Raw genomic sequence first — 72089 nt, forward strand, 5'->3', positions numbered from 1 at the left:
ATATAAGCATCATCTTGAAGACATATTTATTAAAGAAAAGAATTAATTATTTCTTAAAAGTCCTGGCCAGGTCTACCCTAATAAAATTTCTTTTGGACCACGAATGTTGACAATCTCTAATGTTCTTTTGATGAATACTGGAATGTGTGAGGAGGCCCCACAATGGCATGGTTGACTTTACATTGCAGAAAGAGTGGAGTTTGGCTCTCAAAGCTAAGTCTGATGTATATGAGCCACTCTTGTTTTCCGCTTACCTGAGCATGGTGGGAAATTGCCCCCTGTCCCCTTCAGGCAGAGCACAGTCCACGGCAGTGTGATCAGTTAGAGGGCAGCACAGCTCTGCTTTCTCGGGCTGCTGGTATTTTTTACAGAGCTAACCTATGCTCAGAATCTGTTTTTAATTATTATGTTTCAAGAAAAACAAAGTGCCATTCATGCAAACCAAAAGGAAGTTACAAGCCCGGGGCTCAAAGCTGAAAATGGTCAATTGAATTAACATGCTTTCTATACATGTGAGTAGAAATGTACAGGTAACTACATGAGCAGGCTGGCCATTTAACATAGTATTTTAACATGATTATGAAAAACAAAATACCTGTATTTGTGGGCAGACACCTATGTGCAAAAGCACTTTTGAGTTCCAAGAATGTGTGCATCTTCTGAAAAAAGAAACAAGAACCTTGCAAGTTCATCTTACGTGTATGGTGTCTGTACCACAATAAACCTCAAGAAATAGCTTTTGAACATGTTAATGTATAAATGAACATGAAAACATGAATTGTGTACAATACTAAATCATTCTTTTTTTTGCATTTGAATGTGTGTGTTTTTCATTTTTTCCCCCTCACTCTAGGTATGTATTATAAAAACAGTGACTGTATATGACGAAAATTCAAGCAGAAGTATACAAAAGTCTTTCCCCCTACCTAATGGCCCCATTCCCATCTTTCTTTCTCTAGCATTGCTACTAAAATTGTGTTCATTTTTAACAAACTGGATCATGTTTTATGTACTATTTTGCACATAGTTTTATTCCATCTACTATTTTTTGGAGATTTTTCCACATTTACCCAGATTACCACCTTTACACACATATACTTATTTAATTCTTTAAAAATTTGACTCTAAATATTCTAGTCTACTACATGGCTAAACAATAATTAATTTCCAGTTCCTAGAAGATAGGCAATAGTGTTGCTTCCAATTCTTTTTTTAAATTAATAGCTACAAATAATGATGAACTGAATATACATGCACATATATTTTTATGCAACTATGTCAGAATATATGTAGAATAATTTACTAGAACTGAAATAGGTGCATCAAAGGAATATGCATTTTTAATTTGGATAGTTACTGCTAAATTGCCATTCCACCACAGTCTATGAGAGCACTCGCTTTTCTGCATCTTTGTCAAACTGCGGTAACAAACTTTTAATCTTAGCTAATCTGAGAAATAAAAACAAATATTAATTCATTGTTATCTTAATTTGAATTTCTATCATAATTATTCAGGTTGAGCATTTTATATTTATTGACCAACTTTGTTTCTTTCCTTTTGAATTGACCAGAAATGATTTTTTTTAAGATATCAGATGACAACCTGTGCTGTATGTGTGATCAGATATCGTAACTGAGAAGAAAGACATTTCCAATGCCAAGATGGAAATACTCTTTTCTTCCCATTGTACAAGTATTATGCAGTTCAAGCCAATTTTAGAGAACACTCTCTGAAAGCTACCAAGAAATAAAATGTGGATTTTTCTCCTGAAGCTGCTGCAATGAACTACAGAAAATGGCACCTTCTACTCACTGGATATATCTTTGCTGTTATCCTCAAAAGATGAAATTCCAGAGATAGCATTGTACATTCATTGTGGTATGTGTCTTTTATTTTATTTATTCATTAACTTTTAGTTATTGATGGTTTATTATGTACAAAACCATCAATATAGGATCTAGAAAGGCAAGTAACCAAATAAAATAAGACAACGAATTAGCCATAATTTTTCCTCTTAAGGCATTTAGAGTGTTTCTGAGAAGAAACAGGAGAGGAAAATAAATAATAGGTTTGGGACCTTACTTGAGTACTAAGGAGTTTGGACTTCACTTGGGGCAAGAAAGTGACTGCAGGTAATTAACAATATTCAAATTGCTCTTTAAGCAAATTCTTCTAAAATCCATGTAGATGAGAGAAGAAGGACTAGAGGTGGAGCAACTAATTAGGAGGCTATTATCTCTCACAGGTGATAGATAATCAAGGTCAAGACAACCACAGTGGTAAGGGAAGTGGCATGCTGACAACTACCAGTGGGGATGCTAGGGAGAAGAACAATTGTCAGGAGATAATCCTGGACGGTTAGAACCATCCAAGCCAAGGAAGGCTTAGGCCCAAGAAGGAGGGGACATCAAGAATGTAACATGCTACAGACTAACAGAATCCTTACACTAGACCATCTTTATTCATCCTAGTGGAAATGAGAACATGTCATTATTACCTTTGTCCAATCAGTACCTGCTTATTGAATTCCCACTGTGCCCAGACACTGTGCTATGTGCTGTTGATAAAATGGTGAACAAAATCGGTAAGGTCCTTCCTATCACGTAACTTAAAATCTACCAGAGAGAGCATCGAATCGAAAGCAAAAATGGCAGCTCCTTTTTGCTCTGGGAGAACCACCCCTCTGCCTTTTTTAGCCTGTGTGCCTTAGGTAAACCGAACCCTCCCCCAGACCTGAAATGGTGTATTTGCACTAAGCCCAGACCCATGGGAGGAAGGGAGTGTGCCTTCCTCCCTCTGGCCACAGTGAATGTCCATGGATAGGTAGGATCCACGGGGGCCGAACGTAGCTGCAGAAAATTTCACTCTGAGCCTTTTGTTTCCGATCTCAGAGAAGCAGACTGTCTCCCTTACATGGTGGGTTCCTGGAAGTATGAAGAACCAGAGCCATGGCCGTCAACCATGGAGTCAACCTTGTCTACAGTAAGAAGAAAGCAGAGCCAAGAGTTGCAGAGGAAAACCATGTCCTGATGATGTCATTTGAATCTGGTCAAGTTCTGACCGAAGCTAGATTTATTCTTGAACTTTTGGGTTAGGTGAGGCAATAAATTCTATTTTAGTTCAAACCAGTTTGGTTTGGATTTTCATTCACTTGTAATCAAAAAAGAAAGTCTAACCATTACAACTCAGCTCTAAAAATATGTCCTGTCTTTCTTTTCCCCAGATGGCAAAAAGTTTTAAAATTACTTGTCTCTGAACATTTTATTGCAAAACTATGGTGTATTACAAAATTTAAAACATTTGAAATCTAAGAAGGATGGTATTTCCGTAGAAATAATTAAATGACGATCTAAGGAAAGTTATAGTATCTTCCAGTCTGTTTTAAATTATGGTATAAAGTTCGCAGCTGTATGTTCTTCAATTACCAGAGCTCAGAGAAGTCTGGTATTTAGGCCATTACAAACCTACATTTATACCTCTTTTGAGGTAGCAAGAATGTTACTGAGTAACTATTTTACTGAAAAATGACTAAAGTTTACTTTTTATCTTTAGATAAAATATTTTTAAAAATTAAATAAATTAAAAAAATTATTTTGGAAAATCTCCCATTTCAGTGGAGAAGGTAAACACATAAACCATTAAATGCACTGAAATCAGTGCATACTTTGCCTTAATCTTTATGTTTTAAGCATTGTACATTGCAATGTCTTTCATCTGGAAGCAATGATGACACTGATTGAGTATTCTGAGGAATTTCTTTGTACAGTACCTGGGCATCATTCAGAATCAGCTTGGAAATTCCGTATTAGACATAATCAGAGTTTCAGACATGAGTAAATACAGTGATGCCTGCCTAACCCAGAATTTCCCTCCCATGCAAGTATAACTTACGTAGTCTTACTTGTTATGGTTTTGGAGCAACCACAAGGATTTCAATTCCACTATTCTGTGCTCTTTCCCTTGGGAATAGTTAGAAAAAGAAGGTAACAGCACTTGACCACAGAAAGGGAACATAACATTGTAGAATGTTTTTTTTTTTCCCTAATGAAGATGTGAGAGAGAAAGAGAATTGAAAACAACCACCCAAGCTTCCTCAGCCCAATTTTTAACATATCAGCTAAATATGAGGGTGAAAATATCACCTTTTCTAACTACCTCACAGGCTTATCAGGAAGAGTAAACAAAATAACTTTTATGAAAGTGGCTTGCCCATTTTCAACTGCTAGACAAAGTTAATCATACTTCCTGTTTGGGTTTCCTAGAAGCAATGTGTGGTCAGGGCCAGTTGGTCAGGCTGTACATTGCACAAAGGTGTCAGAACATATCATGTCGATTTCTATATCTCTGTCAATAATTTTCTGGCAAATGGGACTAAAGAAAGTCTTGTTCTGATAAACTCTGTGTGTCACGACAATGTTCCAACAGGAAGGGGTGCCTTTTTAAAACTCTCACAAAGACCCTTTATACAGTGGTAGAGGAAGCATGGTCTTGGCTTCCTTTCTTTCCCTTTCTCCAATCCAACATTCACACTATGATCTGATAATTGCTGTTAAAATGCAAATTTTAGTACTATCACTCTGCCAAAATCCCTACAATGACTCTTCCATTGCCTTCAGAGTAATGTCCAAATGTCTAAACTTGACAAGATGCTGGGCCCCTCACCTGCCCAGTCTCCTTGCTCCCTGCCAGCCCCACCTGTGCTCCAGTGTGTGGAGGTACCTACAGCTCCCCGAACAGCATGTGCTTTCTTGCCTCTGAGTCCGAGGAAATACTCCTCATGCCTGAAACATCCTTCTGCACCTCTTCTCCTACATGCAGCTCAGAGGTCACATTAGGCTTCCTCTAGGAAGCCCGTTTTACTCAACCTTAGGGGAATCTTTGTTTGTTCCTATGTTCTCCCTTGCAGTAACCTTGTTAGTCATTCAACTCCCTCAAGTAGATAATGAGGACTTGGAGGACAGAGCATGTGTACCCTTCACCTGTGTGCCTGGCACATGTTACACCCGACATATATTTGCTGAATGAAATGAAGTCTGGCTTCTAGTGTTGGATGTGCTTCTTATTTGCCTTGGGACCTTGAACATGTCACTCCATCTATATCCCACTTTCCTGCTAGAAAAATAGAAGTTGAATTAGCCAATCCATAAAGAAGAACATTTAGACTTGCAAATATGCCATACATTTTTTCTCACCTAAATTCAGAATCTTCTATCTTTGCTGCTGAAATAGAAAAGAAAACGGGAAGGGACATTTTGGTGGTTGAGACCTAAATACACATGAAATGTGTGTGTGAGTGTGTATGTTGCCTTCCTAATATTAAATTTCCTTGAACAGCTTTAAGAAGTTTATCTACCAAATGATCATGGTCATGAAAACGCTTGGCAAGTAAAATTCGGTTATTTTACAGTGGTCTAACATTTTCCAAATGCCAAATGTAATAGGTGTTTGCCATTGCACATAATTCACTGGATCCTTATTTCATTTTTACTACAAATTTATGGATTGAGCTTCAGGGTAAATGGCTTCAAAATACAGTCTGTGACTGTTCTGGGACTGGGAAATGGGGATTGGTACAATTATCTCATTAATTTGAAAGTCAATATACAGAACTCAAGTGCCAACTCCTTCTGGGCAGCATTGTCTTAATCTTAATCATCCCGAGGATTTTGGAATATGGGCAAAGCAGCGTAACATTAGAATCTGGGTGGAAGTGGCAAAAAAGTAAAAAAGGAGGTCTTGGAATGGGAAAGCGATAGTAGGAAGCCAAGCAGTGAATCACAGAGAGCAGCTGAAAGAAGAGAAAGCCCTTGGTGCCTTGAGATTTATCAGTTTGAGCGATCTTATCGCGTAAACAGTGCTGATCGGTGTTTTGTGATATGTCCCTTTTGGTACCTACAGGATGGGAATGCTTTTGCAACCCCTGCCAATTAAGATACATTATGGGGGGTGATGCCCAGAGGAATCCATTAACTTCTGTAGATCTTCACTATACAAGTTTTGTTGAACCTTATTTTCTGTAGGTTATATTATAAAAACAATATTTTTCCCAAATTAAAAATTACAGTAAAACACTGAATCTGGCTTTCAACATATACATGTGGTCTTCCTATAACTATGAGAAATATACTTCTTTGGAGGATTTGGTCCTCCAATTTAGAATCATGGATGGGTTGGGTGTTGAAGAAGCAGCATGACAACCGGAAAAGGAAATGCAACAGAGCTACATATGATTTAGAATTATTTCTGAGTAAAATCCTTGAGTTATTGAAGAGTTCATCTCAGATGAGATGAACACAAATCCACTGACTGCACAGGGCGGTCATACATATTTGTAAAGTGAATACTGGACTGAAAGTATCAGTTGTTTTATAGGTGACAGCCAGGGTCATAAATGCATCCACCTGCTTGAGGAGAAAGGAACATATTTTACTACTATGTCACCCTTTATAGAGTCACACAAACAGGCATCTGACATATATTCCAGTTAAATACATCAGTGATTTTTAAAGAGCTGTCAGTGAACTGGTGCCAGACTAACGAGCGAAGAAGCACGCAAGGAACGTGTTATAAATCAACCCACCTGAGTCTCTCTCCAGTCCTCCTGGATTAGAATCTGGGGGCAGGGTGGGTGGGGGACGTCCAGGAATCTTTATTTTAAAACAGCTTTGGTGGTAATTCATTTGACCAGGTTTTGGAACCAGTGGACTAAGTCATATTTCATGTGTTAGTAGCTGTACAATGAACTCTCCCCTCACCATGATATTGTATGTAATACTCTTTTCTGAGAAAATAACTGAAAAGCTTGATAACAGCAATTCTCTGTAGAAAGCAAGCATTAAGGGACCATGAAGCGCAGTTCTGACTGGGGCATCAATTGCCTATCTTCTGCAGATTAAAGACATTTTATCTGTGGAATCTTAATTGCCCTTTTGGCTGGGTCCTGGAATTGGAATCTTCCCGAAGTGAAGGTACATTAGTAGACTTTTACTCACTTTCTGGAATGAAATGGAAAAGTCTGTATCCATTCACACCAGAAAAAAAATGTTCTCTTTAAGTCAACACGTCTTAACACTTCAAAATAGGGAGACGTTTCTACTGCACAACAGAAAACACTTCCAAAGAAGTTTAATGACCTGCAGTAGCTCATGCCTTGCCATGATTCTCCCAAGCACCCATATTTTTAGGGGGGTGAATGTAAAGGTAAGCAAATAAATTCTAGCAAATATAAAGGTGTAAATCTAAAGGTGCAAATAAATTGCAGCAAATACAAAGGTGTGAATCTAAAGGTGAGGCTTTTACCCAGTTTCTTGATGTCAAGATAATGGAATTTGGGGAGAAGCTCGAATGCCAGACAGTTTTTCTGTATCAGAAAAACACTGTTCAATTTGGAGTTTTATAAATGTACATGAAAAATGACTGGAAAAAAGTCTTTAGCAGGAGTTACTTTTTCTTCAACTCATGAGAATGTGAACTTTCATTCATACTGTGCCGGCGATGGGTCAGGCACCCTGAGTAGCCTGCACACACAACTGGAGTTATTCACATTTAATTACATCTTTCCTGCCCACTAAACAATTATTTACAAAACTTGAATAGAAGTGACATATTTATTCACTCATTTATTTAAATATTTTTTTCTTGACAATCTTGTTTAACACTATGCCATGTTCTATTAAGGATTATTTAAAGTTCTGTACAGGGCTTCTAACAGTTTACAATCCATAACTGGTACAAATGACAGCAGAAAATAAATGCTTTACTTTCAGCTTCCTGGCTTCCTTATAAGAAAGAGAAGGACTGTTGTGAGAGGAGTCAAAGCAATACAAGTACAAGTTCTTTCCCAGGAGCTCTATGCAGATTGATAAAGTGTGTTGTTTCTTTTAAATCAGCAGAAAGGTAGTTTGAAAATGATTTATTAGCCCATGAAATGGAATCCCGTGACCATTCGTTACAACAGGTCTCTTACATCCCTTCAACATCCTTCCAAACTCACCTGTCACAAATCCAGCCCAGCTGAAATCCAACCCTCTCCAGGTCCCAGCCTGCACCGGAGCAGCTGAAGGTGGCTGGAGAACAACTCACACACTGATTCTTTTCCCTTTAAATTCACCTTCGTGCTTCCCAACGGTCACACTGTTTCTCTCCGAAATCTCCTCCTCTCCGACTTTTTCAAATCTTTTTCTCTCCCCCTCAAACTCCTACACCTTTTCCATCCTCACTTTCAAGTGAAATTTTTAAAAAATTTCACAGGTATTTCGATGAATTATTTCTGCCTTACAAAGTCCCCAAAATTAATGGCTTAAAAATGATTTGTTATTTCTCACAATTGGTGGTCAGGAACTTGGGCAGGAGTCGGCTGGGCAATTCTTCTCCACGGGCAGCAGCTTAGGGGGATTCAGTCGGAAGCCACAGTGGCCTCTCAACTTCCATGGTTCTGCGTTTGAACACTGAACATCCGGTGCCAGGCATTTCTTAGAGTGTGGCAGTGGGTTCGAAGAAGGAGGCAGCAGAAGAGGATGACTTCTTAAGGCTCAGGCTTGGAAAGCCCAGAATGTCACTCCCACATTATTCTATTAGTCAAAGCAAGGCACAAGGTCAGGAGGATTCAAGAGAAGGAAAAGAGATTCAACTTCTTTTTTTTTTTTTTGCTGTACGCGGGCCTCTCACTGCTGTGGCCTCTCCCGTTGCGGAGCACAGGCTCCGGACACACAGGCTCCGCGGCCATGGCTCGCGGGCCCAGCCGCTCCGCGGCATGTGGGATCTTCCGGGATCGGGGCACGAACCCGTGTCCCCTGCATCGGCAGGCGGACTCTCAACCACTGCGCCACCAGGGAAGCCCGAGATTCAACTTCTTGATGTGAGAATCTGCATGTGAATACAGGGTTGGGAGGAACAGTGGGTAGACGTCATTAAAAACTATCTACTACGACTAATCAAATATTAGTTACCATGCCCTACACCACATCCAGCACCTCACCCATATCTGTGCCCACGCATCCACACTCCCTCACGTGACTGCTGATGAATGCTCCCAAACCTAACGAAGGCCAATCCCCTCCACTTTTACAACAGAATCCACTTTCACCTACTCACGGTCACTGTTTCAGTAACTTTTCTTCTTTCCCCTGCAGCATCAACTTTTTTTCTTCTCCACTATGTAATTCCTGTTGGCAAACACATGTAATTTCTCTCCTCCTAAAAAACAACCAAGGAAACCAAAATTTCTCTCCTGAATCCATATCTCCCTGCAGATATTATTCTTTTCTGTTACCCTATATAGCAAAACTCCCCGTTGTTTTCAATCTCTCTTGAACCACTCCAATCAGGTTTTGTTCCACCAAAACAGCCCTTCCCTCTATAACCATATCTTCCAGTCTTCAGAATGCAACGTACAATTCTCTGTTCTCATCTCACTTGACCTCTCTGGAAACTTGGGCTCAACTGACCCCTCCTCCTTGAAACACTTATTTTTTTCTCTTCTTGGCTTCAAAAGCATTACACTTTCCTGATTATCCTCCTACTTCAGTAGTGGCTTTTTTTCAGTCTCCTTTGTTGATTTATTCTCATTTCCTCAACCTCTGCTCCAAGGCTCAGTCGTTGGTTCTTTTCTCATGTTTAGTTACTCACATTTCAAGATTTTTAAACCATTTTCTATATCTGTATCTGTATTCTGAAAACTCTAATACTTATATCTCCAATCCAGACCTCTTTCCCAAACTGCAGATTATAGCCAAGGGTCCACTTGATATCTCTACCGGACATCTAATCAGAATCTCAAACTAAAGTGTCCAAATTGAACTGCTAATCATGTCCCAAGTGGTCCTCCCACAGAGTTCCCATCTCAGTAAATGACATCTCATCTTTCCAGTTGCTCTGGCCAAAAACGTGGAATAATCTTCGGTTCTCTCTTTTTGTCACATTGAGTTTGTCCTCAAATCCTGTTGGCTCTTCCTTTAAAATGCACTCATAATCTGAATACTTCTCACCATCATCTCTCACATAAATTTCTCTAAATAATGCCCATTCTTGCTTCCTTCTGGTCTATTCTCACTTCAGTAGACAGAGAGATATTTTTAAAATGTAGGTCAGATGATCCCACTCTTCTGCTTTAAACCCTTCAGTGATTTCCTGTTTCAGTCAGAATAAAGGCACGTGTCCTCACAGTGACCTCCTGTGTCCTACAGTCTGTCCTGATACCCTGTCATTCTGTGCCTGTGATCTCATCTCCCACCATCCTGCCCCTTACTCATTCACTCCAGCCACACTGAGCACCTTTCTGTCCCCTGCCCACCAGGAATGCTCTCATCACAGGGCCTTTGTACTGCTATGCCCTCTGCCTGTAAAGCTCTTTCACCCTCGCCCCCCTGGACATAGCGTTGATTCTACTTGTCTATTCATTCATAGCATGTCTCTCTCCATCACAATATAAGCTCCACCAAGGCAAGCACTTTCATCAGTTTCGTTTGCTGTCGTATCCCGGACACCCAGAATAGCAATGCTGCACAGTAAGCACTTCATTAATAGGTGTTAGAATTAGTAAACTTCTATTTCCTTTTCTTGTTTGTTTCATTTGTTTTTAAACATAGTTAATTCTTCTTGCCCTTTGAAATGTATTTTATCTTATGATGAATTGTGAGATAGAAATCACTAACCAGTTCTTTCAACACTTGTGGGTGAGGCTAAATTGTGATGCTTATTCTGTTTTATATTTATCATTACTGGAATCTGTCTGTCCTTGAACTTGTTTCATGCTGCTGGAATTAACATGGCTTTGTTAAAGTGTTTTAACAAATCATAGTCACCCTCTCTTCTCAGTCCTAAATTTCTCCTTTTCCCCTGCTCGTTCTTAGTTAGATATCTCTGCCAAGCCACTCACATGCTCCATCCTGATTAGCTGAATGACAAGAAGCAGGATCTAGTTTAGACAGTTTCCACAGATCATTTTCTATTTACTATTTCCCACTTACATTTTCTCTCGACTTCTAGGATTTGGAGGTTTCTGCCATGCCTCTTGGGATGGACTTGATGTCTCCTTCTCTTTCCTTTACCACCAATTCTGCTTGCCTTCCTGGAATTGAAGTTTATTTTATCACACAGTTTCCAATTCTGTTTGATCATCTGTCTTTGGAGTCTGCCATCCGCTCAGGTGAGACCTTCCTCTGCATGAACAGAGCCATGCCCCCAACAAAGAGCCAGCCTCTGGACATGCTTTTCAGGAATGGGTGCAAATCTGGTTCTTCCAGATGAATTGTATAGTTTTGTCATTTTTGCTTAAAGTGTTTCACTGGGATTTTGTTAATATTAGAGCACTTTATAAGTTGGGAAGAGTTGTTAACATCTTTTCAAATAAGAACATTTTATTTCTTATTCAAATTTTCCTGTAAATAGTTGACTAACGTATAGTTTTTAAAAAATTGGTAATGTGTCTCATTAAGGGTAAGATTGGGTATTTACATATTCATTCCTATTGTGAATAAGAACTTTTTTCATTGAGTTTATGGGTAATATGTGAGACAGTATGCTCTGTGTTTGGGGGATTTTGGAGGGGGGAGTAAAATATTTGACATCCTGGCATCTTTTAAAATTCTTCATCATAAAAGCATTTTAAACTAATTTTCAGTATTATAATGTATGTAATAACTTTGACTATTTATGCCTTTGTTCAAGTTTGATATATAAAGAACTTCTTTATAACAAAGAACTGAATAACAAAAAATTCTGTATAACAAGAATAACATAGAATCTTGTTGAGGTTTCATAGAAAGAAGAACCTTGATTTTAATGATATGTATTCTAAGGTTTTATGAGCTCTTTGTGTATATTTGTCAGTTGATCTAAATTGTAGGACATTCACATATTACCCATGTTACTCCATCACTGCCTCAAACACCACATACTGCCTCTATAAACAATGAATATTTTAAAATAGAAATTTAAAAATTTAAATGATTCAGTGGAAATGAACCTGGAATAATAACTAGATTTTTACATCAGTGTTGCACTTTCTCCTATCATTGTGTCAAGAAATATACTTGGAAATAATCCAATGTGCAACTTTTTCATGGATCGCTTGGCTGCACAGTCTGAGTGAAGGAAGCCTCAAAAGGCTTTGAGCTAGAGGTGGAAGAGGTGGAACTGGCGTGCATCTACTGCTTCAGAGTTAAGAAATTTTATACCCTTTTGAGACACTCAAAATGGAAGCAATAAAAGTTGGTGGCAGAAAAATAGCCAGTCTCACATGTTTATACCGTCTCTCACTCTCTTTATTTAAACTGAAGTATAATTTATTTACAATATTATATTAGTCTCAGGTATACAGCATAGTGACTCGGTATTTTTGAAGATTATATTCCATTATAGGTTTTTACAAGATAATGGCTATAATTCCCTGTGCTCTATAGTAAATCCTTATTGCTTATCTATTTTATAAATAATAGTTTGTGTCTGTTAATACCATACCCCTAATTTGTCCCTCCCCCTTCCCTCTCCCCTTTGGTAACCACAAGTTTGTTTTGGATGTCTGTGACTTTGTTTCTGTTTTGTATACACATTCATTTGTATTACTTTTTAGATTCCACATATAAGTGATATCATGCAGTGTTTGTCTTTGTCTGACTTATTTCACTAAGCACAGTACCCTCTAGGTCCATCCATGTTCCTGCAAATGGCAGAATTTTATTCTTTTTTATGGCTGAGTAATATTTCATTATATATACCACATCTTAACCAGTCATCTGTTGATGGGCTGCTTCCATGTTGACTACTGTAAATATTGGGTGCTATGAACATTGGGGTAAATATGTCTTTTCAGATTAGTGTTTTCATTTTTTGCATATATGTATCCAGGAGCAAAATTGCTGGATCACATGGTAGTTCTAATTTTACTTTTGTGAGGAACCTCCATACTGTTCTCCATAGTGGCTGCACCAATTTACATTCCCACCAACAGTGCAAGAGCGTTCCCTTTTCTCCACATCCCCTCCAGCATTTGTTATTTGCAGGTTTTTTGATGACTGCTCTTCTGACCCATGTGAGGTGATATCTCATTGTTGTTTTGATTTGCATTTCTCTAATAATTACCAATACTGAGCATCTTTTCATGTGCCTGTTGGCCATCTGTATTCCTTCTTTGGAAAATGTCTATTCAGGTCTTCTGCCAATTTTTTGATTGGGTTGTTTGGTCTTTTTGATACTGAGTTGCATGAGCTGTTTGTATATTTTGGACATTAACCCCTTGTCAGTCATGGTCATATCATTTGCAAATATTTTCTCCCATTTAGTAGGTTGTCTTCTCATTTTGTCAATAGTTTCCTTTGCTGTGCAAAAGCCTTTAAGTTTAATTAGGTCCCTTTTGTTTATTTTTGCTTTTATTTCCTTTTCCTTAGGAGACTGATCCAAAAAAATATTGCCACGATTTATGTCAGAGTGCTCCTCCTATGTTCTCTTCTAATTTTATGGTTTCCGCCCTCACATTTAGATCTTTAAACCATTTGAGTTTATTTTTTTTATCTGGTGTGAAGGAATGCCCTCATCTCAGTGTTTTACATATGGGTGTCCACATACCTTTTCTCTTAACCTTTCTCTATTGGAGAAAGACTGGTGCTGCCCAAGATAATCTCATAACCAGAATACCCCAAATAGAAGTAGGGCTACCTAAGAGCAAGCTCACCAGGAAAACACTGGATTTCCTCATTAAACAGTTAATATAATTCTAAAAGCATGGTTTGCTAAGCATGGGGAAAAGGATTTAAATAAGGATCCATTAGGATGCTTTTGCAGGGAACATTCCTGGAGCACATGCACACACACACACATGTGTGCACACGCACACACACATATCTTGGTAATTCTGCTTTTGTTAGACTAGGAAAATTGCATTCTTTAAACATGCAACACTTGATGATGGAGCCAGATGTCAAAAAGCATGCGGAGTTGGAGAAGGATAGAATCTGAAGATTGAAGGTTTGCCATGGAAAATCCAAAAACGGATCAAGGAATTTTTTTAAGGAAAACTTTTAACAGCCTATTGTTTGTAGTCTGTTTCAGAGATAAGATATCCTAATACAGTGAAAACAGTCATTCTTCTGAGAGTAAGATTGATTATAAAACCTATTTTTTCATCACCACTGTATTAACAGTAATCAGCTGACTGTACTGGCGTTCATATTGTCAGGTTGAACATATACACAATCCTTTCCCCCAGTTGCAATAATGTAACGAAGTCCACTTTCTCCAAAGTCTAACTAACATCACACACAGAGGCTGACATCTTTGTTAGTTTTACTTTAGATTCTCTACTGGTGTAAAAGTGTTTTATTTTACATCTCTGAGTACAACTTTGGTTTGGGGAAAACATGGAGGTTTATAAGGGTTGTGTGTAAAGGGAGGGGCTCATTAATAAACACATTTCACTTTAGGATTTTAAGGAAAGCTATCCAAAAATTGCAGCATGATGATAAGCTGACACATTGTTTTGTCTAAATAAATCCATATGTTGGAGCGCCGATTCTAGGACATCTTCCAAAGCTACAGACCTTTGGTGTTGCCCTTGCTGCGTGCATTTGCACAACTGAGCCAGCAGGCTATGCTGCTTTGACTCAAAGAGCGGTCCATATCCAGGCATTAAGTCACTATACCGGACACGCACCACTGGAATGCTGTGACCTACATACAGTGTATGTGGTTTACATTTTCAGTAACTGGGAGGCAATTTAATTGTCTGACTCGATTACAGTAAGTGAGAACCAGCCTGCCAAGTCTTCAGTCACCTCCTGAAAACAGACCCCTCAAAGTCAGGCCAGATTCTCGAAGGAGAAGCTAGGTCAGTGAAGCTGCTGATGAAGCATGTGTGTTCCAGTGTGTAGCTCGAGAAAACTGCTGCTTTTCCCTGATCGTCTATTTCCAGCTCTGGCTCTCTAAACAGGTCAAACTCTAGGATCAACAGTACAATTGAGTTTGACTCTAGCAGAATGGGAATCCCATTCTAGGCAATTGTTTCTTAGAGTAAAGCCAAAAGAAATATTGCCCAGTAGGAGGAACCATAATAAAGCTGGGTTTTGATTAAGTTAGAAAGTATACATTTTCCGAGCAGCACTGTTGCACTTGGAATTTTATATTAGTCTTAATCTCCACTGGAAAGGGGTAGCCTGGGCTCTGGAGACTAGACTACCCCATGTCCTCTGTGGTCAACTGACTAAAGATTGGTTTGTCAAGGGACTCCTCCTTTGATCTGCCAAAACTGGCTTCTGACCAGAAGGTGCACGGTGTGCTTAGCCAGAGAACTGCTGCTTAGCGAGAAACAGCCCAAGTGTCTACAAAGAAACAACTAATCTGCCTCTCAGCTCCTCATGAAACAAAAAGAATCTGTTCACATCTCTTTCTTGGAATGTGCCAAGCAATAGGCATTCAATTTGATGTCTTCCCCTCTTTGGCAACTATGTTAAAAAAATATTGGAGAAAATTCTTGGGAGTGATGATCAAGACTGACATCTACTAGGAGAAGTCCTAGAGAAATGCAGATAAAATTCTAGTAAGAAAAGTAAAACTAGAGTGAGAGGAGATCCTTTTTTTTTATCCACCAGCTCTGAAAACAAATAATTCTGCAGTATTTATAGTAACTATGGAAATCCCAGCAACTTGATAATAAGCAGCTGGATCACTGACACTTGTTAAAAGTACTAATAATTATGCTGGAAACTTGTTCCTCCCCTATGCTGAGTTTATGAAGTTAAGGGAGGGCCGAGAGTGGGGCAGGTGACGAGGCCGTGAGAGAACAATCTGACCTGAGGCCGATGTTTTCTTTTTTTTCATTTTAAAATTTTATTTTATTTTATTTTTAACTGTGGTAAAAGACACATAACATAAAATTTACCACCTTAACTATTTTTAAGTGTACAGGTCAGTAGTATTAAATACATTCACACTGTTCGCAACCGATCTCCAAAACTCTTTTCATCTTGAAAAACTGAAATTCTATACCCATGAGACAGCAACGACTTGCTATTCTTTTTTCAAATCAATGTTATATCTCAGAAATTATCGTCAGTGAGTACAGAACAGAGCAATTTAATTTTTAACCCAGTAAGATCTGTATAGGCGCAGTAAAAGGCCTTTTGCTACTAATAAGGGCTTCAAATTATTTGAAGAGGTTAAGATACTTATAACTTGTAAGTCCAAGCACTGCATTTTCTGTTTATGTATTATCAATGTCTTTAGAACCACATTGCTATATTTGAAAGACTATTGGACCAGGAATTACCATAATTTAGATTCCGTGACATTATGTCTATTCAAAATATGATATAGAGAGGATGCAATAAAATATAATAAACTTGTAAAGCAGATATGCCATTACCCATCCCCACCAAAGGGTTGAAGCTGTTCTACTTTATGAGGAGACTATTAATCAATGCCACCTGGCTCTATCAGAGTCTTCACTTCCCTTTCCAAAGAGTACGTATTTTCAATAATATCCCAGAATTTGTTAACAATTCATTAATATTAAGTATATTTTGCTTTGGAAATTTTATGCTTTGAAAGATATTCTTCAAATCATTGGGTCCACACAGTTTTGTGGGGAGAGTGGTAGGGGCTGGGGAAGTGTGGTTGAGTGTAGTGGCCCTGGGTTTGGGGTCACTGCAGATGAACCTGTGTTTGGACCCAAGCTCTGCCATTTTGCAACGATTGGCTATACCTTTCCATTTCTACTCCACAGTTTCCTTGTCTATTAAATGGGTGGGAAAAAAATTAATGAAATAATACTCTCAGCTCTCAGCATGGGATATAGGAAACAGTTAACAAAAGTTACCAATTATTATTATCTTAAAAATAAGCAAATCAGCAGGTACACACACACATTGTCCTTTGTCCGGCCATCAGTACTAGAGTCTCCATGTACTTCTTTAGCATAAGGGCCTGTAACATTCTTGTTCTTAGATGAAATTAACATAATACTAACCAGATGAAGTAAGGGACCATCTATAGAATGTGGTTTCAATGTTCCTGGAAGACCCCTCCTCACATGCTGAGGGCTGATGTTCCAAAAACTATCAGCTTCATCTTATTTAATTTCATTTCATAGTATGTTTAAATTTAAGTTTGAACAAATCCTCCCCTTCTTTCTCTCTTCCTCTTCTTTTCCCTCTCCCTCACCTTTTCTCATCCCCTATCTGGGATGTCTTAGCGGGCTTCTCAACGTTGCTATAAATGGTAGGAAGCTGGCACCAGCTGTCCAGGGTCAAGATTCACTGAGCATGTCTGAAAAGTTGGCGTTACCATCTGCAATTATTCTTTAGTTAACATTAAGATGAAAATATTTTTGGAGGAATAGACTTTAAGCTCTAGGTGGTAGCAATACGTTTTTATTTTCTTCATTTTCTTTTGTTTTTTTCTTTTTCTTTCTTTCAATCAGAAAAAAAAGTGTTTAAGAAAAATAAAGAAAGAAATTGATAACATGATTTAGAGAGTGCAGATTCAGGCCAGGAATCATTTGTTCCCTTTCTACTTCTTCTACCACAATTCCTAAGGATTTGGGGTGTATGACTTGGATAACTTGGTTATGTATTTTATTGTTCTTGACTTTCATCATGACATTTCTGTTTCCTGGGAGATAAAAAAGTCTATGAAGTACATTGACACAAAACATATATTTTTTTTCCTTCCTGGGGTTTGTACAGCTTATAAATTAGATTGCACGTGTGACAATTATTTGCTATCTTTATCTGCCTTTTGGTCTCAGAGGTTTCCTCACACATTGACTTTTCCTTCTCAGCATATGACGTTCTAGAATGTTACATGCTTTAGCTTTTTACCTTCAGTATGCCAGATCAACTTGTCATGTTCACGTGGGAGTATGTTTCACTAGAATGGCACATCAATTTACACAATGAATAAGAGCTAATACTAAAAGCACTTTCTGAAAGTAACATACAAAAGTAAAATTTATAAATATATCTTTAGAAATCAACTTAGAGTAGCAATTTCTCTGGTACAGGACACATTTTTCTTCCTTGAAAAGTATCTAAATTCACGTCTATCCCTTTGAAGAAACTGTGACAGTACAGTTATGACTTTTCCCAGTGAGAAAAAAGGAAATTACATACATCAGTTGTTCCATATGCCTGCTTTATGTCAAAGTCTTTAACATTTTATTGACTCTGATCAGATATCTCAGGAAACACATCAGCTTATGACACACACGTTCAATCCTTGAATCCATTTTCTTATACTGCTTTGAACTCACTTTTCTTTGTGAGGCAAGAACATTAAAGTTTCAATAAGCCTGGCATTAAAGACAATGAGGATACTATCAGTAAACACGGGAGCCATTTCATCACACGGGCTTAGAAAAAAAGGAGCATATTTTTCAGACTCAGAAAACTCTTTTGAAGTTTGCACTTTTATGACTTGTGGCAGAGCCACTGTGGGATTTCTGGGTAAAGGGGTTTCCATCATCTCTTCTCTGGAAATCCTGAAAACACAGAGTCTCTCCCTGTGCTCCTGGCCAGCTCCGACCCTCTCGGCTTCCTGTACCACTTCCTCCTCAGAGATTCCTTACTTGAAACTTATTATACCACAAGACGTTGGAGTCCTTCTTCCCATATGGCAACTTTATCTCCAAGTTATTTACAAAAAAACACAAACTAATGGAGAACATTACTCATAGATTTGAGTGGCAACTTTCAACTCAATTTTTACAAATTTGGAAAAAAAATGGAATGGAGATTTGCAGTAATAAAACTTTGATGAGTGGCTTTTGAAGTAAGTAGGAAAGAGTCTATCCTTTTTACAGAGACTTTCCAAATCCACAGAGTCACATATTGAATATATTATGGGCCATATTCTCAGTCTTTTCCCCTCTTTTGATATGTAAGATGATACTTTTCCTTCCTTTGAGTCTTTGAATCCTTTAACATACTGATGGTTCATTCTTTGGATGCTCATGGACACAAAAACTTGTTCTCCTCCTGCTGCTTTTCCAGAGGAAGTCTCTTTAATCTTACCTTATATGTGACATGTATCATTGTGCTGATCATCCCCTGTAGCATGTTAACAGAGAGGACACCACACATGTTCAGAAACTATTTGGAGAACTTCCAGAAGAGAGTAATCAGTTCTTAAGAAAAGGCAAAATTAATTAAGATGATGAAATTTTTGTCATTTATATTTATATCTATATATGTTAAATTTATCTAACATAAAATGCTATGATGCTTTGTCATATTTTATTAATTTATATGCTATAGCAACATATAATTATTCTCTTCTCTATGTCAGTTACTTGTACCACGATTTTTTATAGCATTTATCATATTATATTATAACACTCTTCGACATGCCTTTCTGAGTAAACTGATATTATCTCCAAAGCAAAGACTGGGTCTTAGTCTTCCTTGATTTTGAAGTACTTTGCACGATCCTTGGTAGAGACTAGACAGTGAAATGTACAGTGGTTGAGTAAATGAAAAACAGGCAGATAGATGATTGGATATATGGACAGTCAGACACATATATTTGATACTATAATCTTGTCTGTAAAACAAATGTAGGAGAATTTACTCGATTTTTCCTAGAGAGCTCTTTAGGATTAGGCATGATATAAATAGAATGATGATGTAATACTGTACACCAGGGCTTCACAACAGTGGCAATGCAGACATTTAGGCAAGTTAATGTTTTGTTGCAGGTGCTGTCCGATGAATTGCAAGATGTTTAGCAGCATCCCTGGCCTCTACCAAGTAGATGCCAATAGCAACACCCGCCTCCCCAGCTCTGACAACCAAAAATGCCCCCAGACAGTGCCAGCTGTCCCTGAGAGAGGGAGGGGAAAATCACCTTCAGTGGAGAAATGCTGCTATATAGTGTCTGATTTCAGGATGGTATGATGCATTTGTATCACATTTTAGACAGTGAATACATAACTGGGTTGGGAAATAAAGGGAATAGTAATGCCATTTCCCTACCTAGATTAGGAAAGATAAGAAGCAATCTTTTTCTTCCCGAAAAAAATTGTTTCAAGCAATGTCATTTATTCTGGTAAACTGCGTATTTCCAAGCTATAAAGTGAAAATAAGCCTCTGATGTCCAAAATCCTAGTGTTCCAAAGCATGGGCTCTCCGTGTAGTTTCCTTCTATAAGATAAACATTCTCACATCTGTTGGAATTGCCTAACGCTGCCTTCTTTTCTCTTCTATGCTTGGCTTATTTTTAGCACACATCTCACAATTTTTTAATTAAATATTCCCATTTAACAAATTCTGCAAAATATGCCTCTGTTTTGTTTTATTTTAGAAATTGGACAGAGTATAACTGAGTTGTGGACTCCTTAGTTTATCCATAAAATTTACTTAAATCTAATGATCATTTCACTAAGTTTTCAAAATGCTTGCACATATAAGAAAACATATTCTCCCTGAAGAGTCAGGTCAGATAAGGTTTAGGTAATGAATGAGGAAGTAAAGGAAACCTAGAGAAAAAAGGAAACCTAGGAAACTGTGTGGGTCAGAGTATATTGCTGGCAGAACAAGCAGTGAATCTGAAATCTTGCATCCCAAATTCTCAGCTCAAATCCCAAATTCTAAGCTCAAATTTCAGCAGCATAAGAATGGCCTTGGGAACTTGTTAAAAATGCAAATTCTTGTGCTGCATGGCCAAAGATTCTGCTTTGGTAGATTTGGGTGCTGTCCAAGAATTTACTTCTTTTTTTTTTTTTTTTTTTTTTGGTAGAAAGTCTGGTGCCCAGGGTTGAGATCCTTATACGTCTCTGATTATGGCCCACTTCAGTGCAAGGCTCTCTTCTGGACTATTTTTGGTTTCTCCCTTCTTCCCAGTTCCCATTCTTACTGTCCGTCTCCATCACAGAGATTCACTTTAATGCGTTTAATATATGTTCTTAGATATGTATGCATCCCAGTAAATTCTATAGGCTGCTTTATGTGTACCTGTGCTTTTTTTTTTCTTTCAATATCTTTATTGGACTATAATTGCTTTACAATGGTGTGTTACTTTCTGCTTTATAACAAAGTGAATTAGCTATACATATACATATATCCCCATATCTCCTCCCTCTTGCATCTGCCTCCCTCCCACCCTCCCTATCCCACCCCTCTACGTGGTCACAAAGCACTGAGCTGATCTCCCTGTGCTATGCGGTTGTTTCCCACTATCTATTTTACATTTGGTAGTGTATATATGTCCATGCCACTCTCTCACTTTGTCCCAGCTTACCCTTCCAACTTCGGGTGTCCTCAAGTCCATTCTCTAGTAGGTCTGCATCTTTATTCCCATCCTGCCCCTAGGTTCTTCACAACCTCTTTTTTCTTTTTTTTTTTTTTAGATTCCATATATAGGTTTTAGCATACAGTATTTGTTTTTCTCTTTCTGACTTACTTCACTCTGTATGACTGATTCTAGGTCCATCCACCTCACTACAAATAACTCAATTCCGTTTCTTTTTATGGCTGAGTAATATTCCATTGTATATAAGTGCCACATGTTCTTTATCCATTCATCTGTTGATGGACACATAGGTTGCTTCCATGTCCTGGTTATTGTAAATAAAGCCACAGTGAACATTGTGGTACATGACTCTTTTTGAATTATGGTTTTCTCAGGGTATATGCCCAGTAGTGGGATTACTGGGTCATATGGTAGTTCTATTTGTAGTTTTTTAAGGAACCTCCATACTGTTCTCCATAGTGGCTGTATTAATTAACATTTCCACCAACAGTGCAAGAGGGTTCCCTTTTCTCAACACCTCCCCAGAATTTTTTGTTTGTAGATTTTTTGATGATGGCCATTCTGACTGGTGTGAGGTGATACCTCACTGTAGTTTTGATTTGCATTTCTCTAATGATTAATGATGTTGAGCATTCTTTCATGTGTTTGTTGGAAATCTGTATATCTTCTTTGGCGAAATGCCTATTAAAGTCTTCTGCCCTAAATACATTGGGTTATTTGTTTTCTTGATATTGATATTTTTGATATTTGATATTGAGCTGCATGAGCTGCTTGTATATTTTGGAGATTAATCCTTTGTCACTTCCTTCATTTGCAAATATTTTCCCCATTCTGAGGGTTGTCTTTTTGTCTTGTTTATGGTTCCTTTGCTGTGCAAAAGCTTTTAAGTTTCATTAGTTCCCAGTTGTTTATTTTTGTTTCTATTTCCATTTCTCTAGGAGGTGGGTCAAAAAGGATCTTGCAGTGTTCTATGTCATAGAGTGCTCTGCCTATGCTTTCCTCTAAAAGTTTTATAGTGTCTGTCCTTACATTTAGGTCTTTAATCCATTTTGAGTTTCTTTTTGTGTATGGTGTTAGGAAGTGTTCTAATTTTATTGTTTTACATGTAGCTGTCCAGTTTTCCCAGCACCACTTATCGAAGAGGCTGTCTATTCTCCATTGTATATTCTTATGTCCTTTATCAAATATAAGGTGACCATATGTGCATAGGTTTATCTCTGAGCTTTCTATCCTGTTCCATTGATCTATCTTTCTGTTTTTGTGACAGTAACACACTGTCTTGAATACTGTAGCTTTGTAGTATAGTCTGAAGTCAAGGAGCCTGATTCCTCCAACACCGTTTTTCTTTCTTAAGATTGCTTTGTTTATTCAGGGTGTTTTGTGTTTCAATACAAATTGTAAAATTTTCTGTTCTAGTTCTGTGAAAAATGCCATTGGTAGTTTGATAGGGATTTCATTGAACGTGTAGATGGCTTTGGGTATTATAGTCATTTTCACAATGCTGATTCTTCCACTCCAAGAACATAGTATATCCCTCTATCTGTTTGTATCATCTTTAATTTCTTTCTTCAGTGTCTTATAGTTTTCTGCATACAGGTCTTTTTTCTCCTTAGGTAGGTTCATTCCTAGGTATTTTATTCTTTTTGTTGCAATGGTAAATGGGAGTATTTCCTTAATTTCTCTTTCAGGTTATTCATCATTAGTGTATAGGAATGCAGTAGAGTTCTGTGCATTAATTTTGTATCCTGCTAGTTTACCAGATTCATTGATTAGCTCTAGTAGTTTTCTGGTAGCATCTTTAGGATTCTCTATGTATAGTATCATGTCATCTGCAAACAGTGACAGCTTTACTTCTTCTTTTCCAATTCAGATTCCTTTTATTTCTTTTTCTTCTCTGATTGATGTAGCTTAAACTTCCAAACCAATGTTGAATAACAGTGGTGAGAGTGAGCAACCTTTTCTTATTCCTGATCTTAGTGGAATGGTTTCAGTTTTTCATCATTGAGGACGATGTTGGCTGTGGGTTTGTCATATATGGCCTTTATTATGTTGAGGTAAGTTCCCTGTATGCCTACTTTCTGCAGGGTTTTTATCATAAATGGGTGTTGCATTTTGTCAGAAGCTTTTTCTGCATCTATTGAGATTATCATATGGTTTTTATTCTTCAATTTGTTAATATGGTGTATCACGTTGATTGATTTGTGTATATTGAAGAATCCTTGCATTCCTGGGATAAAGCCCACTTGATCATGGTGTATGATACTTTTAATGTGCTGTTGGATTCTTTTTTTTTTTTTTTTTAATTACATAGTAATTTATTGTTGTTGATTAAAAAAAATATCTTCTATCAATACAAATAAGCAAACTTGTTGTAAAACACAAAATCAGAACAAATGCCATTCATAGGCATCAAATCACACTATCCTTTGCTCATGTAACATAATTTTTTTCTACATATTTGCTAATTTGTTCCAGTGTCCAATGGGGTGTCCTGTTCAATAAGTATTCTTTTTTTTTTTTTTTTTTAGATTTTTTTAAATTTTATTTTACAAATTTAATCAGTTATACATATACATATGTTCCCATATCCCCTCCCTTTTGCGTCTCCCTCCCATCCTCCCTATCCCACCCCTCCAGGCGGTCACGAAGCACCAAGCTGATCTCCCTGTGCTATGCGGCTGCTTCCCACTAGCTATCTACCTTATGTTTGGTAGTGTATATATGTCCATGCTGCTCTTTCACTTTGTCACAGCTTACCCTTCCCCCTCCCCATATCCTCAAGTCCATGCTCTAGTAGGTCTGTGTCTTTATTCCTGTCTTACCCCTATGTTCTTCATGACATTTTTTTTCTTCAATTCCATATATATGTGTCAGCATACAGTATTTGTCTTTCTCTTTCTGACTTACTTCACTCTGTATGACAGACTCTAGGTCCATCCACCTCATTACAAATAGCTCAATTTCATTTCTTTTTATGGCTGAGTAATATTCCATTGTATATATGTGCCACATCTTCTTTATCCATTCATCCGATGATGGACACTTAGGTTGTTTCCATCTCCGGGCTATTGTAAATAGGGCTGCTATGAACATTTTGGTACATGTCTCTTTTTGAATTATGGTTTTCTCAGGGTATATGCCCAGTAGTGGGATTGCTGGGTCATATGGTAGTTCTATTTGTAGTTTTTTAAGGAACCTCCATACCGTTATCCATAGTGGTTGTACCAATTCACATTCCCACCAGCAGTGCAAGAGTGTTCCCTTTTTTCCACACCCTCTCCAGCATTTATAGTTTCTAGATTTTTTGATGATGGCCATTCTGACTGGTGTGAGATGATATCTCATTGTAGTTTTGATTTGCATTTCTCTAATGAGTAAAGATGTTGAGCATCCTTTCATGTGTTTGTTGGCAGTCTGTATATCTTCTGTGGAGAAATGTCTATTTAGGTCTTCTGCCCATTTTTGGATTGGGTTGTTTTTTTGCTATTGAGCTGCATGAGCTGCTTATAAATTTTGGAGATTAATCCTTTGTCAGTTGCTTCATTTGCAAATATTTTCACCCATTCTGAGGGTTGTCTTCTCGTCTTGTTTATGGTTTCCTTTGCTGTGCAAAAGCTTTGAAGTTTCATTAGGTCCCATGTGTTTATTTTTGTCTTTATTTCCATTTCTCTAGGAGGTGGGTCAAAAAAGATCTTGCTGTGATTTATGTCATAGAGTGTTCTACCTATGTTTTCCTCTAGGAGTTTGATAGTGTCTGGCCTTACATTTAGGTCTTTAATCCATTTTGAGCTTATTTTTGTGTATGGTGTTAGGGAGTGATCTAATCTCATACTTTTACATGTCCCTATCCAGTTTTCCCAGCACCACTTATTGAAGAGACTGTCCTTTCTCCACTGTACATTCCTGCCTCCTTTATCAAAGATAAGGTGACCATATGTCCGTGGGTTTATCTCTGGGCTTTCTATCCTGTTCCATTGATCTATCTTTCTGTTTTTGTGCCAGTACCATACTGTCTTGATGACTGTAGCTTTGTAGTATAGTCTGAAGTCAGGGAGCCTGATTCCTCCAGCTCCATTTTTCGTTCTCAAGATTGCTTTGGCTATTCGGGGTCTTTTGTGTTTCCATACAAATTGTGAAATTCTTTGTTCTACTTCTGTGAAAAATGCCAGTGGTAGTTTGATAGGGATTGCATTGAATCTGTAGATTGCTTTGGGTAGTAGAGTCATTTTCACAATGTTGATTCTTCCAATCCAAGAACATGGTACATCTCTCCATCTATTTGTATCATCTTTAATTTCTTTCATCAGTGTCTTATAATTTTCTGCATACAGGTCTTTTGTCTCCTTAGGTAGGTTTATTCCTAGATATTTTATTCTTTTTGTTGCAATGGTAAATGGGAGTGTTTCCTTGATTTCACTTTCAGATTTTTCATCATTAGTATATAGGAATGCCAGAGATTTCTGTGCATTAATTTTGTATCCTGCAACTTTACCAAATTCATTGATTAGCTCTAGTAGTTTTCTGGTAGCATCTTTAGGATTCTCTATGTATAGTATCATGTCATCTGCAAACAGTGACAGCTTTACTTCTTCTTTTCCCATTTGGATTCCTTTTATTTCCTTTTCTTCTCTGATTGCTGTGGCTAAAACTTCCAAAACTAGGTTGAATAAGAGTGGTGAGAGTGGGCAACCTTGTCTTGTTCCTGATCTTAGTGGAAATGGTTTCAGTTTTTCACCATTGAGGACGATGCTGGCTGTGGGTTTGTCATATATGGCCTTTATTATGTTGAGGAAAGTTCCCTCTATGCCTACTTTCTGCAGGGTTTTTATCATAAATGGGTGTTGAATGTTGTCAAAAGCTTTCTCTGCATCTATTGAGATGATCATATGGTTTTTCTCCTTCAGTTTGTTAATATGGTGTATCACGTGGATTGATTTGCGTATATTGAAGAATCCTTGCATTCCTGGAATAAACCCCACTTGATCATGGTGTATGATCCTTTTAATGTGCTGTTGGATTCTGTTTGCTAGTATTTTGTTGAGGATTTTTGCATCTATGTTCATCAGTGATATTGGCCTGTAGTTTTCTTTCTTTGTGACATCCTTGTCTGATTTTGGTATCAAGGTGATGGTGGTCTCATAGAATGAGTTTGGGAGTGTTCCTCCCTCTGCTATATTTTGGAAGAGTTTGAGAAGGATAGGTGTTAGCTCTTCTCTAAATGCTTGATAGAATTCGCCTGTGAAGCCATCTGGTCCTGGGCTTTTGTTTGTCGGAAGATTTTTTATCACAGTTTCAATTTCAGTGCTTGTGATTGGTCTGTTCATATTTTCTATTTCTTCCTGATTCAGTCTTGGCAGGTTGTGCATTTCTAAGAATTTGTCCATTTCTTCCAGGTTGTCCATTTTATTGGCATAGAGTTGCTTATAGTAATCTCTCATGATCTTTTGTATTTCTGCAGTGTCCGTTGTTACTTCTCCTTTTTCATTTCTAATTCTATTGATTTGAGTCTTCTCCCTTTTTTTCTTGATGAGTCTCGCTAATGGTTTATCAATTTTGTTTATCTTCTCAAAGAACCAGCTTTTACTTTTATTGATCTTTGCTATCGTTTCCTTCATTTCTTTTTCATTTATTTCTGATCTGATTTTTATGATTTCTTTCCTTCTGCTAACTTTGGGATGTTTTTGTTCTTCTTTCTCTAATTGCTTTAGGTGCAAGCTTAGGTTGTTTATTGAGATGTTTCCTGTTTCTTAAGGTGGGATTGTATTGCTATAAACTTCCCTCTTAGAACTGCTTTTGCTGCATCCCATAGGTTTTGGGTCATTGTGTCTCCATTGTCATTTGTTTCTAGGTATTTTTTAAATTTCCTCTTTGATTTCTTCAGTGATCACTTCGTTATTAAGTAGTGTATTGTTTAGCCTGCATGTGTTTGTATGTTTTACAGCTCTTTTCCTGTAATTGATATCTAGTCTCATAGCATTGTGGTCGGAAAAGATACTTGATACAATTTCAATTTTCTTAAATTTACCAAGGCTTGATTTGTGACCCAAGATATGATCTATCCTGGAGAATGTTCCATGAGCACTTGAGAAAAATGTGTATTCTGTTGTTTTTGGATGGAATGTCCTATAAATATCAATTAAGTCCATCTTGTTTAATGTATCATTTAAAGCTTGTGTTTCCTTATTTATTTTCATTTTGGATGACCTGTCCATTGGTGAAAGTGGGGTGTTAAAGTCCCCTACTATGATTGTGTTACTGTCGATTTCTCCTTTTATGGCTGTTAATATTTCCCTTATGTATTGGGGTGCTCCTATATTTGGTGCATAAATATTTACAATTGTTATATCTTCTTCTTGGATCGATCCCTTGATCATTATGTAGTGTCCTTCTTTGTCTCTTCTAGTAGTCTTTATTTTAAAGTCTATTTTGTCTGATATGAGAATTGCTACTCCAGCTTTCTTTTGGTTTCCATTTGCATGGAATATCTTTTTCCATCCCCTTACTTTCAGTCTGTATGTGTCTCTAGGTCTGAAGTGGGTCTCTTGTAGACAGCATATATATGGGTCTTGTTTTTGTATCCATTCAGCCTGTCTGTGTCTTTTGGTGGGAGCATTTAGTCCATTTACATTTAAGGTAATTATTGATATGTATGCTTCTATTCCCATTTTCTTAATTGTTTTGGGTTCGTTATTGTAGTTCTTTTCCTTCTGTTGTGTTTCTTGCCTAGAGAAGTTCCTTTAGCATTTGTTGTAAAGCTGGTTTGGTGGTGCTGAACTCTCTTAGCTTTTGCTTGTCTGTAAACATTTTAATTTCTCCATCAAATCTGAATGAGATCTTTGCTGGGTAGAGTAATCTTGGTTGCAGGTTTTTCTCCTTCATCACTTTAAGTATGTCCTGCCACTCCCTTCTGGCTTGTAGAGTTTCTGCTGAGAGATCAGCTGTTAACCTGATGGGGATTCCCTTGTGTGTTATTTGTTGTTTTTGCCTTGCTGCTTTTAATATGATTTCTTTGTGTTTAATTTTTGACAGTTTGATTAATATGTGTCTTGGTGTATTTCTCCTTGGATTTATTCTGTATGGGACTCTCTGTGCCTCCTGGACTTGATTAACTATTTCCTTTCCCATATTAGGGAAGTTTTCAACTATAATCTCTTCAAATATTTTCTCAGTCCCTTTCTTTTTCTCTTCTTCTTCTGGAACCCCTATAATTCGAATGTTGGTGCGTTTAATGTTGTCCCAGAGGTCTCTGAGACTGTCCTCTGTTCTTTTCATTCTTTTTTCTTTATTTTGCTGTGCAGCAGTTATTTCCACTATTTTATCTTCCACCTCACTTATCCGTTCTTCTGCCTCAGTTATTCTGCTATTGATCCCATCTAGAGTATTTTTTATTTCACTTATTGTGTTTTTAATTGATGATTGATTCATCTTTAGTTCTTCTAGGTCCTTGTTAACTGTTTCTTGCATTTTGTCTATTCTATTTCCAAGATTTTGGATCATCTTTACCATCATTATTCTGAATTCTTTTTCAGGTAGACTGCCTATTACCTCTTCATTTGTTAGGTCTGGTGGGTTTTTATCTTGCTCCTTCTCCTGCTGTGTGTTTTTCTGTCTTCTCATTTTGCTTATGTTACTGTGTTTGGGGTCTCCTTTTTGCAGGCTGCAGGTTCGTAGTTCCCGTTGTTTTTGGTGTCTGTCCCCAGTGGCTAAGGTTGGTTTAGTGGGTTGTGTACACTTCCTGGTGGAGGCGACTAGTGCCTGTGTTCTGGTGGATGAGGCTGGATCTTGTCTTTCTGGTGGGTAGGTCCACGTCTGGTGGTGTGTTTTGGGGTGTCTGCGGACTTTTTATGATTTTAGGCCACCTCTCTGCTAATGGGTGGCGTTGTGTTCCTGTCTTGCTCGTTGTTTGGCATAGGGTGTCCAGCACTGTAGCTTGCTGGTCGTTGAGTGAAGCTGGGTGCTGGTGTTGAGATGGAGATCTCTGGAAGATTTTCGCCGTTCGATATTATGTGGAGCTGGGAGGTCTCTTGTGGACCAGTGTCCTGAAGTTGGCTCTCCCACCTCAGAGGCACAGCACTGACTCCTGGCTCCTCAATTTGGGATGATGTGTTGTCTATTCATGTATTCCACAGATGCAGGGTACATCAAGTTGATTGTGGAGCTTTAATCCGCTGCTTCTGAGGCTGCTGGGAGAGGTTTCCCTTTCTCTTCTTTGTTCTCACAGCTCCTGGGTCTCAGCTTTGGATTTGGCCCCGCCTCTGCGTGTAGGTCGCCGGAGGGCGTCTGTTCTTCGCTCAGACAGGACAGGGTTAAAGGAGCAGCCTCTTCAGGTGCTCTGGCTCACTCAGGCCGGGCGGGAGGGAGGGGCACGGAGTGCGGGGCGAGCCTGCAGCGGCAGAGGTCGGCGTGACGTTGCACCAGCCCGAGGCACGCCGTGCGTTCTCTCAGGGAAGCCGCCCCTGGATCCCGGGACCCCGGCAGTGGCAGGCTGCACAGGCTCCCGGAAGGGCGGTGTTGACAGTGACCTGCGCTCGCACACAGGCTTCTTGGCTGCGGCAGCAGCAGCCCCAGCTTCCCACGCCCGTCTCTGTGCTCCGCGCTTTCAGCCGCGACTCGCGCCCGTCTCTTGAGCTCCTTTACGCGGCGCTCTTAATCCCCTCTCCTCGCGCACCAGGAAACCAAGAGGGAAGAAAAAGTCTCCTGCCTCTTTGGCAGCTCCAGAGTTTTCCCGGACTCCCTCCCGGCTAGCTGTGGCACATTAGCCCCCTTCAGGCTGAGTTCTCGCCGCCAGCCCCAGTCCTCTCGCTGCGCTCTGACCGAAGCCCGAGCCTCAGCTCCAGCGCCGCCCGCCCTGGCTGAGGAGCAGACAAGCCTCTCGGGCTGGTGAGTGCCGCTCGGCACTGCTCCTCTGTGCGGGAATCTCTCCGCTTTGCCCTACCCAGGTATGTGGGGAGTTTCTTGCCTTTTGGGAGGTCTGGGGTCTTCTGCCAGCGTTCAGTAGGTGTTCTGTAGGAGTTGTTCCACGTGTAGCTGTATTTCTGGTGTATCCGTGGGGAGGAAGGTGATCTCCATGTCTTACTCTTCCGCCATCTTACCCGGAAGTCCTCTGGATTCTTTTTGTTAGTATTTTGTTGAGGATTTTGCATCTATGTTCATCAGTGATATTGGCCTGTAGTTTTCTTTCTTTGTGACATCTTTGTCTGCTTATGGTATCAGGGTGATAGTGGCCTTGTAGAAGGAGTTTGGGAGTGTTCCTCCCTCAGCTATATTTTGGAAGAGTTTGAGAAGTATAGTTGTTAGCTCTTCTCTAAATGTTTGACAGAATTCACCTGTCCTGGGCTTTTTTTTTTTGGAAGATTTTTTAATCACAGTTTCATTTTCAGTGTTTGTGATTGGTCTGTTTATATTTTCTATTTCGTTCTGGTTCAGTCTCAGAAGGTTGTGCTATTCTAAGAATTTGTCCATTTCTTCCCATATGTCCATTTTATTGGCATATAACTGCTTGTAGTAATCTCTCGTGATCCTTTGTATTTCTGCAGTGTCAGTTGTTATGTCTCTTTTTTCATTTATAATTCTATTGATTTGAGTCTCCTCCCTTTTTTTTCTTGATGAGTCTGGTGAATGGTTTATCAATTTTGTTTATCTTCTCAAAGAACCAGCTTTTAGTTTTATTGATCTTTGCTATCGTTTCCCTCATTTCTTTTTCATTTATTTCTGCTCTGATCTTTATGATTTCTTTCCTTCTGCTAACTTTGGGGTTTTTTTGTTCTTCTTTCTCTAATTGCTTTAGGTGTAAGGTTAGGCTGTTTATTTGAGATGTTTCTTCTTTCTTGAGGTAGGATTGTGTTGCTCTAAGCTTCCCTCTTAGAACTGCTTTTACTGTGTTCCATAGGTTTTTGTTCTTCATGTTTTCATTGTCATTTGTTTGTAGGTTTTTTTTGATTTCCTCTTTGATTTCTTCAGTGATATCTTGGTTATTAAGTAGGGTATTGTTTAGCCTCCATGTATTTGTATTTTTTACAGATTGTTTCCTGTAATTGATATCTAGTCTTTGATATCTAGCATTGTGGTCGGAAAAGATACTTGATATGATTTCAATTTTCTTAAATTTATCAAGGCTTGATTTGTGACCCAAATATGATCTATCCTGGAGAATGTTCCATGAGCACATGAGAAGAAAGTGTATTCTCTTGTTTTTGGATGGAACGTCCAATAAATATCAGTTAAGTCCATCTTGTTTAATGTGTCATTTAAAGCTTGTGTTTCCTTATTTATTTTCATTTTAGATGATCTGTCCATTGGTGAAAGTGGGGTGTTAAAGTCCCCTAGTATGATTGTGTTACTGTCAACTATATTTTTTTCTCTTTAAAATGTTCTAATTTGTGGTGCCCCCTTATGGTAACGTTCCCATATAATCATGAATTCCTTCTCTGAGTTCTATTCTGTTCTATTGGTCTATCAATCTATTCTTATGCTACTACCTTAAAGACTTTTCTTTCTCTCTCCCTCTCCTTCTCTCTCTCTGCCTTCCTTCCTTCTTTTCTTTAAGTTACTTTTCTAAAGAAAAATAATTTTTAGTTATTTTCTTCCAGTTTTATCGAGATATAATTGACATACAACACTATAAATTTAAGGTGTACAGCACAATGATTTGACTTACATACATTATGAAATGACCACAATAAGTTTGATAAACATCTCATCTCATATAGATACAAAATAAAAGAAAAATTTAAAATGTTTCCCTTGTGATAAGAGCATTTAGGATTTTCTCTCTTAAAATCTTTCATATATAAAATCAAGTGGTGTTAATTATATTAATTATGCCTTATATTACATCCCTAGTACTTATTTATCTTATAACTGGAAGTTTGTGCCTTTTGATCACCATCCAATATCCCCTCCCCTGACTCACCACCTCTGGTAACCACAAGTCTCACCTCTTTTACTATGAGTTTGTTTGTTCATTTTTTAAAGAAAAATTGACCTGTAACTTTAGTTCCTGATGCATGGTGTAGTGATTCAATATTTCTATACATTACAAAATTATCAGCACTATAAGTCTAGCTACCGTTTGTCACCATACAAAGATATTAATGATTATGTTCCCCCAGCAGTACATTTCATTCCTGTAACTCGTTTATTTTGTAACCAGAAGTTTATACCTTTTATTCTTACTTACATATTTTACTCCAACCCCGCCCTTCCGGCAAACCACCCATTTGTTCTCTATATCTATGACTCTGCTTTGTTATGTTTGTTCATTTTTGTTTTTTGTTTTTTTTTAGATTCCACATACAAGAGAAATCATACAGCATTTGTCTTCATCTGCCTTATTTTGCATAGCACAATACCCTCTATGGTATTATTATGACCATCCATGTTGTCACAAATGGAAAGATTTCAGTCTTTGAGTAAATAAGTATCATATATATTACTATTATATATATATATATATATATATATATATATATATATATATATATATATATATCTCACATAGTCTTTATCCATCTATCTATCTATGGGCACTTATATTGTTTCCATATTCCATATCTTGGCTATTATGAATAATGCTGCAATGAACACAGAGGTGAATAAATCTTTCCAAATTAGTGTTTTGGTTTCTTTAGAAAAATACTCAGAAGTGGAATTGGTGGAGTGTTTGGTTGATCTATTTTAAATTTTTTGAGGAACCTCTGTACTTTTTCCATAGTGACTGCACCAATTTGCAATCCCACCAAAACTGAACAAATGTGCCCTTTTCTCCATATCCTTGTCAACACTAGTTCTTTGTGGTCTTTTTGACAACAGCCATTCCGACAGGTATGAAGAGGTATCATGATGGTTTTGATTTGCATTTCTCTGATGATTAGTGATGTTGAGCATCTTTTTATGTTCCTGCTGGACATCTCTATGTCTTCTGTGGAAAAATGTTTACTCATGTAGTCTGCCCATGTTTTGGTTGTTTGGGGTTTTTTTGATGTTGAGTTATATGAGTTCTTTGCATATTTTGGATATTAACCTCTTTGCAAAGATGTTTGCAAATATCTTCACCCTTTCAGTAGGCAGAGTTTTTGTTTTATTGATAGATTCCTTCACTGTGCAAGTTTTTCATTTTATGTAGTTACATTTGTTTACTTTTATATTTTCCCCCCTTGTGTGGGGAGACAGACTAAAAAAAATTGCTAAAACCAATGTCAAAAGTGTACTGACTGACTATGTTTATCCTAGAAGTTTTATGGTTTAGGTCTTCCATTTAAATCTTTAATTCAGTTTAAGTTTCTTTTTATATGATATGAGAAAGCAGTCCAGTTTGATTCTTTTGCATTTAGCTGTCCAGTTTTCCCAACACCACCTCCTTTTCCCCAACATATATTCTTGCCTCCTTTGTCACAGATTAATTGCATATGTAAGTGTGAGTTCACTTCTACATTTTTCTCTTCTGTTCCATTGATCTATATGTCTGTTTTTGTGCTGATACCATACTGTCCTGATTACTGTAGCTTGGTAGTAGAGTTTGAAGTCAGGAAGTGTGATATTTCCAACTCTGTTCTTCTTTCTCAATATTGCTTTTTCTATAGTGGGTCTTTTGTGTTTGCATACAAATTTTAGAAGACTTCCCTGGTGGTGCAGTTGTTATGAATCCACCTGTCAATGCATGGGTTCGAGCCCTAGTCTGGGAAGATCTCACATGCTGTGAAGCAACTAAGCCCATGAGCCACAATTACTGAGCCTGAGCTCTAGAGCCTACAAGCCATAACTACTGAGTCAATGTGCCACAGCTACTGAAGCCCACGCACCTAGAGCCCATGCTCTGCAACAAGAAAAGCCACCACAATGAGAAGCCCATGCACTGCAATGAGGAAAAGACCCTTCTCACCACAACTAGAGAAAACCTGCATGCAGCAACGAAGACCCAATGCAGCCAAAAATAAATAAATAAACAAATAAATAAATACATAAATAAGACACTACCCACTCAAAAAAAAATTTAGATTTATTTTTGTAGTTCTGTGAAAAATGCCACTGGCATTTTGGTAAGCATTGCATTGAACCTGTAGATTACCTTAGGTATTAAGATTGTTTTAACAATATTAATTCTTCAAATCCATGAGCACAGTGCATCTTTTCATTTGTTTGTGTTGCCTTCAATTTCTTTCATCAGTGTCTTATAGTTTTTGAGTACAGTCTTTTACTCCCTTAATTAGATTTATTCTTAAATATTTTATTCCTTTTCATGTGATTGTAAATGAGATTGTTTTCTTAATTTCTCTTTCTGGTAATTCATTGTTAGTATATAGAAATGCAACAGATTTCTGTATATTAACTTTGTACACTTCAACTTTACTAAATTCAATTATGAGTACTAATAGCTTTTTAGTGAACTCTTTAAAATTTTCTTCATATAGTATCATGATATTTGTAAAACGGTAACAGTTTTACTTCTTCCTTTCCAATTGGGATTCCTTTTATTATTTTGTTGTCTGATTGCTGTGGCTAGGACTTCCAATACTATGTTGAATAAAAGTGGTGAGAATGGGTATCCCTGTCTTATTCCTGATGTTAGAGGAAAAGTTTTTAGCTTTTCACGATTAAGTATGATGTTAGCTGTGGGTTTGTCACATATGACCTTTAATATGTTGTTATGTTTCCTCTATACCCATTTTGTTAAGAGTTTTAACATAAATGGGTGTTGAATTTTGTCAAAAGCTTTTTCTGCATTTGTTGAGATGATCACGTGATTTTTATTCTTCAATGTGTTAATATAGTGTGTCACACTGATTGATTTGCAGATATTGAACCATCCTTACATCCCTGGGATAAATCCTACCTGATGATCCTTTTAGTGCATTGTTGAATTTTGTTTGCTAATATTTTGTTGAGGATTTTTACATCTATGTCATTAGTGATATTGGCCTGTAATTTTTTTCTGTGTGTGAGACTATCATTTGGTTTTGTTATCAGGGTGATGCTGGCCTTGTAGAACAATTTTGGAAGAATTCCCTCTTCGATTTTTTGAAATAGCTTTAGAAGACTAGGGATTAGCTCTTCTTTAAATGCTTGGTAGAATTCTCCAGTGAAGCTGTCTGGTCCCTGACTTCTGTTTGTTGGGAGTTATTTTTTTTTTTTTTGAGCCTGTTGCCTATTCTACTGATCTCAAAGTTGTCAACCTCTACAATCACATGAGCCAATTCCTTAAAATAAATACCTCTCTCTCTTTAAAAATATTTGTCTGGGTGGTATACAGGTGCTATGGACTATGTAGTAGCTATTTGTACAAAATCCATTAAGAATTCAAGATAGCTCTAGCACTGTCAGTGTTACCTAGGGACACCAGAGAATGCTTCTTGAAGGAGGAAATCCTCCAACTGAGACTTGAGGGATGTAGAGTTCCCCAGATAGAAAAGGATGGGGAAATAGGGCAAAGATTATTTATCTTTGTAAATCCAGCACCTAGAACCAATGTCTACTGCTCAAGAGGTATTCCATAAGTGTGTGAAACTCCAACCAATCAGGACTATATAGGAGAGAGGGAGATGATAGACTTTAAACATGAAAAGTAGGAAAACAAAAAATTTTCTTTTTTCCCCCCCTGAGGAGGGCTCTGCCAGGTGATGTAACAATTTATAAAACCTACCAGGTAGAAATAGACCAAACTTTAGATATTCCATCTTTTCCATTCACAAACACCCATTCAAGTCTTGAGTTATCATAATTCCTTTCAGGAAATGCAATCAATTTGTGTATGAATTTAACAAGCATATTATAGTTCAGTGCAAATAAAAATTTAGAAGTCAAGCTTTTTTTTTTTTTTTTTTTCTTTTTGTGGTATGTGGGCCTCTCACTGCCGTGGCCTCTCCCATTGCGGAGCACAGGCTCCGGATGCGCAGGCCCAGCGGCCATGGCTCACGGGCCCAGCCGCTCCGCGGCATATGGGATCCTCCCAGACCGGGGCACGAACCCGTATCCCCTGCATCGGCAGGCGGACTCTCAACCACTGCGCCACCAGGGAGGCCCTGAAGTCAAGCTTTTAAGGCATATTCGATGTTTAACTTTTGCATTCTGGCCTTAAAACAAGAAAAAATATTTGATTATACTGAAATATAGTCAACATATTTTCAAATATTTAACATAAATATTATTTTGTAACATAAATAAAATTTGAAAAACTTAAATTTTCCCTCGTCTTTTATTATTAAAATAATTCCCTACTCTTTCTAAACTTTTAAAATGTCTTTCCCATTACTATCCCTAAGTCCAATTACTATTTAAAAATTTCACTCTAATTCTCTGTAGATTCACATCACTCCCTTGTTCATTCACATAAGCAAACCCAACAGTTGGAGTGCAGATGAAAATTAAATAATATCTTGTGGGTTGATCCAAAAGGAAATCTAATTGTCTTCTATAATTTGAATCTAACTTAGAGACAAATTAAAAAATAGAAATTTTTAAATGAACATTTTCAAGGTTTTTAGAAAAAAATTGTAAAACAGAGTTAGCTCTACCCACCACCAGTCCCTCGCATCAGGAAACTTACACAAGCCTCTTAGATAGCCTCATCCACCAGAGGGTAGACACAGAAACAAGAAGAACTACAATCCTGCAGCCTGTGGAACAAAAACCACATTCACAGAAAGACAGACAAGATGAAAAGGAAGAGAGTTATGTACCAGATGAAGGAACGAGATAAAACCCAAGAAAAACACTTAAAGGAAGTGGACAGAGTAACCTTCGAGATAAAGAATTCAGAATAGTGATAGTGAAGGTGATCAAGGACCTCGGGAAAAGAATGGAGGCAAAGATCGAGAAGATGCAAGAAATGTTTAGCAAAGACCTAGAAGAAGTAAAGAACAAAGAAACAGAGGTGAACAGTACAATAACTGAAATGGAAACTACACTAGAAGGAAACAATAGCAGAATAATGGAGGCAGAAGAACGGATAAGTGACCTGGAAGACAGAATGGTGGAATTCACTGCTGCAGAACAGAATAAAGAAAAACGAATGAAAAGAAATAAAGACAGCCTAAGAGACCCCTGGGACAGCATTAAATGCAACAACATTCTCATTATAGGGTTCCCAGAGGGAGAAGAGAGAGAGAAAGGACCAGAGAAAATATTTGAAGAGATTATAGTCGAAAACATCTTTAACGTGGGAAAGGAAATAGCCACCCAAATCCAGAAAGTGCAGTGAGTCCCATAAAGGATAAACCCAAGGAGAAACATATTGAAATAAATAGTAATCAGATTGACAAAAATTAAAGACAAAGGAAAATTATTGAAAGCAACAAGGGAAAAATGGAAAATAACATACAAGGGAACTCCCATAAGTTAACTGCTGATTTCTCAGCAGAAACTCTACAAGCCGGAAGGGAGTGGCGTAATATACTTAAAGTGATGAAAGGGAAGATCCTACAACTACGATTACTCTACCAAGCAAGGATCTCATTCAGATTCAATGGAGAAATCAAAAGCTTTACAGACAAGCAAAAACTAAGAGAATTCAGCACCACCAAACCAGGTCTACAACAAATGCTAAAGGAACTTCTCTAAGTGGGAAACACAAGAGAAGAAAAGGACCTACAAAAACAAATGCAAAACAATTAAGAAAATGGTCATAGGAACATACATATAGATAATTACCTTAAACGTGGATGGATTAAATGCTCCAACCAAAAGACACAGGCTTGCTGAATGGATACAAAAGCAACACCCATCTATATGCTGTCTACAAAAGACCCATTTCAGATCTAGGGACACAAACAGACTGAAAGTGAAGGGATGGAAATAGATATTCCATGTAAATGGAAATAAAAAGAAAGCTGGAGGGCTTCCCTGGTTGTGCAGTGGTTGAGAGTCTGCCTGCTGATGCAGGGGACATGGGTTCATGCCTCAGTCTGGGAAGATCCCACATGCCACAGAGCAGCTAGGCCCATGAACCATGGCCACTGAGCCTGTGCGTCTGGAGCCTGTGCTCCACAACAAGAGAGGCTATAACAGTGAGAGGCCCGCATACCGCAAAAAAAAAAAAAAAAAAAGCCAGAGTAGCAATACTCATATCAGATAAAATAGACTTTAAAATAAAGAATGTTATGAGAGACATGGAAGGACACTACATAATGATCAAGGGATCAATCCAAGAAGAAGATATAACAATTATAAATATATATGCAGCCAACAGAGTAGCACCTCAATGTATACATAAGGCAACTGCTAACAGCTATAAAAGAGGAAATCGACAGTAACACTGTAAGAGTGGGGGACTTTAACACCTCACTTACACCAAAGGACAGATAATCCAAAATGAAAATAAATAAGGAAACAGAAGCTTTAAATGACACAATGGACCATATAGATGTCATTGATATTTATAGAACATTCCATCCCAAAATAACAGATTATGCTTTCTTCTCAAGTGAGCATGCAACATTCTCCAGGATAGATCACATGTTGGGTCACAAATCAAATAACAGTAAATTTAAGAATATTGAAATTATATCAAGCATCTTTTCTGACAACAACGCTATGAGATTAGAAATGAATTACAGGGGGGAAAAAAGTAAAAAACACAAACACATGGAGGCTGCACAATACGTTACTAAATAACCAAGAAATCACAGAGGAAATCAAAGAAGAAATTTAAAAATACCTAGAGACAAATGACAATAAAAACATGACAGTCCAAAACCTATGGGATGCAGAAAAAGCAGTTCTAAGATGGAAGTTTGAAGCTATATAAGCCTCCCTCAAGAAACAAGGAAAATCTCAAATAAACAATCTAACTGTACACCTAAAGGAATAGAGAAGGAAGAACAAACCAAACCCAAAATTAGCAGAAGGAAAGAAATCATAAAGATCAGAGCAGAAATAAATGAAATAGATAAAAAGAAAACAATAGCAAAGATCAATGAAACTAAAAGCTGGTTCTTTGAGAAGATAAACAAAATTGAAAAACCATTAGTCAGACTCATCAAGAAAAAGAGGGAGAGGACTCAAATCAATAAAATTAGAAATGAAAAAGGAGAAGTGAAAACAGACACGGCAGAAACACAAAGCATCATACGAGACTACTAGAAGCAACTCAATGCCAATAAAATGGACAACCTGGAAGAAATGGATGAATTCTTAGAAAGGTATAACCTTCCAAGACTGAACCAGGAAGAAATAGAAGACATGAACAGACCGATCACAAGTAAAGAAATTGAAACTGTGATTAAAAGTCTTCCAACAAACAAAAGTTCATGACCAGATGGCTTCACAGGGGAATTCTATCAAACATTTAGAGAAGAGTCAACACCCATCCTTCTCAAACTCTTCCAAAAAATTGCAGAGGAAGGAACACTCCCAAAGTCATTCTATGAGACCACCATCAACCTGTTACCCAAACCAGACAAAGATACTACAAAAAAAGAAAATTACATACCAATATCACTGATGAATATAGATGCAAAAATCCTCAACAAAATACTAGCAAACAGAATCCAACAGCACAGTTAAAGGATCATACACCATGATGAAGTGGGATTTATACCAGGGGTGCAAGGATTCTTCAATATACATAAATCAATCAATGTGATAAGCCATATTAACAAATTGAAGATAAAAACCATATGATCATCTCAAGAGATGCAGAAAAAGCTTTTGAAAAAATTCAACACCGATTTATGATAAAAACTTGCCAGAACGTGGACATAGAGGGAACCTACCTCAACATAATAAAGGCCATATATGACAAACCCACAGCAACCATCATTCTCAATGGTGAAAAACTGAAAGCATTTCCTCTATGTTCAGAAACAAGACAAGAATGTCCACTCTCACCCCTATTACTCAACATAGTTTTGGAAGTCCTAGCCATGGCAATCAGAGAAGAAAAAGAAATACAAACTGGAAAAGAAGAAGTAAAACTGTCACTGTTTGAAGATGACATACTATACACAGAGAATCCTAAATATGCTACTGGAAAACTACAAGAGCTAAACAAATGAATTTGGTAAAGTAGCAGGATACAAAATTAATGCACAGAAACCTCTTGCATTCCTAAACACTAATGATGAAAAATCTGAAAGAGAAATTAAGGAAACACTTCCATTTACCACTGCAACAAAAAGAATAAAATACCTAGGAATAAACCTGGCTAAGGAGACAAAAGAGCTGTATGCAGAAAACAATAAGACACTGATGAAAGAATTAAAGATGATACAAACAGATGGAAAGATATACCATGTTTTTGGATTGGAAGAATCAACAATGTGAAAATGACTATAATACACAAAGCAATCTACAGATTCAGTGCAATCCCTATCAAACTACCAATGAAATTTTTCACAGAACTAGAACAAAAAATTTCACAATTTGTATGGAAACACAAAAGACCCTGAATAGCCAAAGCAATCTTGAGAAACAAAAACAGACCTGGAGGAATCAGGCTCCCTGGCTTCAGACTATACAACAAAGCTACAGTAATCAAGACAGTATATTCCTGGCACAAAAACAGACATATAGATAAATGGAACAAGATAGAAAGCCCAGAGATACACCCACGCACATATTGTCACCTTATTTTCGATAAAGAAGGCAAGAATATACAATGGAGAAAAGCCAACCTCTTTGATAAGTGGCGCTGGGAAAACTGCACAGCTACATGTAAGAGAATGAAATTAGAACACTTCTTAACACTATATACAAAAAGAAAGTGAAAATGGATTAAAGACCTAAATGTAAAGCCAGACACTATAAAACTCTTAGAGGAAAACATAGGAAGAACACTCTATGACATAAATTACAACAAGATCCTTTTTGACCCACCTCCAAGAGAAATAGAAATAAAAAAATAAACAAATGGGACCTATTGAAACTTCAAAGCTTTTTCACAGCAAAGGAAACCATAAACAAGATGAAAAGAAAACCCTTAGAAAGGGAGAAAATATTTGCCAATGAAGCAACTGACAAAGGATTAATCTCTAAAATATACATGCAACTCATGCAGCTCAATCTAAAAAAAAGGAACAACCCAATTCAAAAATGGGCAGAATATCTAAATAGACATTTCTCCGAAGAAGATATACAGTTTGCCAATAAACACATGAAAGGATGCTCAACATCAGTAATCATTAGAGAAATGTAAATCAAAACTACAATGAGGTATCACCTCACACCAGTCAGAACGGCCATCATCAAAAAATCTACAAACAATAAATGCTGGAGAGGGTTTGGAGAAAAGGGAACCCTCTTGCACTGTTGTTGGGAATGTAAACTGATACAGCCACTATGGAGAACAGTATGGAACTTCCTTTAAAAATTAAAAATAGAACTACCATATGACTCAGCAATCCCACTACTGGGCATATACCCTGAGAAAACTATAATTCAAAAAGAGACATGTACCACAATGTTCATTGCAACACTATTTACAATAGCCAGGACATGGAACTAACCTAAGTGTCCATCAACAGATGTATGGATAAAGATGTGGCACATATATACAATGGAATATTACTCAGCCATAAAAAGAAATGAAATTGAGTTGTTTGTAGTGTGGTGGATGGACCTAGTGTCTGTCATACAGAGTGAAGTAAGTCAGAAAAAGAAAAACAAATACTGTATGCTAACACATATATATGGAATCTAAAAAAAAAATGGTTCTAATGATCCTAGGGACACGACAGGAATAAAGACACGGACAAGGGGAGGACACAGGGAGTGGGAAGCATAAGCTGTGATGAAGTGAGAGAGTAGCATTGACATTTATACACTACCAAATGTAAAAGAGATAACTAGTCAGAAGCAACTGCATAGCACAGGGAGATCAGTTCAGTGCCTTTTGACCACCTAGAGGGGTGGGATAGGGAGGGTGGGAGGGAGATGCAAGAGGGAGGGTATATGGGGATATATGTATACATATAGCTGATTCACTTTGTTATACAGCAGAAACTAATACAACATTGTAAAGCAATTATACTCCAATAAAGATGTTAAAAGAAAAAAGAGTAAATGGAAGATAGAGGAGAATAAATTTTCAAAAAATAATAAAAGTAAATTTCCCAGGACCAAATGTCCATAAATATGAAGTAAATGTGCCAGGAAGTATATACATTGTATACTACCTGACACAACAATAATAATCAATGCATAATATTTATTTATTCACAGTAATAGATTTTAAAATGTGATATAACTATATTGAGTAATTGGGAGGAAGAAAGGATAGGGTGAAGGAGAACCAAAAAAATCTCTTCTATGGAAAGAGAAAATCAATGGCAAATCTAAAATTAGTAATTGAAGAAATAACACTGTATGAATGAATATTAATTTGGAAATATGGTAAAATTTTAAAACATCTCAAATAATTGGAAAGTGGAGAATTGTTTTGTTCTTTTTATACGAAGTTTTATAGTTATATATATATATATATATATATATATATATATATATATGTTTTCTACATACCTTTTAAAACTATCTGCATGTCGTGATTAGATAAAAATAGTAAACATGAGGCATATTAGCCTATATTCATTCCATAACCACAGACAACTTTAGCTTTGCACTTTTATCACTATTAGGGTTGTAAATCAGTCTAAATGCTTTTTCTTATTATTCTTTAAGTGCTTATCTCTAGCGAGTTGCAATCATTACAGGCCAGAGAAGAGTGTAAATCATTCCATCATGATATATATACATATATGACATATAAGAATGCCTTCCATTCCTCTACTTAATTTTTGCAAATACTTTCCTATTGTCCCCATAGTTTAAAGAACTACCTCTAGCTTCCTATTCCAATTAAAAAACATTTTTAGTAAAATATTATTTATACTTACTGATTTGGAGAAGCTTCTTTCTCTGTGTGAAGCTTAGGAAAACATTTTTCTTTTCCACTAGTTAATCTGTAAGCTCCTGAAATGACTTTTCAGAGTGTATTGGATAGAACTGTGGAGGTCTCAGTCACGCATGCTGACATGTATTCACTTAAGAAGCACTTACAAAAATCTTACTGAAACTACATCACTCACTGTTTGTTTTTTCAAGGATCTCACTAGAATTTAAGCTCCATAAGTGCAGGGTTTTTATTCTTCTTATTCAGCAGCTCCCTAGCATCAGGGCTAGAATCTGGGATGTGGAAGACACTCAAGCAATGTGCGTGTCTGTTGACTGACTCACAGAGGAAGTAGAACTTAGTGTTTTAGAGTCAGATGGCCCCAGATTTAGATCCTGGCTCCAAGATTTATCATATCTGTGATCTTGTCAAATTTCTTAAACCACTTTGTACATTTCTTCATTTATAAGATAGAAATGTGATGCATTGTACATAGCTCTTGTAAGTTTTAAGCATGAAACACAGTGTAAAATGCATAAAATCGTGTCTGGCACAAAGTAAACTCTCAGTAAAAGGTATCTGTAACTATTAAGGCAGTTAGTCTCATAGGAAAAATTAGAATTTATTGATAGTCATAAGAAAAGTAAGGTTTACTAGAGCAAATATTTGTGCCAGTAAATTCAGAAAAGCAATTTCTTAGAGTTTTCTGATTGGGTAATTGTCAGAAAAAAAATCTCCTGGAAGAAATTGTCCTTCTAATTCCTGTTTTCTCCTTGTCTATAGGAGAATAGTTGATTACATTACTACTGCTGATATTTTAAATACTACATTTTATAAATACAAAACATATCTTCTGATGATCTCAAATCACTCATCTCTCTTTAAACCTCCACAGTGGTAAGAGGAGGTTTGTTACAGTGGGTAAAAACCAGTCACAGGCTAACTATTGAAAAATACCTCCTTCTTAACACTTCCCCAGACTGCAGGCAAACCCTATGATGAAATATCTGGCCTGTGTCCAATTATTTGCTCTGGTAGATGTCCTCTCATCTCTGTAAGACATTAACTGAAAGTTTAAGCTAATGTATTTGATATAGTTTATGCATGATCCTTCCAAGATAGCATTTGAATAATTCACATGTGGTGACCGCTAAAAAAAGAAACAGAAACATTGGGCAAAATCCTTCATTCCTATGTCAAAAGACTCGAGGGTTCCCACACTTTCCCTAATTGTAGTAGAGATATTTGCAGGAGAGACACAAAAAAATTACCATTGAGAAAAGCTAGTTATAAACTAGAAGAATTCGTAATATTCCATGTGGTCACTATTCTTTTCTCATTTAACCTCAGACATAAGTAACATCTTTACAACTCTTAAGAAAACTTTTTTAAAAGTCTTAGGAAATTTATGAGGAAATTACTACATAGCAGACTTGCCATTGATTATAAATGTTTATATATTTATATAATATTAATGAATGATATCATCATTTGAAATAGACAAAATAATAAAATGATAACAGCTGATGACATTTTTTTTTATTTGGCCAGAACTTTTATGTCTAAATGGGTAAAAAAAGGGACCACACCAGTATAGAAATCACCCATAATCTAACCTAGAAACATCCCATAACCTAACCTAGGAACACAGTCTGAAAAATAGAAGAAAATTCTCCAAGTAGTTTTACTAAAAGAAAATATAATAATCACGTGAGTACAATAACACAAAAAGACATAATGAAACCACAGAATGAAATGAGCTGGGATTGCAGTGGAAAAACTCCAAAACTGAGACATCACTTAAGCCTGATGACAAACTTCTAAATGAATTAGAAATAATAAGGAACGTAATAGAGTGAGTTGAAGTGGAGTTACTTTAATAGAGGAAAGGACCAAGATAACCATAGTGAAAGCAGAGGAAAAAATAATATATATGAAGAAAAGATCCCTGAAATGAAGGAAGGATTGCATCTGCAGAGTGAAAGACCACACTCTCTTCCAAGAAAAATGAGTATGGAGCAGTCAACTCTCAGGAATCTCCTGGGTGAGTTACTGTTACTTTCAAGATAATAATTCTTCAGGCATACAAGGAGGAAAACAAGCCACTCACAAGGAAAGATGTGAGCAAAATAGGCCATCCTCGGACATGGTCCCAGCCACATTCAACGCCATGACACAGAGAAGCCATGTCTGCAAGTTGTGTAGAAGGACCCCCAGGAGAATGCACGCTGTTGTCACACTGTCATTCAAATACAGCGGCAAGAGGCAGATACTTTTCAAATATGAAAAACCTCGAGGACTAAAGCACTTTTGAGCCCTTCTTGGGGAAAAAAGTACCATGCAATTAAATCAAGCCAATAAAGTCATCGATGGAGAAACCTCAGTGAAAGACATTCAGTGTGGACGTACCACAGAGCAGTGTCTCTAAAATTCCGAGAAAAAGCAGTATTGTCAAATTCCATACACAGCCATGTTATTCTGTTATCAAGGCAATAGGCAGATATTCTCAAACCTGCAAGGACTCGGGGAATGTAGAAGCTCTGAATTTCTTTTCAACAATTGATGGTGAAATTCAGTCACTCAAAGGTCATTCAAATTGAGGTCAGAAATGGAAAGGCCATAGAAAGACTAAATACAATGGAAAATAATCAATGCATAAAAAGAATGTAAATATTATTATGCCCTTTATCAACTTAAAAAATATCTAAATAACAAAATTTAGATTTAGGGCACAAGGGATGGGTCAAGGAGAGAATACACTAATATTAATAGCTGGCAACCAATTGTTATTCTCAAAAAGCAAAACATGTAGTTAAAAAATAGAACTGTAATTTGTAATTTTTATTATTTCTTTAAACTTGGAGGGTCTTTTGCAGATTAAATATCTTTTGTGCAGAAATACTTCTCTGAAGTTCCACAATTACTTTAATTCCCTCCTACTAAATACAAATTTAAATGTAATGGTTCATACTTTAAGAATAGTATGCATGGTGTGATACATTTTTATAAATGTATTTATATTTCTGTATATATATAAATATATCTTTTATAGATATAAATATAAGCACAGAGATGTTGGAATTATGTTCATCCAATGTTAATAATGTCTCTTTACAAGTAGTGTGATTTTACTTATATTTTTTCCAAGTATATAATTTTAAATTTTCTTCATCTTTTTTTTTCTGTATTGGTTGACATTGCAATAAGCATGCATCATATTTGTAAAAATAATAATATCATTATGCTAAGAAAATCTTATAAAGGAACAAAGGAAGAGAAATAATCAAGGGAAGTCAGTGACAGTGTGAGACTGGATGTACCCAGGTCTGAAGGTGTCATTTCAGGTTAATCATTTCATTTGCATCATTCATCAGAGTACAAAGCCATCCAGTAAAATGCCTTTAATGCTGCTTCACCCTCAAAACCTCAGAGAAGAGCCACTCTCTTCCATTCCTGGGAAAATAAACAAGGTTCAGAATTTCTCTCTGGCACCCAGGGCATTGCGGTGTAAAGGCACCAATACCAGTTCTGTGTTATTTACCATGTGTATCTGATGACATGTCTTTGCATATAGTTTAACATTATTAATATTTTATTTGGAATTTGGCAAGAGAAAATCCTTTCTTTAACCAAACATCTATCGAGTGCTTACAAATATGAAGTACTAAATAATGAATGCTATCATCAAAAGCTTTGGTCTCATCAGGGAGACAAACATATAAAGATCATTAATGATTTGCCAGGCAACTGAGAAATCACTGCATATTCTCAACTTGTGCTACCATATTCTCCCAGTCCCAGAGGTTGTCTCTTCAAATTCATTAAATTCAGTGCCAGCTGGATATGACATGATTTTTAAATGTATTTGAATGTTTCCATTTAGACATTTGTTGGGAGCATGTGAATAAGTTTTATATTATGCATTATTTATATTCTTATTTGGCAAAACAAAATTAATGTTTAAAAATAATAAATGTTGCAGTTTACCCTATGATCTTTTAGAGTCCTTGTTACTATTATGTTCAGTGCCATCCAGTTCATTTTTAAATGGATTTTCCATTGAAGCTGATGTCTAATGCAATTAATGCATGAAATGAGGGCCAGACAGCATGAATTATTTACTGGGTTCTCACACTTGCCTTTATGGTTAAGTCATCATAATATATCATAGTTACCATGGAGAATGTTAACTCTCTAAAACCAAAAATTATTACTCTCTTTAAAGTTTCTTTTATATTTCACATAAGTATATGTGTTATGAGACCCATTATCAGGGACAAAGGACTTTACTTAAAGAATAAATTTTGATATTATAACTTTAATTAAACATAAACTTTATCTTTAATGTTTATGCACCAAACATAGGAGCACCTCAATACATAAGGGAAATATTAACAGCCATAAAAGGAGAAATCGACAGTAACACAATCATAGTAGGGGACTTTAACACCCCACTTTCACCAATGGACAGGTCATCCAAAATGAAAATAAATAAGGAAACACAAGCTTTAAATGATACATTAAACAAGATGGACTTAATTGATATTTATAGGACATTCCATCCAAAAACAACAGAATACACATTTTTCTCAAGTGCTCATGGAACATTCTCCAGGATAGATCATATCTTGGGTCACAAATCAAGCCTTGGTAAATTTAAGAAAATTGAAATTGTATCAAGTATCTTTTCCGACCACAATGCTATGAGACTAGATATCAATTACAGGAAAAGAGCTGTAAAACATACAAACACATGGAGGCTAAACAATACACTACTTAATAATGAAGTGATCACTGAAGAAATCAAAGAGGAAATTTAAAAATACCTAGAAACAAATGACAATGGAGACACGACGACCCAAAACCTATGGGATGCAGCAAAAGCAGTTCTAAGAGGGAAGTTTATGGCAATACAATCCCACCTTAAGAAACAGGAAATATCTCGAATAAACAACCTAACCTTGCACCTAAAGCAATTAGAGAAAGAAGAACAAAAACATCCCAAAGTTAGCAGAAGGAAAGAAATCATAAAAATCAGATCAGAAATAAATGAAAAAGAAATGAAGGAAACGATAGCAAAGATCAGTAAAACTAAAAGCTGGTTCTTTGAGAAGATAAACAAAATTGATAAACCATTAGCCAGACTCATCAAGAAAAAAAGGGAGAAGACTCAAATCAATAGAATTAGAAATGAAAAAGGAGAAGTAACAACTGACACTGCAGAAATACAAAAGATCATGAGAGATTACTATAAGCAACTCTATGCCAATAAAATGGACAAATGGGAAGAAATGGACAAATTCTTAGAAATGCACAACCTGCCAAGACTGAATCAGGAAGAAATAGAAAATATGAACAGACCAATCACAAGCACTGAAATTGAAACTGTGATAAAAAATCTTCCAACAAACAAAAGCCCAGGACCAGATGGCTTCACAGGCGAATTCTATCAAGCATTTAGAGAAGAGCTAACACCTATCCTTCTCAAACTCTTCCAAAATATAGCAGAGGGAGGAACACTCCCAAACTCATTCTACGAGGCCACCATCACCTTGATACCAAAACCAGACAAGGATGTCACAAAGAAAGAAAACTACAGGCCAATATCACTGATGAACATAGATGCAAAAATCCTCAACAAAATACTAGCAAACAGAATCCAACAGCACATTAAAAGGATCATACACCATGATCAAGTGGGGTTTATTCCAGGAATGCAAGGATTCTTCAATATACGCAAATCAATCCATGTGATACACCATATTAACAAACTGAAGGAGAAAAACCATATGATCATCTCAATAGATGCAGAGAAAGCTTTCGACAAAATTCAACACCCATTTATGATAAAAACCCTGCAGAAAGTAGGCATAGAGGGAACTTTCCTCAACATAATAAAGGCCATATATGACAAACCCACAGCCAGCATCGTCCTCAATGGTGAAAAACTGAAACCATTTCCACTAAGATCAGGAACAAGACAAGGTTGCCCACTCTCACCACTCTTATTCAACATAGTTTTGGAAGTTTTAGCCACAGCAATCAGAGAAGAAAAGGAAATAAAAGGAATCCAAATGGGAAAAGAAGAAGTAAAGCTGTCACTGTTTGCAGATGACATGATACTATACATAGAGAATCCTAAAGATGCTACCAGAAAACTACTAGAGCTAATCAATGAATTTGGTAAAGTTGCAGGATACAAAATTAATGCACAGAAATCTCTGGCATTCCTATATACTAATGATGAAAAATCTGAAAGTGAAATCAAGGAAACACTCCCATTTACCATTGCAACAAAAAGAATAAACTATCTAGGAATAAACCTACCTAAGGAGACAAAAGACCTGTATGCAGAAAATTATAAGACACTGATGAAAGAAATTAAAGATGATACAAATAGATGGAGAGATGTACCATGTTCTTGGATTGGAAGAATCAACATTGTGAAAATGACTCTACTACTCAAAGCAATCTACAGATTCAATGCAATACTTATCAAACTACCAATGGCATATTTCACAGAACTAGAACAAAAAATTTCACAATTTGTATGGAAACACAAAAGACCCCGAATAGCCAAAGCAATCTTGAGAACGAAAAATGGAGCTGGAGGAATCAGGCTCCCTGACTTCAGACTATACTACAAAGCTACAGTAATCAAGACAGTATGGTACTGGCACAAAAACAGAAAGATAGATCAATGGAACAGGATAGAAAGCCCAGAGATAAACCCACGGACATATGGTCACCTTATCTTTGATAAAGGAGGCAGGAATGTACAGTGGAGAAAGGACAGTCTCTTCAATAAGTGGTGCTGGCAAAACTGGACAGGGACATGTAAAAGTATGAGATTAGATCATTCCGTAACACCATACACAAAAATAAGCTCAAAATGGATTAAAGACCTAAATGTAAGGCCAGACACTATCAAACTCCTAGAGGAAAACATAGGCAGAAGACTCTATGACATAAATCACAGCAAGATCCTTTTTGACCCACCTCCTAGAGAAATGGAAATAAAGACAAAAATAAACACATGGGACCTAATGAAACTTCAAAGCTTTTGCACAGCAAAGGAAACCATAAACAAGACGAAAAGACAACCCTCAGAATGGGAGAAAATATTTGCAAATGAAGCAACTGACAAAGGATTAATCTCCAAAATTTATAAGCAGCTCATGCAGCTCAATAGCAAAAAAACAAACAACCCAATCCAAAAATGGGCAGAAGACCTAAATAGACATTTCTCCACAGAAGATATACAGACAGCCAACAAACACATGAAAGGATGCTCAACATCTTTACTCATTAGAGAAATGCAAATCAAAACTACAATGAGATATCATCTCACACCAGTCAGAATGGCCATCATCAAAAAATCTAGAAACAATAAATGCTGGAGAGGGTGTGGAAAAAAGGGAACACTCTTGCACTGCTGGTGGGAATGTGAATTGGTACAGCCACTATGGAGAACGGTATGGAGGTTCCTTAAAAAACTACAAATAGAACTACCATATGACCCAGCAATCCCACTACTGGGCATATACCCTGAGAAAACCATAATTCAAAAAGAGACATGTACCAAAATGTTCATAGCAGCCCTATTTACAATAGCCCAGAGATGGAAACAACCTAAGTGTCCATCATCGGATGAATGGGTAAAGAAGATGTGGCACATATATACAATGGAATATTACTCAGCCATAAAAAGAAATGAAATTGAGCTATTTGTAATGAGGTGGATGGACCTAGAGTCTGTCATACAGAGTGAAGTAAGTCAGAAAGAGAAAGACAAATACTGTATGCTGACACATATATATGGAATTTAAGAAAAAAAATGTCATCAAGAACATAGGGGTAAGACAGGAATAAAGACACAGACCTACTAAAGCATGGACTTGAGGATATGGGGAGGGGGAAGGGTAAGCTGTGACAAAGTGAAAGAGCGGCATGGACATATGTATATAGCTAGTGGGAAGCAGCCGCATAGCACAGGGAGATCAGCTCGGTTCTTTGTTACCGCCTGGAGGGGTGGGATAGGGAGGGTGGGAGGGAGACGCAAAAGGGAGGGGATATGGGAACATATGTATATGTATAACTGATTAAATTTGTAAAAAAAAAAAAGAATAAATTTTGATATTATAACTTTAAATAAAACATAATCTTTATCTTTAATGAACTCAGATTTGTGTACATATAGTTTCCTAAGAAATAAAGCACTTTTAAAGCATTTATCTTCCTTCAAAACTGAGTTTGAATTAAATATATTTACTTTAGTACATTAGTCTATAATTAATTCTGATTTTATATCTCCTAAGATTATTCCTGAACACAAAGTGAGGAAAAATACCAAATTTGATCTGCAAGAATATTGTTTTTTAGTTGTCTGTCTTTTCTTAACTTAATCATTTTAATTTGAGTTTTAATATATCTCAGAGTAGTGACACGCTCTTCATTTATTTCTAAGGCATTTGTTTGAAAATGGAGTTTACAGGCTATGGTACCATTGCACTTAGATTAAAATGTAAACGTCCTCCTGATAACCCATCCAGCCTTCAGGACTTGCTGTGTTGACCACATTTCCTCAAGCTCCTCCTCTAACTTCTATTCTACCCACACTGGCCTCTTTGAAGAGTCCAAACTCATTTCTGACTTTAGGCTCTTGCCTCACCATTCCTTCCGTGTAGTGGGCGAGCTCTCTCCAAATCTACACACTGTAGCTAAGCCAGGTGTTCAGAGCTTAGTTCAAATGTCACCTTGGTGAAGATATATCATTGTTATATTTTCTTCATAACAAATTACTATTTAAAGTTACCTCATTAATGTATGGTTTGTACATCACAAACCATAATTACAAGTTAATTGTGATCTGTCCCACATGCAATGCAACCTACATGAGACTTAGACACTGGTTTCTGCCTCTTTTGGTCCCTGTGTCCCTTATCACCAGAGCCAGGGAGCACTCCCAACACAGAGTGAGTGGTCATTACATATTTGTAAAGTGAATGAACCAGGATCATCTAGGGCAGGGGTTGGCAAACTTTTTCTGGAAAGGGTCTGATGATAAATATTTCAGGCTTTGTGAGGGGTATATCCTTCCCTTCTCTTCCTTGTCTTTGCTTTCCTTTCTTTCTGCAACCCTTTAAAAATGTAAAAACCACTCTTAAGCAGACTTTACAAGGACAGGCCATAGGACAATTTTGCCCATTGTTTGGATTTTGCCCATGAGTCAGAGGCATGGTATCCCAACCCTGATCAAGGTGCCTTACTATATCACAGATTCTTACTCTAGATCCCTGAATCAGTCTCTAGAGGTGGCCCAAGAATCTGCATTTTCTTCAAGGAGATTTTCTTGACACTTAGCTGTTGATAAATTTGAGAACTAGGGGATTGAAGTGAAGTGAATAAGTTTAGTGAGTTACCTAGGAAAGAAAATAATCACAATAAAATTTCACTAAGCAATAAGGTTTGGTTTTTTTTTGGAAAATGTTAAATAATAGTTTAATTTTTGTAGAATGTATCATATTAATTTACCTTTTCTCCACATTTAATGAGGAACGGCACTTTATCTACTTTTCTTAGATGCCAAAGAGTGGAGTTTGTCTATGCTATTCCATTAAAGAAGTGATTTTAAAAAGCCAAGCTTAAATTTAAATGAAATATCCAATGCTTTGTTCTACACCTATTTTCAGACTTTGCAGTGGACACCAGTGCTGGCTACGAACTCTTTGTTTAGTAGAAACCTGACATGGAATTGGGTCACTGAGAAGGAGAAAGCTTTAATAGGGCTTTCTTTGAAGGGCCCTTAAATTCTATTCCAGTCTATTTGTGCAGTAGTATTTAGTGAAATGGAAAGCACAGCTGTGATTATTCTCACTTTCAATGTAGCAACCCTTCAACACAAGCTTAAAAACATTTTGCATCTGTAGATTTTAGTGTCAAATTGATTTATCATTTACCAGATGCTAGGATCAATGTGAAAAGTAGAAAGAAGAATAATTAAAAGTAAAAACCGCAATCTATTTGTAATTTTTTAAGTTTTTTTGTTTCTTTGTTTCAAATTATATAGAAGCTTGGACTATATTTTCTCATGATCTGACTTTGAACATGTCCAGTCAAAGATTTGTGATTCATATAACCTCTCGTTTTATTATTTCTATACTTTTATTTATTAGGGGTATTTATGCCTTTATTACTTACTTATAATGCTTATTTTAAACACTGAGTGTGCTCCAGGCACTGTACTAAGCACTGCCTCAGCAGGATCTGCTTTAATCCTCTCTCCCTGCTCCCTGCCCTCTCACTTTGTGGATGAAGAAGCCAAGGCTGAAAGAGGTTACACCCATGGGAAGTGGTGGAGTTGGGAGGGCCATCATTCGGGCAGACCTGAAATATGCCAATAGAAGAAGAAGAGGAGAGAAACAAAGGATTTGGACATGCAAAGGAAGAAAAAGGATAAACAAGGTGGAAAAGGTAGAGAAACAAAGAGTTGTCTTGAGTTCATGTCACTTGATAAGACTTCTCAAGACAATGTCAAGCAATGGAGAACAGCATTTCTCTCAAGTATCTTCTTCTGTTTAGTGGCTTTTAACTTCTCTGTGAAAAATAAATATTATGATGCTACTTAAAATGAAGTACATCTTGTCATTTTCCCTAAATTTTGTGTGTTTTGAAGAAAAAAGACTTTTCCTTAAACAGAACAGAAACCATCCTTACCCAAATCACATTTATTAAACTTGTATCCATTCTTGGCAATTTTTACCCTAGAAAACCCACAACTGAATGTCAGATAGATAATAACCAATCTAGACCAAAAGTTTATATATAATTGTGAGGGACCTGGATTGAACATTCTTTAATGGAACGTTTTCTTAGAAAATGTCACTTTATAACAGATTCCAAAACACGGCATCATGATATGCTAAGAGGCCAGAATACAATGCGGAAAGTTGATTCAAATATGCAGAGTCACGTACATACACATGGTTCTGCATATACGTGCACGTATACACAAACACACCCAGCTTTCTCTCCAGAAAATGTTTTAAGTGTTTATTGTTCTGTTACCATATAAACACATAGAAGCATATTCCTATGGTTATGTCAGTGCTTAAAAAATCTATTATTTTATATTCAATGCCAATTTCCTAAAACCATGAGATACTTATTATAGGATATAAATGATCTTAAACAATTAAATCCTATGCTGCTAGAAGGTGTTTATTTCAATTAGGAAGGTCTTTTATGTGATAAAAAGTGATGACAGATGCCTAATAAAGCATGACCTACAATTAACAAGTTAAAGCATTTTGTCATGTAATAATCTCAAAACCAAAGACATATATGACACATTAGTATCCCCTTAAAAGTCATACAGATTGAACATTTTCCCCCGGCTCTCTAAATGTCCATTTGCAAAGCATAATGTGGTGTCATGATGATTTTCTTTCATGCCCTTGTGGTGTTTAGTTAATACCAAAGCTTAATATGATCAAAATGCTGTGAAGCAACCAAGGATCAGAGAGTAACAATGGTGATCTCAACCACATTGTGGCCATATTATTCAATAGTTTGAAAAGGAACTAATGACCATGATTTTTCTTGGTGGGGAAGAGTGGTTACTGAGTGAAAAGAAAAATTAGAGAATTCCAAAATAATTGCACAGCAGCTATTCTTCAACTTCCATATGAATTTGTATTATTATTACCACTATTATTATCTCTAGAACTACAAATTGTTTTAATTAATACCTTCATAGGAAAATGATAATTGATATGATAATCAACTGATAAAAAGATTTAGAACAAACATACAGACTTGCATTTCTTGCAATATAAACAAAATGAAATAGATAGCTAGTCTTTTTATGGTAAAATTGTAGAACCAAAGACAAATGTTAAAAGCATCTAAAAAAGAAAAACAGATTAGCTACAAGGTAACAGTAGACATCCAACTTCTCAAAATAAAAAAAAATGAATGCTAGAAGAGAATGAAATAACATAAAGTTATAGAAAAAAATATGCTGGCACATAATTGTATACCTAGCAAATGAGAATGAAAAATGACAATTCAGATAATCAAAAAGGAGAGTTTATCACCAAAAGATTTCCACTAAAAGAAAATTTTAAATATGTCCTTTAAGAAGAAGAAAAATGATTCAAATTGAAGGTCAAAAATGAAGAAGAAATAAATGAGGAAAGAAAAAGACAAACATAGATAATTCTAAATAAACATTGACTGTATAAAACAGTAATAATAACTTCTAATAAGAGAGTTAAATATAGAATTAAAATACTCTTCAAGAATTTTCATGCCAGCTAGCATAGGAAAGTTGGGTGTTGTCAGGAGTTGATGATATAAGGTCTTGTATTATCCAGTAGAAGAATAAAGAGATCAAATTTAGACTTTAGCAAGCAAGCTAAAATTTCAAAGTAACCACTAAAATAAAAAATGAAATAGAATTTATAAATTTTGAACAAAAAAAGGGAAATTGGTAGCATAAGAGAGAAAAATATTGTAATAGAATAGAAGGGATGCAAAAGGGGAAAAAGCAACCCAAGAAGGATATAGAAAAAAAAAATAGACATAGTATAATGGAAATAAATCCTAATATATTAATGTTCATAATAACTCTGAATGGATAAAATTCATCATGTAAAAGGTAACAATAATCAGACTGAATTGAAAAAATACACAGATACTTTTTAGAAGAAACAAGGAGAAACATTGTAAATAATAGAAAGAAGGCTGAAAGTAAGAAGAGCTTACACAGAAATAGATAGAAAAAGATACGTGCAGATATTTGGGAGTAGGAAAGATCATGGCACATGGAAGCTAAGTGTTGGAGCAAAATGAGTGGGTTTCCCTCTATGAATGTGAAACATGAGATTAGAGAGGGAGGTGAATTTTGAGCATAAAGAACCTTGTAAGCAAGATAAGAATTTTGGATTTTATTCTAAAGGGAATGGGAACTAAACACGTTTAACAGTGGAATAATGTAATCTGTGTAACAGATTGAGTTAGGGAGAAATCAAGAATCCAGACTTGGTGCTTATAAATTTTGAGAGACATTCAGTGGAGGTGTCAAGTAAGTACTTGGATCTACACATCTGAACTTAAAATTCCAAGTCTAAACTGGAGCTCTAGGTTTGGAAATTCTCAGTACACAAGCAGTGTGCTTGGTCTCTTTAGAGAATGTTGGCTGCAAAGAACCCAAGATTGAACCACAATAATTCAACATTTAGAGGAGGTACAGAGAGGGTAGAACTATCAAAGGAGTCTGAGAAGGAGTTCCAAAGAAACAGCAGGAAGACAGGGAGTGTGTGTTAATTACAACTAACTGTAACGGAATCACTCATAAGTACATCTCTCAGTCATAGTAGTTCATTTGCCAACTCTGAATTTCAATCAATAACTTGGAGCAGAGATTAAAATATCAGTATATTTTCCCTACAGTTTTGTCCAAAATGTGTCTTTCATTTGATACAGAGCACTGAAAACTCTATTTTATGAAAATTTATACAATGGAAGAGATAATTTGGGAAAATCCACTCCCATTCTTAGCAACAACAGCTTCTTTCCTCCCATAACCTTCTTTCTTTTCTTTAATAATGGAACCTCCAGAATTTTAGGTGGGCACATGGTCTACCAGAAGATTCCATTTCCTATCCTCCCTTATACATCAATGTAGCCATCTGGCTAATATTTGGACACGGGTGTAGAAGAAATGTGTGAAATTTCCAGGATGTTTCTTTAGACAGATGGGATTTGTGCTTTATTTTACTTTTCTCCTAGAAAGAGAGCATGATTGTAGAAGAGGAGCCATCCTGTACTACAAGATGGAAACCTAATTTTGAATGAGACAGTAACAAGATGAAAGAAATAGTTTTTGGCACCATTAAGTCACTAACAAAGCTTTGGCCTAACTAAACAGATCTTAATTAAGAATAAATACATTTCGGTCTACTTTAAGTCACAGTAGTTTTACCTCTCTTTGTTATAGCTGGCTAACCTGTTTTCCATGCCCATATAGTTACTTCTATCCACTGAAATATTTTTGCTTACTTTTTTTTTTAATGTGATAAGTCGCACCTATGGTCAACTCATCTATGACAAAGGAGGCAAGGATATACAATGGAGAAAAGGCAGTCTCTTCAGTTAGTGGTTCTGGGAAAACTGGACAGCTACATGTAAAAGAAAGAAATTAGAACACTCCGTAACACCATACACAAAAATAAACCCAAAATGGATTAAAGACCTAAATATAAGAGCACACACTATAAAACTCTTAGAGGATAACATAGGAAGAACACTTTTTGACATAAATCACAGCAAGATATTTTATGATCCACCTCCTAGAGTAAAGGAAATAAAAACAAAAATAAACAAATGGGACCTAATGAAACTGAAAAGCTTTTGTACAGCAAAGGAAACCATAAACAAGATGAAAAGACAAACCTCAGAATGGGAGAAAATATTTGCAAATGAATCATCAAAGGATTAATCTCCATAATATATAAACAGCTCATGCACCTCAATATTAAAAAAAACAAACAACCCAATCCAAAAGTGGGCAGAAGACCTAAATAGACATTTCTCCAAAGAAGACATACAGATGGCCAAGAAGCACATGAAAAGCTGCTCAACATTACTAATTATTAGAGGAAGGCAAATCAAAACTACAATGAAGTATCACCTCACACCAGTTAGAATGGGCATCATCAGAATATTTACAAACAACCAATGCTGGAGAGGGTGTGGAGAAAAGAGAACCCTCTTGCACTATTGGTGGGAATGTAAATTGATACAGCCACTTTGGAGAACAGTATGGAGTTTCCTTAAAGAACTAAAAATAGAATTACCATATGACCCAGCAATCCCACTACTGGGCATATACACTGAGAAAGCCATAATTCAAAAAGATGCATGCACCCTAATGTTCATTGCAGCACTATTTACAATAGCCAGGTCATGGGAGCAACCTAAATGCCCATTGACAGATGAATGGATAAAGAAGATGTGTTACATATATACAATGGAATATTACTCAGCCATAAAAAGGAATGAAATTGGGTCTTTTGTAGAGACATGGATGGATATAGAGACTGTCACACAGAGTGAAGTAAGTCAGAAAGAGAAAAACAAATATTGTATATTAACGCATATATGTGGAATCCTAGAAAACGTTACAGATGAACCAGTTTGCAGAGCAGAAATTGAGACACAGAAGTAGAGAACAAATGTATGGACACCAAGGGGGGAATGCGGTGGGGGGGGGACGAACTAGGAGATTGGGATTGACATGTCTACACTGATGTGTATAAAATGGATGACTAATAAGAAGAAAAATAAATAAACTAATTAATTAAAACAAAAGAAAGCAGAAAAGGTTCATAGACTACAGCTAGGTAGTATCTGTATAAGAACTTACCATAAGGTTTATTCTAGGCAGTGAGGGTAAAAAGACATAAATGAGATAAAGAATGATGAACACTGAGAGAATCAATGGATTGAAATTCCCAGTAGGCTTGCTAGGTTGTTGGCATTGGGGTTCTAACGGAAATGAGCTTAAAGGATATTGGTTAGTAATTGGGATACATGGCTAAAATTATGCAGACGTTCAGTTAACAGTAATGTCAGGGTTTGGGGAATGGCCGTGGGATTGAATAACTAAGGAAGTGTGGAGAACAGGAGTATTTGAGGGGAGGAAGTCTGCTAGAAAGAATTATCCACTTACGTAATAAGAACAAGAGCAGTCTCAGAAGTAAAGAGTGAGTAAGAAATTAAGGCCATAATCAAAGGAGAGGCAACTCCCTGAAGGTAAATGGCAGTAGCAGGGTATTAGTCTGATGACATCGGATTCAAGTATAGGAAGATTTGGGTAAGTTGTTGGGAAGGATAGAGAAAGGATGCCAAAAACACCCATCCAACATTTCAGTCTGGTAGTAAAAGAGTTATCAGGGGAAAAAACAAAACAAACAAACAAAAAAAACCCCACAATTTAATTTAAGCTATAGCAGTGGCAGTTTCCTTTGGAGAAACCAGGTTTTCATGAGTGCAAGAAGATGAATGGTGAATTTAGAGAAGTTGAAAAAACTGAGGATTCTTGCATAAGATGGACAAAGAAATCCAGACACTGAGAAAACATGCAAGCTGGAGAGAAAGGAAAGGACATAGCAAAGGGCGTTGAATCCTTGGGAGGCAGGGCTTATCATGGATACTGACAATAAGGATAGGGGCTAGTGAGGGTAGCCTAGTGACTCACAGTAGACAATGGTGCTAGGGCTGTGAGGGTTGTGAGGAAGGGAGGCGTGGGTTTCTGGGACACTCTCCATCCCACTGTACAGTTCATCTTCGACTTCCAGTAGGAGATAGGTGAACTGACTCTCAATGTGTATGCTCAGTTAAGACCATTGTTTATAGAGTTGAAATTTTTGGAGAAGCTGGAGTCAGAACCCCTTCTCCTGTGATGATACAGTATCCAAGGACAATGACTCATCTCTCTTTGCCCTTTAATAATTATGTGATTCTGAGAAAGTTATTTAACTTTTCTGAACCACTATTTACTCATTTTAAAATGTTAACAATAACTGTGATAATTAAATGAAATAACATATAAATTGGTTTAGAGCATGGCTTTTGGTGGACATTCAGTATATATTACCTGTTACTGTTTATTCCCCCAAAGCTTAAGTTAATGATTTAGGAAAGAACATCAAAGCCCATTGTCTTGTTCTTATGGTTAGAATTAATTCCTCTCCCATTCAGAAATTTACCTACTGACTTCCAGACGCTTGGTTACCTTTACTAAACATGAACTGAAGGCAAATCATCTCCTATTAGTACCACTTCTGCTTCTGGGATGGAGAGAAAGTATGTTGATTTGAAACTATTTGGTATTCATTGTTATGTCTGTAACAAATTATGAACTCATCATGTGAACTAAACACTCTAATACTCTAAAAACTATCACTGTTTAGACTTCCTGACCTGTGGCATACAGAGTAAAGCCAATCGCTATAACTCAGAAATTATGATCAAAACAGAATAAAAATTACTGTTTATTCTTTTTTTTACTGGGATAAAAATTGGTAGAAAATGGAAAAAGAAATACAGATAACATTGACATGTTTTTTTCTAAGAATGTCATACAGGAAAATCAGAAAGACGAATATTCAAATCTTTGAAGGAATTTGATTTTTTTCAACAGCATTTCATGTTACTCAGTCTAACCCCTATGTCTAAAGAAATACTGATGCCAAGGGATCCCATATTAAAGAATTACTTTTCAAGCAAAATCATGTAAATATAAGGTACAGAAAAAAAGTATATGTTCCAGCAAAATTTTATTTTGGACACTAAAATTTGAATTTTATATGGTTTTCATGGTTAAGAATTATCATTTTTTTCATTTAAGCCATATAAGCATGTAAAAACCTTCTTAGTTTGTGGACTGTACAAAACCAGATAGTGGCAGGATGTGACTGATGGATTTGGCCTGTGGCCATGTGTTGTAGTTTGCAAACTAGGTGATGGAAGATGGTATACTCAGGTTTGCAAAACACTGCAAAACACTACTAAATGTGATGAGCATTTATGGAACCAAATAAACTGGGTATCAATGCAGTTTTTTAAAAGGTAAATACAAAATGCAAAAAAATAAAAGGCAAATAACACTTTGGAAAAACTATTTGCAGCAGACATGGCAGACAAATGACTAACATCGTATATATGTATCAATTATATAAAAAGAACACAAGCTTAGGGACTTCCCTGGTGGTCCAGTGGTTAAGACTCCACGCTTCCACTGCAAGGGGTATTGGTTTGATCCCTGGTCGGGGAACTAAGATCCTGCATGCTGTGGGGCGCAGCCAAAAATTTAAAAATAAATAAATAAAATTTAAAAATAAAATAACTCCTTAAAAAAAAAAGAGAGAACACAAGTTTAAATGAAAAAGAATATAATCCAGGGGCTTTCCTGGTGGCGCAGTGGTTAAGAATCTGCCTGCTAATGCAGGGGACACGGGTTCAAGCCCTGTTCTGGGAAGATCCCACATGCGACAAAGCAACTAAGCCCATGAGCCACAACTACTGAGTCTGTGCTCTAGAGCCTGCCAGCCACAACTGCTGAGCCCGAATGCCAAAACTACTGAAGCCCACGCACCTAGAGCCCGTGCTCTGTGACAAAAGAAGTCACCCAATGAGAAGCCCACGCCCTGCAACGAAGGGTAGCCCCCGCTCGCTGCAACTAGAGTTTTCTAGTTTTTTGATCCCTGTGAGCAGCATCAAAGACCCAACGCAGTCAAAAATAAAAATAAATAAAATAAATTCATAAAGAAAAAGAAAAAGAGTATAATCCAGGCAAAGACAAATACAAATAGACATAAACAAACATCTAATAAAATAAAATCCTAATAAATAATTAGAATGCTAAAGGAGGTCAGGGGATGGGTGAGTTCTTAGCTGGTCAGGTGACTTCAGGCTCTCTGGATCTTGAAGATGGTTAAGCTGACTCTTGAAAGTTATTTTTATGTATTTTTAAGAGAATTTTATTGCTAAGAACTGAGATACTTTCTTCTCTGGTTTACTTGGTCAGCCTGATGCACCACTATTCTAAGTGTTCTCCTGTAACTCCTTCTATAGTCACCAGAGAAACTGAGTCATCAGTTAGATAGATCCCTTAAAATATAACTTGCTTAATAAACAATATCTTGTAACCTGTCTTCATAAATCAAGCTTGCCTTAATCATTCTTGCAAATTGCATACCTTCCCAGCTTCACATAGCTTAGACAATATACCACAAGACTCCTTTACCCGCCCCCAATAAATAACACCTCTGATGTACGGGTTGCTCTAGTAAAGGTTGCTTAAATAGTTTTTTAGGAACGTGGAGTTAGTCTTGCCCAGATCAAACTGGTCAGACCGCTAACCATTCAACAGGCCTGCACAAATGTCTGATGGATGACCTTTTGATGTAAGAGGGCCAAAAACTCTACCCTCAGATCATGTTAATGCTGTCATTTTTCTGAACATACATCCCATGAAGAAACACTTAACTCAGATACACCATACAGAACACTAATTACTTCACCTTTTTCTCACCTCCAGTTGTCTTTCTCCACACCTCAGAACACCCCACTTCCTTATCTCATAAATACCTTAAACCCCAGTCCTTTGAGGAACTGGATTTGAGACTTCTTCTCCCATCTCCTTTTCTTTTTATTTTAAATTTAATTTTTTTGTTTTTTTTATAAACCACCTCCTTTTTTGTAAATAAACCATTTCTCTGATGCATACCTCAGCATCTCAGCATTTGGTTTGCTGCACATCAGGCAAACAAAGCTGGTTTGGTGACACTAGGAGTATGGCATTTGCTTCTAGCCTCTTGCTGTTGGAGTCTCTCCATTCATCTAAGTGCTTTTTTTTTAAAACATCTTTATTGGAGTATAATTGCTTTACAATGGTGTGTTATTTTCTGCTTTATAACAAAGTGAATCAGTTATACATATACATATGTTCCCATATCTCTTCCCTCTTGCATCTCCCTCCCTCCCACCCTCCCTATCCCACCCCTCTAGGTGGTCACAAACCACTGAGCTGATCTCCTTGTGCTATGCGGCTGCTTCCCACTAGCTATCTATTTTACATTTGGTAGTGTATATATGTCCATGTCATTCTCTCAGTTTGTCCCAGCTTACCCTTCCCCTCCCCGTGTCCTCAAGTCCATTCTCTAGTAGGTCTGTGTTATTATTCCCGTCTTACCCCTAGGTTCTTCAAGACTTTTTTTTTCCTTACATTCCATATATATGTGTTAGCATACGGTATTTGTTTTCCTCTTTCTGACTTACTTCACTCTCCACCTCACCACAAATAACTCAATTTCATTTCCTTTTATGGCTGAGTAATATTCCATTGTATATATGTGCCACATCTTCTTTATCCATTCATCTGATGATGGACACTTAGGTTGCTTCCATGCCCTGGCTATTGCAATCCCACTACTGGGCATATACCCTGAGAAAACCATCTAAGTGCTCTTCCTTTAGAACCTAAAACAGCCTCAGGTCAGCACAATTTCCTTCAAGGGCTTTCTACATCTGGTCAATAGGAAGCAGTCATGCATCCAAAGCCCTGATGCCTCCAGGCTTTGGCCACTCAGTGCAACACTCACTCTGCTGCTCCAGCTCCATCAGCATTCTCAGACATGCACTACATGGCTGTCTCTCCACCACAGGGAACATATTTCAAGCTCTCCTGTGTTCCCCCTTGCCAACTCCCATTTTCTAAGTTTAAGATGAATGTAGAAGGTAACTTTCTCTACTCTCTGACCCATTTGCATTTCTCAACCTAGCTGAGGTTTCCAGATTAGCATCATCTAATTGGTTTTTTAAACATTTCCTTTGTAAATTCTTCCCATAAGATCTGTCTTAAGCTCATTTTCATATCTGATGTTAGTTTAACATCTCATTACATAGAGTTATAGAACTTTGGATTCAACAAACATTAATGAAATTCATAAGGAAAACGTTAATACTTTTTAAAAAAAAATTATAAGGCCATGTTCTCTGACCATAATGTAATGTGATTCAAAATTGAGTATAGCTATTGTCATTTATGTGTTTATAAAAGTCAGACTGGAGATTCATTAAAAAATATTAATGGTGGTTACTCCTGAGGTTAATGAGGAGTGATAATCAAAGGATTTTATATTTTCTTTCTTTATTTATTTTGCTATTTTTAATAAGTATAAATTTATAATTAGAAATTCATGCAAATGAACAAGACAATGAAAAGAAAAGTGAAATCTTTGTCAGCAGAATCTAATACCACAGACGAGTCAAATAAGATAAAGACTGAACAGACTTCACTGCATTCAGCATTAAGCAGTTCCTGGAGATCTTAGTCAGAGCCGTTTCACAGGAACACCAGATTTTAGTAAGGAAAAAATACATTAGGTAAGGCAGGAGGGTTTTTAAGTGCCGAGATGAGGTAGTAGACAAGTACTGGAGGAAGCTGAGTGAGAGACTGGTCAATGTAATTAGGCCATCTGTGCTTACTAACCAATGCTTAGTGAAGTTAGGCTCTTCCTTACACTATTTGACTCAAGACTTATGATAAAGATACAGTAGTGAAGACAGTGTGATACTGTAAAAAAAATAGACAAATAGATCAATGGAATAGAGTAGAGAGCCCAGAAATAGACTTCCAAAAATATAGTAAACTGATCTTTGACAAAAGACAACGGAAATACAATGGAGTGACAATTGTTTTTAAACAAATGGTGCTGGAACAAGTGGGCATCCACATGCAAAATACTGAATCTAGACATAGACCTTATACCTTTCACAAAAATTAACTCAGAATGAATCACAGACTTAAATGTGAAATGCAAAACCATAAAATTCCTGGAAGATAACATAGGAGAAAATCTGGATGACCTAGGGTTTGGCATTGACCCTAGATAAAATGCCAAAGACACAATCCATGAAAGAAAATTGGTAAGTTGCACTTCATTAAAAATAAAAATTTTTGTTCTGTGAAACACATTATTAAGAGAATGAAAAGACAAGCCACAGACTAAAAGAAAACATATTCAAATGGCATATCTGATAAAGAATTGTTTCCAAAATATAAAAAGAACTCTTTAATCTCAATAGTAAGAAAAGATAAAACTCAGTTAAAAAATAGGCTAAAGATCTTAACAGATACCTCAACAAAAAAGATATACAGATAGCAAAAACGGTTATGAAAAGATACTCCACAGCATATATCAACAGGACACGAAATTTAAAAAACAGTGGGATACCACCACACATCTACTAAAATGGCCAAAATCCAGAACGCTGAACACCAAATTCTGACAAGGATGTAGAGCAACAGGAACTCTCAGTGACTGCTGGTGGGAATGGAAAATGATACAGCCACTATTGAAGACAGTTTAGTGAATGCTTACAAAACTAAACATACTCCAACCATAGGATCCAGCAATCAACACCTTAGCACTTGCACAAAGGAATTGGAAATTTATGTCTATACAAAAATCTGCACACAAGTGTCTATAGAAGTTTTATTCATAATTTCCAAATCTTGGAAGCAACCAAGATGTCCTTCAGTGGGTGAAAAGGTAAATAAACTATGGTACATCCAGTCAATGGAATATTATTGAGCCCCACTAAGAAATGAGCCATCAAGCCATGAAAATACATGGAGGTAGCTTACATGCATATTACTAAGTGAAGGAAGCCAGTATGAAAAGATTACATACTGTATGACTCCAACTATATGACATTCTAGAAAAGGCAAAACTATAGAGAGAGTAAAAAGATCAGTGGCTGCCAGAGGTTAGGGGGAAGGGAAAGATGAATAGGTGGAACATAGAGGATTTTTAGGGTTGTGAAAATACTCTGTACTGATACTATAATGGTGGATACATTTGTCCAAACCCATAGAATATAATACAACTCCAAGAGTGAACCCTAATGTAAACTATGACTTTGGGTGATAATGATGTTTCAATGTAGATTCAGCACTTGTAACAAATGTACCACCCTGGTAGGGGATGTTGATAATGGGCAGAGTCTATACATGTTTGGGGGCAGGGTGTATTTGGGTTATCTCTGTATCTTCTGAAATTTGCTATGAGCCTAAAACTGCTCTAAAAAAGTTGCCTTTAAAATTTTGTTTTGGGCTTCCCTGGTGGCACAGTGGTTGAGAGTCCGCCTGCCGATGCAGGGGACACGGGTTCGTGCCCTGGTCCAGGAAGATCCCACATGCCGTGGAGCGGCTGGGCCCGTGAGCCATGGCTGCTGGGCCTGTGCGTCCGGAGCCTGTGCTCCGCAACGGGAGAGGCCACGACAGTGAGAGGCCCACGTACCGAAAAAAAAAAAAAATTTTTTTTTTGTTTTAATCAAAAATCAAAAAAAAAACCTCTAAGATCTTTATTAACTGGGATTTAAAATTATGAACCCTTATGAAAACTTAACATTTGAGTTTAGTTAAATAGTTTTAAAAACAATAATAACATGGGAATGCATAATTCTTTTCTAATGTATAATATGTCATCTCTTCCAGTGTTTATCACCAGTGGGATAAAGAAGAAAATGATAATGTTCTCATTTTAAGAACTTACGTTATACAGTCTTGTTTAAAATTCAACAAAGAAATCTATTTTATTTCAGTCTGTTTTCCAGATTTTATACATCTACCAAATAGAATGTTTGACAATATAGTTTGTGCTTTCAGAGTCTATTCTGTTATTAAACTGACTTATTTTAAGTTCTTGGTTTACAGTATTTTTACATATAATTAAATGTTTGGCATGATAAATAATTTACAACCAAATAGCTGAAGTTTTACCTAATGGATTCAGAAAATATTATACCTTGGTCAATAAACTCTTCTATGATAATATAAATAAAAAATATACCTTTGCCTCATTCCTTGGATTAAATATGTGGTACATATTTCCAAACATTATAGGAAAATAGTCATGTTTGGTTTTTATTTCCAGACAGTGAAATGACAGCCAATTCTGTCGAAAAGGGAAAAACATTTTCTAAATGTAATGTGTTTCCAGTCCATAGTATCCAGAAAAATATTTTTCATTTGTACTGTTTTAAAGTTTTAGCCTTTACTACATTATAGTTAAGAATTTTATTATATGTATAAATCATATATTCTAGCTATTGACATATTTTAAGCAATAATTGAAATATTTTAAGAAAATAGTTGTTTTATATCATACTCTTTTATTTCCTAAAAGCCTTGGCTTAATTTAAGTAAGATTTTAACTTTTCTTGACTCTCTGTGCTAATGGATTCTTTTCACTTTTTTGGAATTATATTTTCAACACAGCTTGTTATAGATTTTCTGTTTAAACATTCTTACATGATTATTATAGAAAAATATATAATACAGATAATTGAAGAAGACTGAGAAAAAACTCCTGTGCCTAATTACCAATATAACTTTGCTAATATCATGGCATAATTTTATTCTGAATTATAATTCTTTTTTTAAAATACCTTCTAATTTTCTTGAAGAGTGCTCTAATGGGTTGTGAATTATGCTTTATCAATAAGAAAATATTATTTTACAATTAATTCCCAGTAAAAATATATGAAAACAGGTGTGCCATGTAGCAGTTATTAAAAGGAAATAATTTTTTACTTAGCAAAGTTGTTGAAATCAAGTCTGACAATGAGCCTTATGGTGTGTTTCTCAGTAATAAAAGCCTGAGAAAACCTGGGATCCCACACAACTTGGTTCCACTCTCAATGAAACTTTTGTCATGTAGTGGTGTGACAAGTTCTTTATCTGAAGACTGTCCAATGTTTTAATTCAACATACAGTTATTGAGTATTTGCTATGTGTTATGTGACAATCATTCTGTAGAGTGAGGGAAAAATTAGGCTTCTATAACACATCCAGCCAAACTGTACCCCACTATTTTTAATGTTTAGCTCAACATGGTATATTCAACTTGGCTGTTGAATTGAAAATTACATAATTTGGTTAATTTACTTATATATCAACTAATTTAAGTAATTCAATGCACAGTTAGCTCTGTAGTTAATCTAAGTAAATGAGAATAATGTGTATCTTATATAGTTCTTGTAAGGTCTAATGAGACAAAATAAACAAAGAATTCTTAGATATTAGATATTATCCAGATATTAGAATATCTGGATCAGAATGTGTTGTTTAGATATAGGCTATGATTATTATTGATGTTAATACTATAACAATAACATTTTATTTTTCTTACTTGAAGAAAAATAAGGAATGTATACATAAATTTTCCTTCAATATTTGAAAACATGCCCCTTTTTTTGTGGGGGGGTTGGTTTGCGGGTCTCTCACTGTTGTGGCCTCTCCCGTTGCGGAGCACAGGCTCAGCGGCCATGGCTCACGGGCCCAGCCGCTCCGCAGCATGTGGGATCTTCCCAGACCGGGGCACAAACCCACGTCCCCTGCATCGGCAGGCGGACTCTCAACCACTGCACCACCAGGGAAGCCCAACATGCCCCTTTTGATTATCTCAAAATTTTAAATACATATGATTTTTATAACAGTTATATAATTTGCATCATAATTATATAATTTAAATTTTAAAAACCAGAGAAGGAAATTGGAAGTATCTCAAGTAGAAAGACTTACTAATTCTCCTTTTCTGACACATACATACTTTGGGAGTTCTGGCATGTCCCATTTCAAAACTAGTATACATATTTATACATATATCAATATTCTCAGAAATAATCTTGGCAAGGACATTTTGGTTCAAAGAATAGGTTCTAAGGCAAACACAGTGTCTGGGTAACTAGACAAATATCATGGCTCATGAAGAACAAACAAGCTCTTTAAGAACTATTTTCTGCAATTTTTGATGGCAAGTATTTTACTTTAAGGTTCTGACAGTGGACAGTCCAGGTCCACATGTCCTTATATAAAATTCCAAAACCAAAAGGATTCTAAAACCAGAAAAATGGTTTCCTGACCAATATAATGGCAAAACCTGAAGTGACCTAAATTCAATCAGTGGCAGAACACCCCCCTTATGCCACTTTACCAAACCTTGGCCACGCTGTAACTGAGCAGGACCCTGTGTGACCCTCCCAGGTTCAAAAGCCCTTCCATGTGCCCTGTTTCTTCTTTTTTAAATTTTTTTTTCACTTTTTAAAAATTGAGTAAAAGATCATTTAAACTCTATAATGCTTTACAATTTTCAAAAGTTTCACACGGGGCATTCAAGACGACGGAGCAGTAGGTGGACGTGGAGTTCATCTCTCTTCACGGATGCATCAGGAATACATCTATAGATGCAACAATTTTCACAGAACACCAGCTAAAACCTAGTAGAAGACCTTGGACACCAGAAAGGACTATAAAGATCCCTTCATAACTGGGTAGGATGGAAAAAAAGAAGGGAGAAGGCAGAGGAGAGGAAGTGGGACTGGACCTGCACCCCAGGGCGTGGGAGCTGAAGCAGAGGAGAGGGTTCCGAATTCAGGGAAATCCCCTCTCTGACGGAGAAATGCCCTCTCCTTTGGGGAAATCGATTGGGACAGAAAGGAAGCATTTGAGACTGTTGGAAGAGGGTGAAGCTGCCGATCTGTGGCAGACAGGCCAGAGTGAGAAATACACACAGTCAAGGCACAGTTATATATAATTTATTTTAGACAGAGGGTTGTACATTGTATATATTATTGACAGTTTACACAATCCAGATCTAAGCATTATCATGGCCCCTTATAAGATCAAGAAGGAATGTTATCTTTAAGGAGTTGTCTTGTTGGTGCTAGGAGAGTGTTGCTCTTTATGGTTGAGCAGGTATTTCTGCCAATGGGAGAGGTCTGGTCGATGCAGATACACAATGCCCAGTAGAGGGGAGAGAGGAGGCCAAAGGGCAGATAAAATTTTTTTGTTTCAATTTTTCTTGTCATGAAATATGAATTTTATTTCACAATACATAATAAATTTGATTATCTCCTGCTAATATCTGCTTTATGTCATTTTAATTGCCAGCCAAAAAGAAAAAAAATGAAAAGGGGAAAAGGGGGAATATTCCCCTCTGCCACAATATATAAAATGAGTTTCATGGCCTAACATTTAAAGTTACTACTATTAGTAGCACTGAAAATACATATCTTAAAGTCTATCATCTTATTATGAATTAATAAATTAATATAATGTTGTACCTTCCAGGTCAGATGTTTATCAAATATAACATCTCACATTAACATGTCTGCAATAATAAGCCAAATATAGAAATTTTTTTTTTGGCTTACAGTGATATTTAAATTTTGATCATATTAAAATAGAAACTGTACAGATTGTCTTATTTTTGTATTTTATTCTTATTTGTATCAATGTAATATTTGCTTATAGTATAAAAATAAAATAATACTGAAAAGTTCATAACTGTTTTAAGCTGTTTCTTATTCCTAATTTATCCTACTCTTGTTACCAAACCAGGTCTGTTTGCCTGACATGCAGCAAGTCAAATGCTGAGATGCCTAGGTTTACAGCCAAGAAAGGGTTTATCCCCAAGGCAGTCAAGGGAGAAAATGGGAGAACAAGTCTCAGATCCACCTCCCCAAAGGCGAGGGTCTTGGGATATTTATGGGATAAACAAGGTGGTCTTAGGCGTAGGGAAAGGTGATTGGAGGCGGGGAAAAATGTGTTCTGTACCAGGGGCATCTGGGTTACATGCTTCTGCTTATTCAAAATGGAGGCCCTCAGCATGATCCAAGGGTGGAATTTTCTGGTCCTCTGAGGTTAACAGGCCATTCATCAGACATCTGCACAGGCCTAGTTTTAGGGTTGGTGTCCCAACCAGTCTTAACTGGCTGGCACTGGCAGGAGCTGACAACAATCCCCTATAGAACAACCAATTGCCTGAAGCTGGGAAAGTGTGCAATTAAAGAGAGGAAAAATAAAGAAAAAAATAACTAAAGTGAACTTAATCAATGAAGGCAGTTTACAAGCAAAGGGGTTTTAAACAAGCTGTTCCTTCATCTATTATTCTGTAAGACAGGCTTAAGAATTTCTAGTAGTTATCAGCTTCTGTCAACCCTATGGGGCACAGTTTCACTCTCCATCCACTTGATTTTCAGAAGCAATAACTTTTAACTCTTGTAGCCATTTCTTCTCTGCTTGTTTCTGATTACAGGGAAACAGTTATATATGTAAAATACATGTATCTCTCTATATATATATTATAGATATAGATGGTATATGAATGTATACATATTTACATATAATTTTTCCTTATTTTTATTTTTCTCAGAGTAGTATTTGCTCATAGTATAAAAGAAAAATAGATCACTCCTGGGTCAAATGGTGTACGATGATTATGAATCATCTCTTGTACAACTTACATTGATTTTCCTGGAATAATTGTTTTATTATTTTCTTACATCAGATTGCTCTCTAAGTCTTGGGACCAAATTCAGCATTTTGCAGCATTAGATCACTTTTTCCTAGATTTCATGTCTTCTTCCTTCTTGGATGATCCCTCATTTTGCAATCTTTGGACATAGGAGATAGCATTTGAGGTCCTTGTGTTTGGAAATGTCTTTATTCTACCTTCACACTTGACTGATAAATTGACAGAACGTAGGATTCTGGGTTTCAAGACATTATCAGAATTTTGACGGCATTACTCCCATATGCTAGCATTTTGTAACTCAAAGTATAGTCAGGTAACCAGCAGCACCAGCATCATCTGAGAGCTTCTTAGAAAGACCTCAGACCTCCTGAATCAGAATTTGCATTGTAACAGATATTCAGTGATTTGTATGCATGTAAACATTAGAGAAGCACTGATCTAACCTGAAGTCTTGCTATTCCTTTATATGGTCTTGTTTCATTTGTTGGGCTGAAGATACAATGACTCATTTACAACTTGAGAATTATGTCCTTTGTTCCTGGGAAATGTCTTTGTATAGTTCTTCATAATTCCTTCTTTGCCATTTTGTCTCCTAAATGGAATATCTCCTAAGTGGAATTGGAATCTCCTGGACTGATCCTCTAAGTCCTCATCTTTTCTCTCCTTTTTCACTCTTTTCATCTATTTTCTTTCTAAAAAAATTTGTTACATTGTCTTCCAACTCCATTGAACTGTGTATCAGCTATCATAGTTGTAACTTCAATGAGCTCTTTCTTTTTTCTGATTGTTCCTTTTATGTTTCATTGTCCAGAACCAGGTCATAAGATACACCTACCTGCATGGGATGCTGAGAAATTTATTTTTTCATTCCAGTGAGAACTGTTGTTAACAAACTCAGGTTTGACACTCAAAAGCCAGCACACCAGTACTCAAGAGATGAGTTTGGTTGGAAAGGAAAGGCTGCTTTATTCAGGAGGCCAGCAACCTGGAGAGAAGGCGGACTCATGTCCAAAAACCAGCTCTGAAGATTTTGCTTGACCATGAAAGTTTTAAAGGGAGAATCATTTGGAGAGGGGGTCAGAGTCTTCCACTGTGTGCAGACTTTCTTCTGACTGGTTGGTGGTGAGGTAACAGGGAT

General features: G+C 36.7%; 1 long non-coding RNA gene across 3 annotated transcripts; it reads right to left on the minus strand.

Moving 5' to 3' along the window:
• Positions 1–7898: 7898 nt before the first annotated feature.
• Positions 7899–43367, minus strand: LOC132500177 (uncharacterized). 3 transcript variants are annotated; one of them, XR_009533979.1, is made up of 4 exons: positions 43063–43367; positions 10969–11069; positions 9095–9196; positions 7899–8866 (listed from the first exon to the last, which is right to left on the minus strand). It is a non-coding gene; the product is annotated as an uncharacterized LOC132500177 (long non-coding RNA). The 3 variants fall into 3 exon arrangements; XR_009533978.1 differs by having other exon boundaries at positions 9091–9196; XR_009533980.1 differs by having other exon boundaries at positions 9087–9196.
• Positions 43368–72089: the final 28722 nt, after the last annotated feature.

This window comes from Mesoplodon densirostris, chromosome 12 (assembly GCF_025265405.1).
Source record: "Mesoplodon densirostris isolate mMesDen1 chromosome 12, mMesDen1 primary haplotype, whole genome shotgun sequence".
NCBI classification, from domain to species: Eukaryota; Metazoa; Chordata; class Mammalia; order Artiodactyla; family Ziphiidae; genus Mesoplodon; species Mesoplodon densirostris.